Here is a 72,089-nt window from a genome sequence, read left to right on the forward strand (position 1 = left end):
GCCGATCCAAGAGTCCAAATCCGAGAATGAGGGAGTGTGTTTGTGAGAGAAAGTAGGAGAGTGTGTGTAGAGGAGTATGTTGTCCAAGGAATGGTAAATGTGGCCATGAGTGTGGTATATATACTAGTTCCACATGGTTCACCCTAATGGGTTTACAAGTCGGCTAAAGGGGTTTACGGCCCAAATGGCCCAACCGGTTACTGTTCACTCGAGACCACATGGTCTCGAGTCGGGTCCTTGTTGTCTCGGTTCATATACATACACGCATACACATAAACATAACATATAGTTCACATAAGATGTTCACATATCTCATTACACCAATCATGTCAACTAATCACATAACGTTACACGAAAGGTTCTAATTTTTGAGTTGTCACATCATCCCCAAGTTGAAAGAAATTTCGTCCCGAAATTTGATGGCACTCACTGAGGAAGCTAGTTAAGTTGTATGGTTCTCCCGGTTTTCCTGGGGTGTCACATCCTCCCCCCGTTGATCTGGAATTTCGTCCCGAAATTCCGTAGCTTCAGCCTCAGTAGTGGTCGTACTGTTTGCAAACAGTTGGGGATACTTTTGTTTCATCCGATCTTCGCGCTCCCAGGTGAACTCTGTGCCGCGACGTGAGTTCCAACGAACTCGAACGAGAGGTATTCTAGTGCTCTTGAGGACCTTAACAACCTGGTCCGTGATTTCAACCGGTTCCTCGACGAATCGTAACTGTTCGTCAATAGTGAGTTCCTTCAGAGGAACTACGTGGGTCTAATCTGACAGACACTTCTTCAGATTCGACACGTGAAAAACGTTGTGAACTGCACCGAGTTCTGCTGGTAAGTTTAGTCTGTAGGCCACCTTGCCTATTTTCTCAATGATTTCAAAAGGTCCAACGTATCGTGGGTTAAGTTTGCCTCGTTTACCAAAACGAACCACACCCTTCCAGGGTGAAACTTTGAGTAATACCCGCTCCCCAACCTGGAGCTCAAGTGGTTTCCTGCCCTTATCGGCGTAGGCTTTCTGACGGTCACGAGCGGCCGCCATGCGTTGTCGTATTTGAGCAATCCGCTCAGTAGTGTCTACCACATGTTTTCGACCAGTGATTTGACTATCCCCCACCTCTGCCCAACAAAGAGGTGACCGGCATTTACGTCCGTACAATGCCTCGAACGGAGCAGCTTTAATGCTGGTGTGGTAGCTGTTATTGTACGAGAATTCCACAAGTGGTAGATGCTTCTCCCAGCTGTTGCCAAAGTCGATTACACATGCACGAAGCATGTCTTCTAAGGTCTGAATAGTGCGCTCGGACTGCCCGTCCGTCTGTGGGTGATACGCTGTGCTCATATCTAATCGTGAGCCAAAGGACTTGTGCATCGCTTGCCACAGCTCTGAAGTAAAACGTGCATCCCGATCAGAGATGATAGAGGTGGGCACCCCGTGCCTCGAAACAACTTCCTTGAGGTATATCTCCGCTAGAGTGGAGAATTTATCCGTTTCTTTAATTGCCAAGAAGTGTGCGGATTTCGTGAGTCGATCCACGATCACCCAAATAGTATCGTTTCCGCGCTGAGATCTAGGTAAGCCAGTAACGAAATCCATGGAAATTTGCTCCCATTTCCATTGTGGTATCTCTGGTTGCTGGAGTAGGCCTGAGGGTTTCTGGTATTCTGTCTTGACTCGCGCACAAGTCAAACACTTGCTGACGTAAGTTGCTATGTGGGCCTTCATGCTAGGCCACCAATACGTAGTTTTGATATCGTGGTACATCTTATCTGAACCAGGGTGTACCGAGTAGCGAGATTTGTGTGCTTCATCCATCACAAGCTCTCGTAGGTTGCCATAGAGTGGGACCCAAATGCGTCCTGTTACGTAGTAAGCACCGTCTTCCTTCTGTTCTAGGCGTTGCCTTGACCCGCGTAGAGCTTCAGCCCTAACGTTTTCTGGTTTCAGTGCTTCTATCTGAGCAGCTCGTATTTGAGAAGGGAGACTAGAATGTATTGTGAGTTGTAAAGCTCTCACACGCTTAGGCGCAGTGTCCTTTCGACTGAGGGCGTCAGCCACAACATTGGCCTTGCCCGGGTGATACCTGATAGAGCACTCGTAGTCATTCAGTAATTCGACCCATCGTCGTTGCCGCATATTCAGTTCCTTCTGCTTGAATAGGTGCTCTAGGCTCCTGTGGTCGGTGTAGATTGCGCACTTGGTTCCGTACAGGTAGTGCCGCCATAACTTAAGTGCGAAAACAACAACTCCCAGCTCCAAATCGTGTGTAGTGTAGTTCTTCTCGTGAACTTTGAGTTGTCGTGAGGCGTAGGCTATGACTTTATCTCGTTGCATCAATACACAACCAAGACCTTGAATTGATGCATCACAGTAAACCACAAAATCGTCTGTGCCCTCTGGCAGTGAAAGGATAGGTGCACTACAGAGTCTATCCTTTAGATGTTGAAAAGCTAACTCCTGTGCATTTCCCCAGTGATATGCAACGCCTTTCTGCGTTAGCGAGGTGAGAGGCTGCGCGATCTTAGAAAAATCCTTAATGAATCTCCTGTAGTAACCTGCCAATCCCAAGAATTGGCGAATTTCCTTTGGTGTACGAGGTGCAGGCCAGTTCTTAATAGAGTCTACCTTGGATGGATCAACGTGAATCCCATCCTTGTTTACCACGTGGCCTAGGAAATGGACCTCACGAAGCCAGAAGTCGCATTTCGAGAACTTTGCGTAAAGCTGTTCTGTTCGAAGGAGTTCCAAAATAAGTCGTAGATGCTGTTCGTGTTCCTCCTGACTCTTAGAATAGATCAGGATGTCGTCGATGAAGACTATAACGAATTTGTCCAGATAGGGCTTGCACACTCGATTCATCAAGTCCATAAAAACTGCGGGTGCGTTCGTCAGCCCAAACGGCATGACCAAAAACTCATAGTGCCCATAACGGGTTCTAAAGGCTGTCTTGGAGACATCCTCTTCTCGAACTCTCAGCTGGTGATATCCCGATCTCAGATCGATCTTCGAATAGTAGCTCGACCCCTGCAACTGGTCGAACAAGTCGTCAATACGTGGTAGAGGATAACGGTTCTTCACAGTCACCTTATTGAGTTCACGATAGTCGATACACATTCTGAAGGTACCGTCCTTCTTCTTCACAAATAGTACTGGAGCTCCCCAGGGCGATGAACTAGGACGAATAAAACCCTTATCCAGGAGCTCTTGTAGTTGCGTAGAGAGTTCTTCCAACTCTGATGGAGCTAAACGATAAGGTGCACGGGCTATAGGCGCAGCTCCAGGAGCTATTTCAATCTGAAACTCGACTTGGCGATGGGGTGGAAGACCAGGTAATTCCTCAGGAAATACCTCAGGATAGTCACGTACAACTGGAAAATCTTCTAGCTTCTTCTCTTTCTCCGTGGTGTCAGTAACTAGAGCCAAAACCGCAGTGTGGCCCTTTCGTAAGCACTTCTGGGCCTTAAGGAGAGAGATGATGTTCTCAACAGCACTTCTCTTGTCGCCACGAATCATAAGTGGTTCACTACCGGAACCCAGAATACGAACGATCTTCTCGTTGCAAAGAATCTCTGCTCGGTGTTGGGATAACCAATCCATCCCAATGACAACGTCGAAGCTACCCAAGATGATAGGAATAAGGTCAATAGAGAAGGTCTGGTTAGCGAGGACAAGTTTGCAACCTTTGACTACGTGTGAGGCCTCCAAACTCTTACCATTAGCTAGCTCTACAGTGTGCTTGTTGCTCAGGGGTGTTGGGATACGCTTAAGCATTTTACTAACTTCTAGTGACACATAGCTAGTATCGGCACCCGAATCAAATAAGACTGTAACATAAAAGTCGTCGAGAAGGAACTTACCCGTCACCACGTTGGGATCATTCCTTGCTTCACCTTGACCAATCACGAACACTCGCCCCCTGGCACCATTGTTGTTGTTGTGGTTCCCATTGTTACCATTCCCCTGATTGTTGTTGTTGTTGTTCTGGTTCAGTTGGGGACAATCTTTCTTGAAGTGGCCTTCAGCTCCACACTGGAAGCACCCTTTGTTGTTACCCTGTTGTTGCCGCTGGTTCTGTTGAGGTTGCTGACGATTCTGGTTGGCGGGGTATGCGCTCCTGCAATCCTTTGCAACATGACCAGGCTTGTTGCACCGATGACAGTTGCCCCTGGTGCATGGCCCACTATGGTGTAGGTTGCAACGATTGCATTTGGGGTGATTCCCCTTGTACCCACCATGACTTTGACCACCAGACGATTGCTGACTGGGGCTCTTGTGGTCGTCAGTCTTTCTCTGCTGAGACTGAGATTGCACAGAAGTTGAACCCTTGCTTGAAGTTCCATCCCATTTCCGTTTGTTCTCACTAGAGGTACCAGAAGTAGTTGCAGCACCTATGCGCTTTGGTAACTTGTTCTGCTCCACCGCCTGATCAGTAAGACGGTGAGCCAACTGAACAACCTGCTGGATAGTGGCCAAGTTTGCTGAAGTCACATGACTTTGGATCTCTGGCACCAAGCCCTTGAGATAGAGTTCAATTCGCTTATACGGAGGGTCCACCATAGTAGGACACAACAAGGCAAGCTCATGCGATCTCTTAGTATACGCCTCAATCTCTGACCCCGTCATCTTGAGGTTGTAGAACTCGTCTTCCAACTTATGAATGTCGTCGCGACTGCAGTATTCCTCCCTGATCATTTCCTTGAAAGTTTCCCATGGGGTGGCGTTGGCAGCAACCAACCCCAGCATTTGCACTTGAGCATTCCACCATGTGAGGGCCAAACCCTCGAGAGTACCAGTAGCATACTTCACCCTGCGTGCTTCAGGGCATTCACACATTTCGAACACAGACTCTAGTTTCTCAAACCAGTGTAGGAGACCTACTGCTCCTTCAGTTCCGCTAAAAGTAGTGGGTCGGCAGTCCATAAAGGTCTTAAAAGTGCACACCGGTGCCTGAGCATGTTGACCTAAGGTAGGTGAAAGAAAGACAGCGTTTAACACAAAGGTTGGTTCACGAGAGTAGGATCCTAAAGATCCTAGGATAAGTTCGGACTGCAGGATATACCTCCTGCGTATGCAGCAGCGAGTGCTGCGGCAACTCGTTCGTTGATCAAAGCCGTCAACTGGGCTTGTATCATGTTAACGCGTCCAGACATGATTCTTCATAACAAGAGTAATACGAGTGAGAGAGGTTCGCGAAAGTACGATAGTAGGATAGAGCAAGCACACACGTGTTCAAACAACAATATTTATACCAATCAAGCATACCATGGGCAATGTACTATGTAACTAACAAGTAGGCAATATACACATATCATGTCACCTAGAATGTCGAGCCTTGCATGTGGAGTGAAGCGTCGTTGTGGACCGTTGAGCACTAAACCGGTTATAGTCTGGTTTTAACAAAAACGTTTCTCCTTTATTAAAACCAAGTTCACTATAACCAATGGCTCTGATACCAATCTGTCACACCCCCAAAATCCACCTGCGGAGTACTACCGCTTGGAGGCGTGACTGACCAGGATCCAGCCACCAATCATACTGAACAAGCATATAAATAGTTATAAAAGTTTTACCAACACGATTGGTGTTCAGACAAAACAAAGTTTAAGTTGTAAGCGGAAGCATAAGTCTTAAAGTTAAAACATAAGTTCAAATGTTTTCAAGTTTAACATGGCACGCAGCAATCCATGTCCCACAACGACTCTTCTCCATGCAAGCTCCAGCTGAATACCTATGGTCCTGCAAAGCATGTAGAAACGAGTCAACAACTAGTTGAGTGAGTTCACAGTTGGGTGTTTGTTTTAAGTTGTTTCGATAACAGTTTCCTTTATCTGGCATCCTGCCGTGGGGGTTACCCCATAGTTTAAAAAAAACGTGACCTGTTTGTTCCCGGTTACTCTGGCATTCCAGCCGTGGGGGCTACCCCGTGTTAGTTATCAGGCATTTTGGCCGTGGGGGCTACCCCATGCGTTCACTAGACTCGTTACCATATCGACTGCTGACTGTAGTCATGTTTATGTGCCCTGAAACTGTCAATGTCTATCATCATTGACGTGCCCCAGATCCATTAGTTCACGCCCGTCCTCTGCGGCACGGTGTGAGGTTTGTCAGACCTAAATAGCGCTATCTAACTAATGACCCGCTCGCCATTGGCCCGACGATTAAGTCGATATAAAAAGGAGGGACTTCGTGATAGAGTTTTGGTCTAGTACGAGTTGTCCGTCCATCCGGACGAGGAATCACATTCCTGAACCGTTGCTGTCCTACCCAAGGAGGACGAGGAACCCACGTTCCTTAACCCCATTCTCAACCCAGGGAATCCCATGCTTTGTAGAGGGTGTGAACTCACCTTGGTTTGCTCGGCAGTAACACAGAAAGGTCAATCAAGTTGCAAGTGGTCAACTATGTCCTAACATAGATACCATTTATATCAGATTCAAACCAAGCAGTGCACGTACAAGTAACAATCATGGCATACAAGTTCTAGCATGGCAGTTCATCAATAGTTCACAACAAGTTTAACATTCACGTAATAGTCTAAGGGTGACCCAAACGGTTGGTCTCGTAATGGTGTGCAAGCCCAAAACACGCATTAAACAGTAGCACAAGGAGTCCATAAGGCCGGCCCATTAACTTAGGCCCGTAACTAAGCAAGCCCAATAAGCGTGGTCTCGAGTCGAGACTGTGCGGTCTCTAGTCGAGACTGTGCGGTCTCGAGTGTGGCTGACAGGGTCTCGAGTCGCAATCGGAGGAGGTCTCGGGTCATGCATGTGTTGGTCTCGAGTCGCAACCGGACTCGTAAGCATGGTCTCGAGTCATGCTGTTTGTGTTGATCACATGTGGTCTCGAGTCGAGACTAGGGGTTCTCGACTCGCAACCTGTGTCGCAACCTGTGGTCTCGGCTTGTCATGCTATGGTCTCGAGTCGAAACCAGGGGTCTCGACTCCCCAGCACCTGCTGATCCTTCACAGTTTGTACTATCCAATGAAATTCATGCAGAATTATGTACTATCCACTAAACATGTTTTGTTGTCTAATATTTACCCAAAATGGATCAAACAATTCAGATTTCAAATATTCAAAGCACCTTCAAAGCACATTCAAGTTGTTCTTCATATATTCAAAACACATTCATCAAGTTCTTCACATATTCATAACACAAACAACCCTTATTCAACCAAATTTATGAACCACAACTCACTAGCATGCATCCTATTATGACAAGCATTTGGTTTCCATTCATCAATCAATCCAACTTGTATGAACACCCAAACCCTTCGGATCCAAACCCAAGTAAAACCGATAACACCATTCATATTCAAGCATATTACACATTTTTAACATGACAATGCATTAACTTATTATCATCATCAACCGATTATAACACATAACGAAAAACACCTATGAACCGATTGCTTTGAACATCAAATCATCATGCATAACTCAACAAACAACATATTGTCAAATAGCTTTATCATACATCATCAATCCAAGCACAAAACACAACATGAATCACTAATATTAATCAATAAATATCAAGAAACACTAACCGGTTGATGGGTTTCAAAGGTGTGTATGAATCTCCTAGCCGAGTGTGTGTGTGAGCCGATCCAAGAGTCCAAATCCGAGAATGAGGGAGTGTGTTTGTGAGAGAAAGTAGGAGAGTGTGTGTAGAGGAGTATGTTGTCCAAGGAATGGTAAATGTGGCCATGAGTGTGGTATATATACTAGTTCCACATGGTTCACCCTAATGGGTTTACAAGTCAGCTAAAGGGGTTTACGGCCCAAATGGCCCAACCGGTTACTGTTCACTCGAGACCACATGGTCTCGAGTCGGGTCCTTGTTGTCTCGGTTCATATACATACACGCTGATTTGCGTGAAGTGTGTTATATTTTTGATGTATATTTAAGCCCCTTTTTACACTTTTAGCCAAGTTTTAAATTTATAAAACACGATATTTACTAACACTAAACACACATATGGGCAAGTGCACCCATCGTGGACGTAGTATAGTGTTGGTAAGATACCGAGGTCGTCCAAGGACACAAGAGCTTTTAATACCGATTTATCCTCAACGTCTAATCAAATCAAAAGGTTAGAAAAATGTTTTAAACTAAGAAAATAAAAAACTAACTAAATGCTGAAAATAAAAATAAAATAAAAACAGATAGACAAGATGAATTACTTGGATCCGACACGTGTATTAGTATAACCTTTGATTATTTTCGCACTTTTGCACTTGTTTAAGAGATTATCTTAGTTATTGTAGTAGGCCCCTCTTTTGAAGGCGACGTTACCCTCAACCCAGTAGTTTGAGTCAGCAAGGATACAATCCTAAAGGGTCGGATTATTGAAAGATAATGAATTAAGTTATTAATGCAAATTGTGGTAGGCCCCGCTTCTGGCGGTGACGTTACCCTCGGCTAAGTAGTCTGAGTCAGCAGGGATACAGTCCTAAATAGCCGGGTTATAGTATTAATAGTAGTTAACTTATGAGGGGGTCAAAGAGTTTGGATCCCCGCCATCCAATACCTATGGGCATTGAAGGAGATCCTACTAAATTTGACCCAGGTCCCAAGCAGGACCTCTAAACGCTGAACAAGGGCAAGACCCTTACCAAACCGTTCCCTTAACCCCCGACCAGGTAGCCAACATACCTCCATATAGATCGTGGAGATATGAATGGTGAAAATCTTTTATTTTATATAGACAGTAAAATAATGCCAAGACACCACGGACAAACGATAAGGAAAGATCACCTTCAACATAAGTAACTAGTTATTAAAGTCATTAATACAAAACCAAATAAAAAGTGCAAAAGATTAAAAATAAAAAGTATTATACTAAACACTTGTCTTCACCAAGTGATGTAAGAGACTTAGGCAAACATGGCCTTGATTGTCAAGAACTCTTACGATCAATCTTGGATCCCGAGACGACTCACACACTCTATGATGGACAATGGATGATGGTGGTGGATGATGGTGTTATGGTGGGTGGTGGGTGGTGGATGAAGTGTGAGAGAGGTGGTGTGCCAAGGGATGAGAGAGAATGAAGCCAAGCTCCTCTATTTATAGGCTGAACAGAAGGCTGGACACGGCCCCGTGTCCGCTGGACACGGCCCCGTGCCCGTCTGACATTCTCTCACTTCATTAATTGTAATTGCGAATTACAATTAATGCGCCTGCTGTACTTTCACCACGCCCCCGTGCTCGCTGGACACGGCCCTGTGGTGGGCAATGGAAGCTTCTACTGGTTTGTCTTTTCTGCTGCTTCCTGGGCACGCCCCCGTGTTCGCTGGACACGGGGCGTGTTCAGACTCTGTTTCTTCTCCTTTGCCTTGGGAGATGCCGTTGAGGGTCCGGGCAGTCCACTTTTGTTCCTTTTCTTGTATTTATGGTAGAATTAGCTGTCTTTTTGCTTCTTTTGTGATTTTGAGCTCATTTCATCCTGAAAATACAAAAGGAAGACAAAAACACCGTTTTTCCAACATTAGTACTTAAAAAGGGTTAGTTTTATGCCTTAATTGATGTGATTTATATGTTGCATTTTACACACATCAAATACCCCCACACTTGAACTTTTGCTTGTCCTCAAGCAAAACTCTTTAAATGTGGCTTACACTCCCAAATGGAATAGGTAGAAGAGAAGTTTTTTTGCTTGTCCTAGAGTGTCGGGAATCCAAGGTTTTTATAGGTTTTATTTTTATTTATTTACAATCCTATTCGTTATGATTTATTTTGAACTTTTCATAAGATGAATTACTTATTTGGGCATAGCATGCCTTATTAAAATTCCATATATATACAAGTTCACATACCTCACGGGAGATCACTCAACACTCAGCCGAAGGTGTATATTTTAGTGAATCACTCGAGAGCGGCACGGAACTTACGTCTTCCATAGGCTTGCCAAGCAATCAATCCTCCTCCTTTTTAACTTTTTACCTTTGTAAATATCAAGAGGACTTTTGGGGTGAAGGCTTGGGTTTAAAGGTGGGTGGTTGGTTAGTGGTTAGTAAAAAGGGCGAAAATCGTAACAAGCGTCGGTTTTCGTGAAGTACCTTGTTTTTAGTGACTTTTTATTTTGAAGTATTTCTCTAAACAAGCTTTTGTAGCTTTTGTTTGTTTTTGACTTCATCATCATCATTTTTTTTTTAATCGTCACATAAAAAGGTGAGTTTACGAAAAAGCGAACTTGTTACTAAAATAAAAAAAAATAAAAAGGTTTTTGGTGGGTAAAAAGGGTTTTGGGGTAATGAAATGAAAGGTTTAGGCTCAAAGGGGCTATCTAGGGGAATTTTGGGTAGGTAAAAAAAAAAAAAGAAAAATAATGGTTTTGAAAGAAAAATGGTTAGTCCTAATGCCTCCATCATTTACTTACTTGGGTTTAAGTTGGTAAGGACCGGGAATGTATCGTCGTGGCAAGTTCTAGATTTGTAAAGACCGAGCGGCTATTCACACAAGAAACGAAAAATGAGCATTTAATCTAAATATGTGTATTTTTATGCTCAATAAAGGCTCAAAACTCACTTTTGTGGGAATGGGTTTTTAATGTGACCAAGCATATATAATCGAATTTTTAACTAGACTTGTTATACCGTTTCATAATTTTCTTATGTTGGTTCTTTTTTATCACGACGCTATCGGTTGTAAACTTGTAAAAATATAACCTTTTTAGAACTTGTTATCCCCAACTTAAACTAAGACAAGTAAATAAAAAAAAATGAAAAAGTTTTTGAAAAAAATTTGGGGTGTTTAGCGGTTCCAATAGAGTTTTGTGTAAGGCTTGTGTTTAGGATTTTGCAAAATTTCAAGGTTTTAGCATCCCCCTCACACTTAAATTACACATTGTCCTCAATGTGTCCAAAAATAAAGTTTTTGGTTGATTAGAATGTATAAAAGTGTGTTAAAAAGCAAAGATTTATGTTACTGGCATCCTGGACACGGCCCCGTGTTGACCGGGCACGGCCCCGTGGTCAAGTGCTAGTAACAAAAATTACAGAATTGAAACAGAAGCCTGGACACGGGGGCGTGTCCGCTGAACACGGCCCGTGTCCAGTTACCTGAACTGGGTGATTTTCTGCAGGGGCTCAGCACGGGGCCGTGTTGGTTGGGCACGGCCCGTGTTGAGCCTTCTGTGATGGAGATTTTTGTCGGGTTGCTCTGTTCTTCGTGCATGGTTCCATTTTTCTCGTTCCCTTTTCATCCATTACCACCATGAGTGTGTTTTATTCTCAAAACAACCATCAATCTTAAAAACCATCATAACATTGCTAATAGAGAGACATTACATAAAGATAAAAATTACATAAATTTTAGACTTATGGAGTTCTAGCCCTATGTTTTATTTTAATTTAGCAAAATTTCCAAGAAGCTACTAATCTTGGTTAGGTAAGGCTTTGTAGAACTCCTCCTCTCGGGTGTGGTTCTCCTCATATGTCGGCAAGCCACTCCTCTACCTCCCTTGGAAGGAGAAAAGAGGGCTCGTTCGCATTGGTTTGAGGAGTTTCAACTTCCGCTGGAACTTCTTGTGGGTTTTCCATAGGAGGTTCTGCGGGAAAGTCTCCCCACCCGGTAGGGTTGTTAACACCGAGTGCCAAGTTCCAGTCTTGTTGTGGAAGGACTGGTTCCATAGGGGGTGCCACCAAAATGTTTAACCTTTGGTGCAAAAGGTTAATCTCTTGGAAGCTGCTTTCAAGTCCCATTGTAAGATCGTTAATACGGTCAATGAGGACCTCCTCTACTGACGTCATTTCGTCGAGAGCTTCTCTTAGCGCTATCACGTAGTGCACAAGTGTAGCTTCAACGGAGGGCCTCCTTCCCCTTCGGCTGTTTGAGGAATGAACGGATGATGTTTCGCTGTTTTCACTCGCCATTCTACGAAAAATAAACCAAAAGCAGTTTATATGACGAAACAGTTTCTGGACACGGCCCCGTGCTCATTGAGCACGGCCCCGTGTTCATCTTTCTGCAGAATTTTGGAGCAAGGAATCTTGGGTTTTTAAGTTATTTTCTGAGTTTATGCAAGCTTTTTGACAGTAAATAACTCTAAACAATGTTACATAACATGTTTTTACCAAGATTCTATGATCAAAACTCATTGTTTCCTACCACAAAGATTGAAAATTCAAACTTTTCATGGTAGTTCTTGAAGAAAGATGAAGAAGAAGGAAATGTCTAGAAGAGGAAAGGACAAGATGGGTTGTTGGAAACTTCTTTTAGACTTACCTAGGATTGTTTGAGAGAAGATTCCTTCAAATCTCTGTCCCCAAGTTGGTCCAAATGTGCAGGATTTTTGGCTGCATTTATAGAAAACGACAGCCTACTGGACACGGCCCCGTGTCCGCTGGACACGGCCCCGTGTGCAGATAAGATTCTGACATAGTTTGTCCGTATTCTGACGTTCTGATCAGAGGGGAATCTTTTGGTGGACACGGGGGCGTGTTGGCCGGGCACGGCCCTGTGTCGGAAAGCTGTCTTATGAAGTTTTGTCTTTACTAAGGAGCTAATCTATATCGGGTGGCTCTTGACTTGTTGGAACAACCCCAAAGTGCCTAAGATACCTTAATTGTCCTATACTAAGGCGAGAACGCAAGAGGTTGTCGGTGAGGGTAATTCCTATTTTCATTCTAGGTGGACAAGTCCAACCCTTTCCCGGGCTCTCGTTAAAGAAGGTGTATACCGAATCGCTCAGGTCTATGTATGCATCGAACGAAGTCGATGGGGAGTCCTTCACGGCACAATCGGCACAGGGACGACTATCGTCCGCGTCTTTTCTAGGTAAGAAGGTATTTTCGGGAGCAACGAGGTTGTCGGAATGCGATTCCAACATTTCCTCATGGTCATCATCTTGGGATGGATCTAAAAAATCCTTCCTAAGTTCTTTTGACCAATTGAGAAGTAGTTCTTCTAGTTGAAATAACTCATCAAGGAGCATTTCTCCTAGAATATCTGGCTGGGCGCATTCGAGGGAGAAATAGTGCTTATTTTTACTTTCGCCCCTCTTAAGGTTACAAGAAATCGGTGGGTCTATATAGTGGGGCCTATAAGTGAGGAAAAAACATTTTAATTCCTCATGTTCGCCTCCACATATTCGACACCACAAACCATAAGAGTGCCGAAAGTAAAAAGAATTACTATCACTCATGTTTGTGTCAGAAATTACCAACCGCCGGGATCTAACGGTTCTGTTTTCAGCAACTGAATCTTGGGCACGGGGGCGTGTTGAGTGGACACGGCCCCGTGTTCAGCCTACTGTCTGATTTAAAACAGGATTGCCAGTTCCAATGATTGAGCACGGGGCGTGTTCAGCGGGCACGACCCCGTGTTGAGCTCTGCAGAAGCTGAAAATCTAAGAAAAAATCCTAAAAAATTAAAGAAAAATAAAAATATGATTAGGCCGTTGATTCCTAACTTTCTTAAAATCCTTGTGTCCCCGGCAACGGCGCCAAAAACTTGATGTGCGTGAAGTGTGTTATATTTTTGATGTATATTTAAGCCCCTTTTTACACTTTTAGCCAAGTTTTAAATTTATAAAACACGATATTTACTAACACTAAACACACATATGGGCAAGTGCACCCATCGTGGACGTAGTATAGTGTTGGTAAGATACCGAGGTCGTCCAAGGACACAAGAACTTTTAATACCGGTTTATCCTCAACGTCTAATCAAATCAAAAGGTTAGAAAAATGTTTTAAACTAAGAAAATAAAAAACTAACTAAATGCTGAAAATAAAAATAAAATAAAAACAGATAGACAAGATGAATTACTTGGATCCGACACGTGTATTAGTATAACCTTTGATTATTTTCGCACTTTTGCACTTGTTTAAGAGATTATCTTAGTTATTGTAGTAGGCCCCTCTTTTGAAGGCGACGTTACCCTCAATCCAGTAGTTTGAGTCAGCAAGGATACAATCCTAAAGGGTCGGATTATTGAAAGATAATGAATTAAGTTATTAATGCAAATTGTGGTAGGCCCCGCTTCTGGCGGTGACGTTACCCTCGGCTAAGTAGTCTGAGTCAGCAGGGATACAGTCCTAAATAGCCGGGTTATAGTATTAATAGTAGTAAACTTATGAGGGGGTCAAAGAGTTTGGATCCCCGCCATCCAATACCTATGGGCATTGAAGGAGATCCTACTAAATTTGACCCAGGTCCCAAGCAGGACCTCTAAACGCTGAACAAGGGCAAGACCCTTACCAAACCGTTCCCTTAACCCCCGACCAGGTAGCCAACATACCTCCATATAGACCGTGGAGATATGAATGGTGAAAATCTTTTATTTTATATAGACAGTAAAATAATGCCAAGACACCACGGACAAACGATAAGGAAAGATCACCTTCAACATAAGTAACTAGTTATTAAAGTCATTAATACAAAACCAAATAAAAAGTGCAAAATATTAAAAATAAAAAGTATTATACTAAACACTTGTCTTCACCAAGTGATGTAAGAGACTTAGGCAAACATGGCCTTGATTGTCAAGAACTCTTACGATCAATCTTGGATCCCGAGACGACTCACACACTCTATGATGGACAATGGATGATGGTGGTGGATGATGGTGTTATGGTGGTGGTGGGTGGTGGATGAAGTGTGAGAGAGGTGGTGTGCCAAGGGATGAGAAAGAATGAAGCCAAGCTCCTCTATTTATAGGCTGAACAGAAGGCTGGACACGGCCCCGTGTCCGCTGGACACGACCCCGTGCCCGTCTGACATTCTCTCACTTCATTAATTGTAATTGCGAATTACAATTAATGCGCCTGCTGTACTTTCACCATGCCCCCGTGCTCGCTGGACACGGCCCCGTGGTGGGCAATGGAAGCTTCTACTGGTTTGTCTTTTCTGCTGCTTCCTGGGCACGCCCCCGTGTTCGCTGGACACGGGGCATGTTCAGACTCTGTTTCTTCTCCTTTGCCTTGGGAGATGCCGTTAAGGGTCCGGGCAGTCCACTTTTGTTCCTTTTCTTGTATTTATGGTAGAATTAGCTGTCTTTTTGCTTCTTTTGTGATTTTGAGCTCATTTCATCCTGAAAATACAAAAGGAAGACAAAAACACTCTTTTTCCAACATTAGTACTTAAAAAGGGTTAGTTTTATGCCTTAATTGATGTGATTTATATGTTGCATTTTACACACATCACACGCATACACATAAACATAACATATAGTTCACATAAGATGTTCACATATCTCATTACACCAATCATGTCAACTAATCACATAACGTTACACGAAAGGTTCTAATTTTTGAGTTGTCACATAAAGATCCTAGTGTGTGTCTATACTGCAGGGTATACTACCTGCTTGAGCAGCTGCAAGTGCCGCAGCAACTTGAGCTTGAACGAGAGCCTCTAGCTAGGCTTGAGTCATGTTGATTCGTCCGGCCATTGATCTTCACATCAAAGGCAACATAAGTGAGAAAGGTTCGCGAATAGTGCGATGACAGAAGAGTGTAAGCACGTAAGTGTTCTCAAGCAATAACAAGTAGTGAGCAAAGTAATGTAAGCATACTACGAGCAAAGTTCTATGCAGTTCAAGCAAGTAGGTAATAAACATAAACCTTATTACCTAGGATGTCGAGTCTTGCACGTGGAGCGAAGCGTCGTTGTGGATCGTTGAGAGCACTGTTCTGGTTATAGTCTGGTTTTAATAAAAACGTTTTCCCCATATTAAAACCAAGTTCTCTATAACCAATGGCTCTGATACCAATCTGTCACACCCCCAAAATCCACCTGCGGAGTATCACCGCTTGGGAGCGTGACTGACCAGGATCAAGCCACCAATCATATTGAACATGTAATTAATATCAAGTATAATAAATGTAAACCAATCATTCAATACGATAGGTGTTCAAAACATAGTCATAGTTTCAAAGTATAGCGGAAGCATAAGTATGAAAACCCAATGTGTAACATAAGTTCAAATGTTTAAATGTTTTAACATGGCATCCACGATCCATGCTCCACAACGACCTGCTCCTCCCTGTGCAAGCTCCATGTATCTAACGACCTGCAAAGCATGTAACAGAGGATCAACAACTAGTTGAGCGAGTTCACAGTTAACAGTTCAGTAATAGTATAGTGCGAGTAGTAGTATGTTCGTTCGTTATGTCATGTATCGTATTAGTTTCCATCGCGGCCTCCCAGGCAGGTGTGCGAAGATATTAGGGGATGTTCATCCCGAGTATTCTAGACTAGGTTTACCTGTATCGCGGCCTACCAGGCAGGTGTGCAAAGATTAGTAAATTCAGTTCGCGGCCTTCCAAAGGCAGGTGTGCGAAGTCAGTCATAATATCGCGGCCAACCCTTGGCAGGTGTGCGAAGATCAGTTCAATAAGTGTTACTAGTCTAGTCATATTCTTATCGTTAGGTTCTATCAACTGAGTATGTACAATAAAGTAATCCAATCCCATTCCCACCCTGGGAACCCCATGCCTTGGCTGTGTGAACTCACCTTGGTTTGCTCGGTATGCTAAAGAATACACACGCTCACAGTTAGTCAATCGCGACCTATCGTATGCACGTATATTCAATCAGTTCACGTTCGTAACAACCCGCATGCAATCTAATGTCACATAGTGCTTGATAGCTAATATCATGTATCAATCATGTATCACGTAACAGTTTACCCATTCATACAATTCACGCTTCGCATCAGTATCTTTCACAGTTTGTTCTAATCATGGTTAATCAATTGCATGCTTGACAGAGTTAACGGGTTCAACAAAGTTTACAACTTAACAGAAATCAACATACATACTGGAATATATCTAATAGTGTTGATTATCTAATAAAGTTCACAAACAATTAGGTTACTAGCTTACCAACTTAACCGGAGTTCACTTGTTTAACAGAGTTGCATACCTGAAGTTAACTACTCAATTAACAAGTTAACATATAAAATTCTAATTGTGTTAATTATCTAAACTCGGACCAGAGGCTTCCCCATATAAAATTCGGATAAGGGCTCCAAGGCCCAAAAACTCGGACAAGATCACACAAAAGGTCGGACCTATTTGCTGTGATATCAAAACTCGGACCAAGGGGCAAGGGGGTCACAAAGTCGGACCACCCTTTGGCCTTTAAAACTCGGGCATTACCTATGATAATGAAACTCGGACCAAGGGTGTGGGATTAAAGATCGGACAAGCATAGGTAGGGGGTAAAAAGTCGGACCACACATGGTGGGGTGTCAAACTCGGACTACATGTGTGACAATAAAAACTCGGACCACTAAAACTTTAAAACTCGGACCCCTTGTGGTTTCATGAAACTCGGTCATATGTTACACATAAAACTCGGATAGAACTTGAATAATAAACCTCGGACTCCATTATAATCAAAAAGGTCAGACAGTTAAGAGCCATTACAATATTCGGACAAAGCTTCATAACAAAACTCAGACTATTTTTTCTTGGTTACAAACTCAGACAACATGTGCATACGAAATTCGGATGAAACACAATTCATGAAACTCAGACAAGTTCATTCATTCGTTTCTGCATCATAACAGTTACGTTTTTCTTGGTTTCTAACCCTAATATCATCCACAGTGACGGCAGAATCATAATCAATCCACGTATGATCAACAATAATCAACCTATAATCATTACAGGAACCATCTATCCATCAAACAACTAATCACCATCATCAATAAATTCAGAATCAAATCGAAATCACAGCCTATCACATGAAGAACTAGGGTTTTAACATCAATCAATCAATCAACAATTAACATCAAACAATGATTAAACAATTACCTTGATTCGATTCTAGATGGATTGGCAATCAAACTTGATGCAAAGGACTTGTGAATCCAAGAATGAGAAGATGGTTGTAGAGAGGATTAGGGAATGTGGGTGTACGTGTTTCGATTCTTGTGATGATTAGGGAATGATTAGTGAAAGAGATTAGGGTTAAGTATGGCTTAATTTTCACTAATTACTCTATACACCCTGAATTATTATATTTTACACAAGCATACCATCTTACAAGCATTTCACAGTTTCACCACCAAGTTCACATAATTAGCAAGTCTATCACAATTAATCAAACAACCATGCACAATCAGACAATACGATTTATTGCATCAACGCGTATATCATTCCATAGCAATCAATTGTGCAAATAATTAACTACACGAACAATGAACGTGCAATAAATGCGAAATAGAAATCTTGGAAATTCGAGTTGTCACAACTACCATCAAGTAATTATCGGGGACTAGTTATGTCACATTGGTAATGTTACCAAATGATCCGTAAGGACACATCAACGGGCTATTTCTAACTGTAACACCCCGTGTTTCGAAAGTCAAAGTCAAAGTCAAGATTGAAGTCAAAGGAAAAAAAGATCGCTAACTGCGATCTGTCACTCCTTGCTCAATTCCTGTTTTGACTTCTTTGACTATAGTTAGTCTATTTTATGTTTTTACGTTAGTTGTATTATGTGGAGTAATTAGTTAAAATCGAAGTAATCGAAGTATACTTATCGCTACGAATCACTTTACGACTGTGAATAATAGGAAGTAACAATGCGATAAAGTTAATTAAACGCTAATCGATCTAATCTAATCAACATCGCGCTCGCAACTCGAATATACGCATTTTGGTGATTATTATACATGTGTGTGTGCCTTATGTGTTACTTATGCATGTTTATTTATGTTATGTGTGGTAATCAATCGAATCGCAATCGAACTCAATTGCAAACGAATCGCAATCGCAAACCGAATACGAAATAGGGAAACTTGTATGTTGATATAGTAGTTAGGATTAAAAGTAATTTGAAAAGAAAACTCTATCGCATTCGCTTCGCTCGCAACCGAAATCGAAATATCAAAAATCATCGCACCGAACACTCGAATCAGGCAGCTGATCGATCAGGCTACCAGCCGATCGAACAACCAGCCGATCAGACAGGCTGTCCGATAGAGCTGCCTGGCCGATCGGCCAGCACTTTCCTCATTTGGAAGCCTATAAATACCCCTGTCATTGTCATCCTTTCCACTTTTGGAAACCCTTTGACCGACCAGCTCGTGCTCTCCACCTTTTCTCAGATTTCTCGCGATTCTGGTAAGATTTTATCCTAAATCTTGTACTTTCTTGATCTACACGCACTCCTACACCTTTCTATCTTTTGAATCTTAACTTTTAACTGTGAAATCATCAAGATTCAAGTGTTCAAGGATGATGTCATTATGGTGTTCTTGAAGAACTTCATGTTTTGGCCTCAATCCACCAAGAATAACTTGAATCTAACCGATTTCCACATAAACAAACAAAGATCTTTCACAGATCTAAACATATTCACGGTGAATGAGATTGAAAGATGGATTTCCGACCTTCTTTCAACTCTTTTACACTCAAAGTCTTCAAAATCGGTAGAAACGGAGCTTGTGCCAACTTGTTAATCACTCCGGTGGTTGCGTGGCCTAAGATCCGGATTCTATCCATGAGGTACACCGATTTTGGGTTAAACATGAAACACCGTTCTGAAACGTTCGCTAGACGGATTTGGGTGATTCCTGTGCGGACAGAAGGACCAAGTAGTGACGAGGTTCTGTTGTTTGACTCGTTCTCAAAATACCTCGCTAAAACGACAAATCAAAACAACCAAGTGTTAGACGAGCAGGCCGACCAGGACAAGGTGCTGTCCGATCGGACCACTGTCCGAACGGACAGCCAGCCGAATGGACAGACAACCGAACGACTGGCCAGCCGATCGGCTAGCACATGGATCCCACACTTGACCAACCTAATTGGAGTTGAGTATTGAATGAACTGTTGTTCGATCGGACTGCCGTCCGATCGGATTACTCTTTGGATCATGAGATACTTGACTTTAACCCTTAATCGATTTTTCAAAAATGTTCAATAGGGATGCCACCCGATCGGACGACTGTCCGATCGAGTGACAAACCGCTGTGAACTTGTTCTCACTAAAAGTGTCAACCAATCGGATGACTGGCCGATCGAACGACCGTCTGATCGACCGACCTGAAGGGTAAAGATACTTCAATGTTTTCAAATGCTACAACAAAAACTTCAAAAGTCAACCATCATACAGAAACACATCCTACTCAAAGGAAGAAACAATCCACTCAGACAGCCATCCGATCGGACTCCTGTCCGACCGGAAAACTGTCCGAACGGACTGTAAACCGCACCGTCAGCCGTCCAATCGGACTACCATCCGATCGACCAAGCTGTCCGATCCTTCGACACATGTTTCCGTTTTACGCGTCACTTATCATTATACTATCGAACTGTTCAGGCTAACCTTACTCTCAAGCGCTCCCTTCAATCCATCAACCGCTGTGAGTATACTCGATCCCTTTTTGCTTTAAGCACTTTTGGGTGTTACATACGTTACTTATACAAAATCACATCGAACATACTACACAACATTTTAAACGCTAACCGTTACCGCATGTTATACGTGACTTAATGAATGCTTGTTTGTTATGTTTACACATGGAATGCTGTCTACCTGCCTTAACGACGATAGTACTATAGTTTGGACTCAGCACCCGCTCATGCGGGGGTTGTTAAGGACAATTACTTGCATGGATTACAGTGGTGAACATGTATTGCGAACTGCCTTGAGCAGTCAACCCGCAGTCATTGGTATCGATAGATCCGTGTCGACAATTAACATGCATCGTTCTCCTCTGTGTACGTGCTGGTTATGCGTAAACTATTTCGAACTCTATATGCTATTATCAAACTTGTATGCCACCTTTACACTATGTGTATTGACTTTTATTTTAACGTTTGTGACAGGTAATTAGGATGCTTTTATGCTAGGAAAGCGAGGCTAGAATAAAGCTATAGAGTCCAACAAATAGTTGTCTGTAGTAATTGAATCAAGGGTCTCTAGAAGCAGATAAACAATTGCTTTATTTAAATCTGAGTCGTCGGAACAGAATTAATTGCCTAGATTTGGTCTGTAATAATTTGTTTACTGTTTGAGACATGGTATGGGACATGTTTTTTTTGAATTGAATAGTAATGATAATTGTTATGGAAACTTCTGGACAATCTGTTTCGCTCAGTGCCGCGCCCCGATGATTCCGCCATCGGTTGGGGTGTGACAGATTGGTATCAGAGCCATAACTATAGGGAATTAGGCAAGACTCGACCTAGTCCGGGTCGATGTCTTAGAGACCTAGTCTATAGTTAGGACCCGACAGACCGACTCGTGCATGTCCATTAGGGATTTTGTGTGAGCCTATTACTATTTCTTCGCTATTCTTGCCTACGCTACACTATCACCGCACTCGAATTTTTTTTAATAAAGACAAGCGATTAAGTCGAGATTAGGTGTGAAAACCACAAACTCTCGTCTGAAATCTGCTTGATCAACCCGCATTTTTACTACCAACAGGGAGAATTATACCAAATCAGGAGTGAAATCCGTATTTTGATGAATAATATCCTCTATTTTACTGAAATCAAGGGGAAGTTGTCAAGCCAGGGGTGAAACACTAACCTTGACGGCTTGTCCATGGTTTTACCAAAACTCTCACCAAAGTCTCGACGGACTCCAACGACCTGAACTCACAGTGTGGCCAGAAGGTTTTGCGCCGAATGCCCAAGAATCGAGGCAGAGGCCCTACCCTGAAGGTCAAAATGTGTATGACAGATCCTTGAGAATAGTCGAATCACTTTGGGTAGTCAATGTCTAATAGCCGCAGACATTCTATCTCTCGATTTTTTTATGTGTTTCGATTCTGAGCACACAACTGCTGACTCTGATAATTCGTTGATTTTATGTGTTGTATATGTATTTACCTGTTTACGTGTTTAATTACGGGGAAACTTACTCGATTTTTGCCCTCATTTCGATCGACACACACGACCTGCATTGCTCTCCTATCTCAAAACGTTAACAAATCGTTACTACTATGAGGGAAGCTGTACGCTATGATACTCGCTATACTATACACTTCTACTATACTAATCACTACGCTAGACGCGACCGCTATATTCGAACATTCGAAGGCTTTGAATGATAGGATCCTGTATTCTGAGGCAGTCAGAATGCTCTATGTGCTTCTAGGAGAACTACGTGCTTAATTGTCTCTATGACTAAATGCGTAAGTGCTTCTGTGTTTCTGTGCTTCTGTGCCCTACGTGCCTACGTGCTTATGTGCTTATGTGTTCCTCTGTAAATCTGTGATTTCGTGCCTACGTGTTCATGCAATTATGCGACTGTGTTCCTAAGCTTTAGTAAGTATTAGACGTGTGAGGTGAGATTCGATTATGATGTGTCTGAGACCTACGACGATGTCTATTGCAGACAATGTCCTCATCTGGACACCGTCACTCACTTTCTCGCCAAGAAAAGAGAGACAAACATCTTGCTGCTATCATCGCCAAGCAAGTAGCAAAGGCTGTCAGTGATGTCTACGAGAACGTCAGCAAATCGTCTGAGGAGTCAAGAACCGAAGCTCCTAAAGCTACCCCCCAAAGCTGCCTTCAGTTTCAAGCAGTTCAAGGCTTGTGAGCCAAAAGAATTCACTGGCGAGGAAGGCCCTACAGCGTTGTTCCAATGGTTTGATTCCATTGAGGTTACTCTACGACAGAGCGGTTGCCCCGATGATCTTCGCAGTCTCAACGCTACTGGCGTCTTCCAGTCCCGCGCACTAGACTGGTGGACGACCGAGAGAAACAAGCGAGGAAATGATGCAGCTTACGGTCTATTGTGGGACGAACTCAAGGAGGTCATGCTGGAAGAATTATGTCCTCCTCATGAACGCCAGATGTTGGAAGATGAATTCTGGGACATAAAGTAGAAGGATGGCGAAAACGCTGCTTTAACGGCTCGATTCAAGCAGCTCAGCATCATCTGCCCTGATCAGGTGAAGACTTCTGACATGGTAATCAAGAAGTATATCCGAGCCCTGCCTGACTGTGTCGCAGATTTCGTGCAAGCGGCTAAGACTAAGACGATCGAGGAGACTTACCTACTGGCCGCTGAAATCAACGATAAGCGGGTCAAGGCTGGTGTCTGGGATAAACCCTCGAAGCATCTGCATCAAGCTACTACCGCACCAACCGCTGACTCCACCGCCACCGCGCCATAGTCATCAAAGTCCTCACGCCGAAAGAAGAAGAACAACAACAGCAGCTTCAGCAACAAGAACTTCGCTGCCACTACCACTGCTGCTCCTCTCCAGGCCGTACCGGCCCAGCAGCACCACCACCACCGTCCTGCTCCAACTACTTATGCACCTCCAGCAAAGCGTGCATACACAGGTCCCCACCTGGTTTGCCCAACGTGCTCTTATCACCATCTGGTGGGTCTTGCCTGTCATTTCTGCTCTCACTGCAACATGTACGGCCACTTTACTGTCAATTGCCGTACTGGTCCTCGCAACATTGCAGCTCCTGCCACTGCTCATCAAGCTCAGCTCTCTGCCCCGCAAGGTCAACACGCGGCTCCGGCACCCGCGATCAATGCCAGAGTCTGCTTCGCTTGTGGTGATCCCAACCACTTTGCAAACATGTGCCCGAACAGGGTGGTGAAGCAAGAGCCCCAGCAGCAGCAGCCTCACCAGCAACAGCAGCCTCAGCAGCAATAACAAGCCGCACACGCCAGAACTTTCAACATCAATACGCGTCAGGCTCAGACCGACAACAACGTGGTCAATGGTACGTTCCTTGTGAATGGTATTTATGCATCTTGTTTGTTTGATACTGGAGCCGATAATAGTTTTGTGTCGTTCGAATTTGAAAAGCTCCTTAGTCGTAAGCGCTCTTATCTCTCCTCGATAGGGGTGTTCACGATCCGATCCGATCCGATCGAGGGTCTGCTCATGCTCGGATTGAATTACAACCGATCCGATCCGAGCGGATCAAATTTGTAAAACCGATCGCAAAAGTGATGCTCATGCTCGGATTGAATTTGAATCGATCGGCTCGGTTTCGCTCGGTTTTTATCAAATCCTAAAAAAAAGCGAGCGGATCGTTTTCGCTCGATTGAATAATAAGGCTTCGTTCAACAAAAACAAATTCTAACTTAAAGTGCGAATACAAAAGCAACACAAAATAAAGTGCGAATACATAAGAAACACAAAATAAAGTGCAAATACAAAAGCAACACAAAATAAAGTGCGAATACAAATTGTCACTTAGTTCAAAAGCCATAAACTTCTTCTTTAAGCTTGTTCATCTTCATAAACAAACGCAGATTTAACTCTTTGTAGATTAAGATCTACATTCTACAAACAAACGCCACTAAAACATACAAACAATCTGTGTATGTATGTTACCAAACAGAAGATGCAATCTTTAACGATTAATTAACAAAAAAACATACAAATTGAAGTGCAAGATGGTTTAGGAACAGAAACTAACGATTATTGAAGAATGATCGGACAAACAAACGCGATTATGTTGCAGATATGTTGCAGAAACAAACGTGACTCGCAATGGGTCGAAAGAGCAGATATGTTGCAGAAACAGAAACTAACGATTATTGAAGAATGAACACAGATATTTAAACTGAAACAGGAGCGACTAACCTTTTAGGAGACACTTGAGCTGATGATTGTCCAATGAATTGAGTCGGAGACACTTGAGCCGAATCGCCGATGATTGTCCGATGAATTGAGTCGGAGAGGAAGAGTGAGAGTCGAGACACATGAGCAGCTGAGACTTGAGAGCGGCGACTGAATTCTGTTTTAGCTTTTTAGGAAATAGATTTATGGTTAGATTTGTATATTAAATATTAACTTGGGCTAATATTATTTGGGCTTTTAATTTTTTGGGTTTTTAATCTATAAAATAATATATATATATATATATATTAATTATTAATAAAAAATAATTCGAGCGAAACCGAGCGATCGGCGAGCGAGCGGAGCTTTGCTCATGCTCGGATTGAATTTGAATCGAACCGATCCGATCGGCTCATTTACAAACTGAGCAGGAATCGAACGAGCATTTTTCGAGTATTTTTCGAGCGATCATCGAGCGATCTTCGATCGTCGAGCAGTTTGGACAGCCCTACTCCTCGACAATCGATGTTGAAGTCGCTACCGGAAGAACTGTCGCCGTTAATTCTGTTCTTCGTGATTGTACTCTTGAGCTCAACAATTACATCTTCCCAATCGACCTTATCCCGATGCAACTCGGGAGTTTTGACATCATAATAGGCATGGACTTTCTTCGCGAAAACCATGCTGAAATTGTATGCTTCGACAAGATGATTCGATTCTCACTCGCGAATGGTGATTTATTATGTGTCTATGGCGAAACTACTTCGAAAGGTCTCAAACTTATGTCCTGCATCCAAGCTAGCAAGTATCTCCGCAAGGAATACAGAGCTTTCTTGGCTAACACTGTAGTAACGGAGAAGGAAAAGAAAAGGAAGATGGAAGTGAAAGACGTCCCAGTGGTCCGTGAATTTCCTCAGGTGTTCCCTGTTGATCTTCCTGGACTACCGCCAAGTCGTGATATTGACTTCCGTATCGACCTCATTCCTGGAGCCAACCCTGTTGCCAAAGCTCCCTACCGACTCGCACCGTCCGAAATGCGTGAACTCTCAAACCAACTCCAGGAACTACTTGAGAAAGGCTTCATTCGCCCGAGCACCTCTCCTTGGGGTGCGCCAGTCCTCTTCGTTAAAAAGAAGCATGGGTTGTTGAGGATGTGCATCGACTACCGGGAATTGAATAAGCTAACCATCAAGAATCGCTATCCTCTACCTCGCATCGACGATTTGTTTGATCAGCTACAAGGTGCTACGTGTTTCTCAAAGATCGATCTCTGCTAAGGCTATCACCAGCTACGCACACAAGAGGAGGATATACCCAAAACCGCTTTTCGCACTCGCTACGGCCACTACGAGTCCGTTGTTATGCCTTTTGGTTTAACCAACGCACCCGCGATTTTTATAGATCTGATGAATCGCGTGTGTAAGCCCTACCTCGACCGTTTCGTCATTGTGTTCATCGACGATGTCTTGATCTATTCTAAGTCAAGAGCCGAACACGCGCAACATCTACGTTTGGTTCTCGAACTACTCCAGGGGAATCAACTCTATGCCAAGTTCTCCAAGTGTGAATTTTGGCTGGGGGAGGTTCAGTTTCTGGGTCACATTGTCAATAGTCAAGGTATTCATGTCGATCATGCGAAGATTGAAGCAGTCAAGAGCTGGATTACACCTAAGAACCCGTCCGAAGTTTGTTCTTTTCTCGGACTAGCGGGTTATTATCACCGATTTATCGAAGGATTCTCCAAGATCGCTGTGCCGCTTACCGCTCTCACGCATAAAGATAGGTCTTTTGTTTGGGGAACTGAACAAGAGTCTGCTTTCCAAACCCTCAAGCATATGCTTTGCAATGCTCCTGTTCTCACATTGCCCGATGGAAACGACAGTTTCATGGTCTATTGTGATGCTTCTAACCTTGGTCTTGGTTGTGTTCTCATGCAACGGGACAAGGTTATAGCTTACGCGTCTCGTCAGCTCAAAATCCACGAGAAGAACTATACAACCCATGATCTTGAGCTAGGCACAGTTGTTTTTGCATTAAAGATTTGGCAACACTACCTGTATGGTACAAAGTGTACGATCTTCACCGATCATAGGAGCCTACAACATATCTTTAACCAGAAGGAACATAACATGCGTCAACGCCGATGGGTAGAACTTCTCAATGATTATGACTGTGAGATTCATTATCACCCAGGCAAAGCAAATGTCGTTGCCGACGCGCTTAGCAGACGGAGCTATTTGCTCAGCATTCGTAATACCCAAGCCCAATACGATCTCGAAACTCTCATCCGCGAAGCCCAGCATGCCTGTTTTAATGAACGCACTCTGAAGAAGGAACGAATCTATCACGATGGAGCTCAACTGGTAAATAAGTCGAATGGGATCTTCTATTTTCTGGACCGAATTTGGATCCCTAAGCGGACCAATTTGCGACAAATTTTGATGGACGAAGCCCACAAATCCCGGTATTCTATTCATCCCGGTGCTGACAAAATGTATCAGGATCTTCGCTACAAGTACTGCTGGCCGGGAATGAAAATGGATATCGCTCTCTACGTTGGGAAGTGCCTGACTTGTGCAAGGGTCAAGGCTGAACATCAAAGGCCCTCTGGCTTACTCGAACAACCCCCAATCCCTATGTGGAAGTGGGAGAGTATAGCTATGGACTTCATAACCAAACTTCCGCACACGTCATCGGGTCACGACAGCATATGGGTTGTTGTTGACCGTTTAACCAAATCAGCACACTTTTTGCCAATACGAGAAGACTACAAGGTGGAACGATTAGCTCGAATCTACACCGATGAGATCATTTGTAATCATGGGACGCCTCGTGACATCATCTCCGACCGTGACGCTCGGTTTACCTCGAGATTGTGGGAAATGTTTCAAGCAGCTCTTGGTACTACGCTTAATCTGAGTACCGCATTCCACCCTCAAACCGACGGTCAGACTGAAAGAACGATTCGTACTCTTGAAGATATGCTCCGTTCGTGTGTCAAAGACTTCGGTGGTAATTGGGACAAACACCTGCAGTTAGTCGAATTCTCGTATAACAACAGTTATCATACCAGCATCCAAATGGCACCATTCGAGGCTTTATATGGAAGAAGATGTCGATCGCCTATTGTATGGCACGAGATCGGTCACTCGAAATTAACCGGTCCTGAGCTATTGCAAGAAACGACTGACAAAGTCCTCCAAATTCGAGACAACTTGTTGAAAGCTCGGAGTAGACAGAAAAGTTATGCCGATAGACGACGCAAGCCCCTTGAATTTGACGTTGGCGACTACGTACTCCTAAAGGTATCACCTTGGAAGGGTGTGGTCAGATTCGGCAAGAAAGGGAAACTAGCGCCTCGATATGTTGGACCTTTTAAGATTCTGGAAAGGATCGGAAAAGTCGCCTACAGACTTGAACTACTGGAGGAACTTAATAACGTCCACCTGACTTTCCATGTGTCAAACCTCAGGAAGTGCCTGGCTGAGCATGATTTAATTGTACTGCTCGATGACCTCCAAATAAACAAAACACTGCACTTCGTGGAAAAGCCTGTTGAAATCATGGATTGCCAAAACAAGCAGCTCAGGAGCTCGCGCATTCCTACCGTGAAGGTCCGATGGGAAGGCAAACGGGGCACAGAGTTCACTTGGGAACTCGAAAGTGACATGAAGGCAAAGTACCTGCAGTTGTTTGTTACGGCTTCGGCCTAATTTCAGGATGAAATTCCCTAAACAAGGGGAGGCTGTAATACCCCGTGTTTTGAAAGTCAAAGTCAAAGTCAAGATTGAAGTCAAAGGAAGAAAAGATCGCTAATTGCGATCTGTCACTCCTTGCTCAATTCCTGTTTTGACTTCTTTGACTGTAGTTAGTCTATTTTATGTTTTTACGTTAGTTGTATTATGTGGAGTAATTAGTTAAAATCGAAGTAATCGAAGTATACTTATCGCTACGAATCGCTTTACGAATGTGAATAATAGGAAGTAACAATGCGATAAAGTTAATTAAACGCTAATCGATTTAATCTAATCAACATCGCGTTCGCAACTCGAATATACGCATTTTGGTGATTATTATACGTGTGTGTGCCTTATGTGTTACTTATGCATGTTTATTTATGTTATGTGTGGTAATCAATCGAATCGCAATCGAACTCAATCGCAATCGAATCGCAATCGCAAACCGAATACGAAATAGGGATACTTGTATGTTGATATAGTAGTTGGGATTAAAAGTAATTTCAAAAGAAAACTCTATCGCATTCGCTTCGCTTCGCTTCGCTTCGCTCGCAACCAAAATCGAAATATCAAAAATCATCGCACCAAACACTCGAATCAGGCAGCTGATCGATCAGGCTACCAGCCGATCGAACAGCCAGCCGATCAGACAGGCTGTCCGATCGAGCTGCCTGGCCGATCGGCCAGCACTTTCCTCATTTGGAAGCCTATAAATACCCTTGTCATTGTCATCCTTTCCACTTTTGGAAACCCTCTGACCGACCAGCTCGTGCTCTCCACCTTTTCTCAGATTTCTCGCGATTCCGGTAAGATTTCGTCCTAAATCTTGTACTTTCTTGATCTACACGCACTCCTACACCTTTCTATCTTTTGAATCTTAACTTTTAACCGTGAAATCATCAAGATTCAAGTGTTCTAGGATGATGTCATTATGGTGTTCTTGAAGAACTTCAAGTTTTGGCCTCAATCCACCAAGAATAACTTGGATCTAACCGATTTCCACATAAACAAACAAAGATCTTTCACAGATCTAAACATATTCACGGTGAATGAGATTGAAAGATGGATTTCCGACCTTCTTTCAACTCTTTTACACTCAATGTCTTCAAAATCGGTAGAAACGGAGCTTGTGCCAACTTGCTAATCATTCCGGTGGTTGCGTGGCCTAAGATCCGGATTCTATCCACGAGGTACACCGATTTCGGGTTAAACATGAAACACTGTTCCAAAACGTTCGCTAGACGGATTTGGGTGATTCCTGTCAGAACAGAAGGACCAAGTAGTGACGAGGTTCAGTTGTTTGACTCGTTCTCAAAATACCTCGCTAAAACGACAAATCAAAAAAACCAAGTGTTAGACGAGCAGGCCGACCAGGCCAAGGTGCTGTCCGATCGGACTGCTGTCCGAACGGACAGCCAGCTGAACGGACAGACAGCCGAACGACTGGCCAGCCGATCGGCTAGCACATGGATCCCACACTTGACCAACCTAATTGGAGTTGAGTATTGAACAAACTGCTGTTCGATCGGACTGCCGTCCGATCTGATTACTCTTCGGATCATGAGATACTTGACTTTAACCCTTAATCGATTTTTCATAAATGTTCAATAGGGATGGCACCCGACCGGACGACTGTCCGATCGAGTGACAAACCGCTGTGAACTTGTTCTCACTAAAAGTGTCAACCAATCGGATGACTGGCCGATCGAACAACCGTCCGATCGACCGACCTGAAGGGTAAAGATACTTCAATGTTTTCAAATGCTACAACAAAAACTTCAAAAGTCAACCATCATACACAAACACATCCTACTCAAAGGAAGAAACAATCCACTCAGACAGCCATCCGATCGGACTCCAGTCCGACCGGAAAACTGTCCGATCCTTCGACACCTGTTTCCGTTTTACGCGTCACTTATCATTATACTATCGAACTGTTCAGGCTAACCTTACTCTCAAGCGCTCCCTTCAATCCATCAACCGCTGTTAGTATACTCGATCCCTTTTTGCTTTAAGCACTTTTGGGTGTTACATACGTTACTTATACGAAATCACATCGAACACACTACACAACATTTTAAACGCTAACCATTACCGCATGTTATACGTGACTTAATGAATGCTTGTTGTTATGTTTACACATGGAATGCTGTCTACCTGCCTTAATGACGATAGTACTATAGTTTGGACTGAGCACCCGCTCATGCGAGGGTTGTTAAGGACAATTACTTGCATGGATTACAGTGGTGATCATGTATTGCGAGCTGCCTTGGGCAGTCAACCCGCAGTCATTGGTATCGATAGATCCGTGTCGATAATTAACATGCTTTGTTTTCCTCTGTGTACGTGCTGGTTATGCGTAAACTATTTCGAACTCTATATGCTATTATCAAACTTGTATGCTTACCTTTACACTATGTGTATTGATTTTTATTTTAACGTATGTGACAGGTAATTAGGATGCTTATCTGCTAGGAAAGCGAGGCTAGAATAAAGCTCTAGAGTCCAACAAATAGTTGTCTGTAGTAATTGAATCAAGGGTCTCTAGAAGCAGATAAACAATTGCTATATTTAAATCTGAGTTGTCGGAACAGAATTAATTGCCTAGATTTGGTCTGTAATAATTTGTTTACTGTTTGAGACATGGTATGGGACATGTTATTTTAAATTGAATAGTAATGATAATTGTTATGGAAACTTCTGGACAATCTGTTTCGCTCAGTGCCGCGCCCCGATGATTCTGCCATCGGTTGGGGTGTGACAGATTAATTCAAGAATACATGAATACATAATCAAGTACATTGCAAAATTATTAATTATAAGTTCATCGTCATTGTAAATGATTTTAAATTGCATTACTTTCATTAATCCAATATTAAATAAAACTCTCATGTCAAATCAATGGAATTTCCTTAACCTAATAAAAGCCATACCTAGGGGACACATGTTCTCCATCTAGGGCCTTCAAACCTCATTTTCCCGCCATTTTGCAATCCCTTGATTTCCCTTGAGTGAAACCCGACGCGGGATCCATTTACACTAATTCGGGTCGACTTTACATCTCATATATAAACACACTAGCCTATATCCCGTGTGACACACGGGTTTAAAAAATACAATTAATAACCTATTATTCAATATGATGTTTTATATCTTAACAATCAAAATAACATCTAAGAGCATTGACATTGATGCCTTCATCTTCATTTATATAATTTAATCAAAAAATTTATTTTTCTCTAAATTATCTTTAGTTTTAAAAAACCTATCACGTCCATCTCTATATCTATATCTTTATCTAACTCACAAACACTAATTTTATTATTTATTTCTCTTTCCTACACACTCACAACAAAAAATATAGTGGATGGATATGAGCCTCTAAATATACAGGTTTACTTTAACGTCTTCACAAATTCTCTATTATAGAGATATCAATGTAATGGTATTTTTGTTGTTTCCTCTATTTCTTTACGTATGATTAATTATCGTTCGCATCCTTCTATACTTTGATTATCTAAATTATTATTACCATATGTAACAAATTTAAAATATAAATGTATAAGAGGTCTTTAAAATTAAATAGATGAAAAGTAATTATTTTGATATAACACAATTATAATTTAATAAATAAATACGTATATATGACTAAATTAAGTTATATATAAAAAAATACACAACTTATACAATGTTAATACATATGATATAAATAAAATGTTACTTTAAATTTAAATTACATCTGAATTTTTATATATACTACTAAAGTTATCATTATATTACATTTTAAACAATGGCAATAAATGAAAATAAGGATAATAAAATTCATACAATATACTAACGTGTCTAACTTAAACTAAACATAAAGCGACATACACGTACACTTCACTGTTACTGAACACATGATATTTTAAATTTACATTACAAATTTCTAAAAACTTCTTTGTATACGACATTTGAGGTTGTATCAGAAAGATTTCCATCACTATCTAGAATAACAATTTTGAGGCCATCTCGTCGGGTAACTCTTGATAATGCAACATACAATTGACCATGTGTGAAAACTGGGTTTTTGTTGCATCACGAATTTGGTTATGCGTTGTTTTATAAAAATTTATATTTACAACACCACTTTCACGTCTTATAGTTGGATAATCTCTTCATACTAACACCACTTTAACGTCCTTTCTACCACGTGTTTTTCTTACCGTGCCATGTTGCTAACGTGACGCTTAATGTCTCCTATTTATACCCTCCCACGCTTAATATTATATACCCGTGAGTTTCATGTGTTATGCGTGAGTTTCAAAACAACCGATAACCCGTGAAATCATGGGTATATAATGATATTTCCATCACTACAACTGAATTATTCTTGAACAGTTGAACACCCCAAATCAAACTACTCATATCGGAGAACGATCTACATTGCCAAATTTAACAGTAAATAACGGGTTACATACCTCATAAAAGAAGGTTCATAGATAGGGTTCGAATATGTTTATTGTATTTTTCTTCTCTTTAACCGTACACTCTCATCACACATAAACTTTTTAACTTTTACTTTTCAAACCATATGGCTAAAGCTTTACTCAACCCTATTTTGGGAAGTTGGACTTCAAGTTCCCAACATAGGGTTTAGTGAAACTCTAGCCATATTATTTGAAAAGTAAAAGTAAAAAAACCAAATTTTTTATATTTGCAAAAGAAATTTTTTTATATGATCTCTTTATTATAAATTATAACACTTGTTTTTTTTTTTGGTGGGGGAAACATAAAAAAAAGGATCACATTATATGTGGGTGGGTTTTATTTGTTTGGATGATCCAAAGTTGAAACAGATCCAAACACTTCAACACTACCAACAGTCACAAAAATTAAAAACACACCAGACTACTACTCGCTTCCCCCTAGGGTTCTTCAACACTCCAACACTCTCACTTCTCTCTGCGTTTCGTATCTTCAACATCCAGACAAACCCTATAATCTCTGAATTCCGCATCTTCTTCAACATCCACAGACGCGATTTCACGATTTCACTCACGAAAAGGTTATACACTAATAGTTATCAGAAATCACTGGATTCGGTAAATTTTTTTTGAACTGATTTCTTGCTTTTTCACAGATTTCGTAGTTTTATTTGTTTAATAATGTTAAATAATGAGAATCTAAGTGTCGGAAAACAAAATAACGATGACCAGAAGTTCAATCGTTTGTGTTTCATTTTTTTCTTGACTTGTTTTTCTATCTAAGTAATGTTTACATTATGTTTCGTTTTTCATTAAACCCTAAAACCTTGATACTGATCAAACCCTAAATGTTTTGTTAGTGCTTGTTGATTTTCATTTTAAACCCTAAAACAGAGATTTTGATTGTTTGTGCTTGATTAATGCCCTGGTTATTTAGAAATTTGACACTTTTTGGTATTTGATATAAGATTTCTGGTTAAAATGATGGTTTTTAGGGCTATGATTGATAATGGTGATGTTTTTATGCTAAATTTTCATCGTGATGTTTCTATGAACTGTTATATGAATCTTCAAGGTCGTTGTTGATTTTCTTTACTTCAAACCATAAAACGGAGATTTTGATATATGTTCTTTCAAACCTTTAAGTTCTGTTTTAGTGTGGTAATTGAAAATTCTTACGAGTGATCATTGTGAATTAGATTGCACAAACTGTATATGAGTGTTTTTACACTGTTTTGGGTCAAAAATCTTACACTGTTTGAGTTAAAATGATAGACTTTTTTGGGTTAAAATGTTGCTGGTGAAAGTTTGCTAATGTAAGAGGCTCTTCTTAAAGTGGTTTTCATGTTGTTTTGATGTTCATAGTTGAAGGTACTCACTCACTTTAACTGTTATTGCATTCATTAGATACCCACCGGATTTCGTATGGTTTTTATATGAATGCTATAAAAATCCTTGTAAAAATTCCTTATTATTTCAGTGTTCTATTTTATATTCAAGTTCTGCATATGCTAGTGTATTTACCTTCCTAATTGTAAGTATCTATTTCATTCTGTGCAGATATGGATTCAAGAAAAAACGCTCATTCATTCATAGCATTTCTTGATAAAGAAGAGCCTATCTTAATGGTAATTTTTTTTAATTTCGTTGGACTGTTATATGAATATTTGAGGTTATCATTTGACATGTTTGTCTTTGCTTTATTAGGAGATACCAAGTGATTTTGCTTATAATCTGTGGGGCGATAAAATACCATATTATAAAACTGTTGAAATAAGAGATGGTGAAAAACTGAGAAAGATGCGTATTAGAAAAAAAAATGATGGGCCGGTATTTACAGATGGACTTTAACAGTTATAAGCAACTGAAATAATACACATATACAATTAAATAAAAATCGTCGGGTATTCCTAAGTACACCTTATTTATAATTATGTATATGTAAATAACCTCAATTTCATATCTTAAATTAATGTCATTTTTAAGTTAAGTAATTGCATGTTGTGTGTTCAAACAAAGATTGGCAGTTCATAAAGAAACAAAGAATATAACAAAGTCCACTATGATAAATTACATCTTATATAGAAAGGAAGTTAGAAAAAACAGACAAACATGCAATATTGTGCACTAAAATAAATATACAAAACTTAAAAAGGTAGAAACATATTACCAGATTCATTCAAAAGATGTTCAAATTTGGGAAACCATCTTCGGAGAACATTGGCTTGCATGGTTGTTCCCTGAAAAAAAACATGAAAATCTACGTCAAAAAAGGGAAAAGAACAGAAAAATATGACATACATGGTTGTTACAAACATATACCTCTTCATCAACAACAATCATTTCGATTGAGTAAAACTGATCTGGATTGTTATACATAGGCTGCTTCCATAACCGTAGTACACGAACCTTCACAGTGTAATCACGGCGAGCAAGGTCCAAATCCTTCAAATAAGTGATGTTACTGTATCATAAAATATAGGGTTAATAGTATCAAGTGTAAAATATTCAATGAATAACAAAACCATTAAAGGGAAAAATATTAGAGAGATGGGTACCCGAGCTCCATTAGTTAACTCTTTTGCTTGAAAGCTGAAATGCAACAATGAGAGTTAAGTGGATGATGAAGAATGAAGGTGGGAGAGTGGATATAAATAGTGGGGAATGAAAGAAAACAACAAAACTATTTTGAGGTATGTGAAAAGCAGAAAAAGTTATCTTTCTTGGTTGACTGTAGTTGAATAACTAAAACATGAAACAATTTGAAATGCGTTGTTTGTCCTTATAGTGGACCGTTTAAAAACAGACCTGTACACAAAAAGTGTGGTCAAACTTCATTTTTAAATTTTTATCTTATCTACTTAAAATGAACAGTCAATTTCAAGTGTTAACCATTTGAAGGTCAACTGCTGAATTTTGTGAAACAAACAAAACATTCAGTCCCATATTAGGCTTTCAATTTTGTTTGTATTATTATGTTTTTTTCTCGCTGTCTTTTTCAGGACATTTATAGCCTGTAATATAAGTTACTTCTGTTTTGTTAGCTTTTGTAATGTTAATACTTGTTCTGATATTAGAGATGGATGTGAGATATCTATTTGTATAGTTAACGAAAAAGTTTGTTCAAGATCAAATTAAGGAAGTTTTATAAAGAACAACAACGACTATAGTGTTTAAAAAGAAACAAACTAATGTTTGCGAGAAAAACAGTTAAAAACAAAATTCGGGTGGGTTGTTAAATAAAAGTATTTTACTGAAACTGACTAACATAATTTGTTTTAGTTTCAAGATAGTAAATATTGTTAGTGAATTATTCAAACACCGAGAAATATCTACTTAACAGTTTAAATGTTCAAATACTAATAAATGAAGTGGAATCACCAAAAAAGGACTTGTGCGTTTAAAAACAGATGGATAAAAAGTGAGGGAAAAAAATGTTGGTAAGGTCAACTGCAACAAAAAGGTCTTTCATAAGGTCAAAATTTAAAATTATGGAAAAGAGGAAACAAAGAGTTTGTTTTTATCTGCTTTTACTGCTGTCTATAACTTAGGAAAGCGAAAAAGTTAAAAAGCGGAACAGTGTTTTTAGGAAACGGTTTGAATACCTACTTGATCAAAAGACTAACTTTTATACTTTAGGAAATTTAAGAAGTTTACAGTCTAAAAAGTTAAAAAAACTGTTAAAAGAAATACCAACATTATTCAGATATTTTCTATAGTTTTTATTCAGAAATACATAATGGTTACAAAATATTCACAAAAAAAAAATATACCTAATAGGTCAAATAGGTGACATAAGGGTTAACCAAGATGAAATCATAGCAACAAACTTTTGGTTTAAATTGTACAATCATTAGTAATAAACGCATTGTTCTATTTGTGAGTAAATTAACAACAAAAAGGAAAATGAAACTTAAAATTGTATGTACCTTTCGTCAATTTGAAAGTCCACTAAATAACAATTGGGATTCAGGTATGCATCAATCAAATGATCAAACTGATGACTCGAAGGAAAGTAGGTTGTATGCCCTACAACAAAAAACAGTTGTTGAAAATCAAAAGTATAAACGCATTGATCTAATTGTGAGTAAATTAACAACAAAAAGGAAAATGAAACTTAAAATTTTATGTACCTTTCGACAATTTCAAATTCCACTGAATCACAATTCGGAATCAGGTATGCATCAATCAAATGATCAAACTGATGACTGGAAGGAAAGTAAGTTGTATGCCCTACAACAAAAAACAGTTGTTGAAAATCAAAAGTCTATGATCAACCAAAACTGAACTTAAAAAAACATGTACTCCAGTGCTAAACTACAAAATATCATCTAAGGCTAGATATCAAAGGTGAAATTATTCACGGCAAACATCCACAAACAAAAAGGAACATTCAACAAAATATTGGATTATCAAATCAAATCATATTCAGATTTCAGATATTAAGATTCAGATATGTTATAAATAATTACTTTTTCAAATCCATAATCCATAATGTTAATATAACTAAAAATTAAAAACCAAAATATTAGTCATATTAAGTCAACAATTGAATTTGAATTATCAATACAAAAAATTAGTATGAATATTCAAGTACCAAGTTACAATTCCTCAATTACATTTTAAAATGTTTATTAACAGCTTGAGTTGGTTTATGGAAAATTATCCATATTAAATAGACTTATTTGATTAGAGCAATTCCAAAGAAGAATGAACTGAAGTGCTAATCAAATGAAGCCCACCAAGTTGATTGACTGCCAATACTTGAATAAATCCTAATCTGTTCAAAGCAAAATCAAATGTTAGAATAACAAAAATGAATCACAAATCATAAAAACTAACACAAAATCAACAAAGACATGAAGAAAAATATATTTACCTGTTTATCGAGTGGTTAAGATCTTCAGACATGATTGACTGATGAAAAATATCAATGGATGAAGAAACCCTAATATCATAAACAGTGGTTCAGATCTAGAAAAAAAAATAACAAAATCAACTAAAGTGCAAGAATCAAGAACAATGATCAAAAATTGAAGAAACCCATACTTGTGAAACGCGTGGTTAACAGCTTCAAGCCTGATTCACTGCCGTTAACTCAAGATTGGATGATGAAACCCTAATATCATAAACGGTGGTTCAGATCTAGAAAAAAAAATAACAAAGTCAACTAAAGTGCAAGAATCAAGAACAATGATCAAAAATTGAAGAAACCCATACCTGTGAAACGCATGGTTAAGAGCTTCAAGCCTGATTCACTGCCGTTAACTCAAGAATGGATGATGAAACCCTAATATCATAAACGGTGGTTCAGATCTAGAAAAAAAAATAACAAAAATCAACTAAAGTGCAAGAATCAAGAACAATGATCAAAAATTGAAGAAACCATACCTGTGAAACGCGTGGTTAAGAGCTTCAAGCCTGATTCACTGCCGTTAACTCAAGAATGGATGATGAAACCCTAATATCATCAACGGTTGCAGCAGATCTATAAAAAAAAAGAAAGGAAATCAAGTAAACAAATTGCAGGATTGAAGAACAATGAAAAAAAAAGTATTAATCACATACCTGTTAAGCACGTGGATAAGAACTTCAACCATAGATGAGAACTGAAGAGAAAAATTGGATGAGGGATTGTTGAGGAGAGAAGAAGGAAATGGAGCGGCGCTGTAAAGGATTAGGGTTTGTGTGGAATGAAAGAAAGAACCCGGTTCACAATCGTGTAGACGTGGACACCCTATCTTTTGAACACGGTAGTATATTGATTGAGGGGTTGACATGTGTATAGGGGGGGAATGTGGGGGTGCCAAGTGGCAGAACCTTGTTTCTTTTATTATAGTTAGAGATAACCCGGTCCTTTGTTTCCCCATTCTTTATCTTCTCTCATACAACCTTCATTCGTATCTATGGTTTCTGCTTCTTCCATCATACATCTCCCTCTCATCATCCCTAAATCTCATCCGTGAACGATCATCAATACCAGGTACGATTCAGTTTTCTATCTATTAATCATCTTTATTCTTGATCAGATCTCATTTTTTCTTGCATTCTTCCGATCTTATCATATAAATGTTATAATCCGGATGAACACAACTTTCATTCTCCGCCATCTAGGGTTTCATTCTTCCATCATACGTCTTTCTTCTCCATCTCTAAATTGGCTCCTCAAAGGTCTTCACTGCCAATGTTCTTCCATCGTTCAAATCAAATCGATTAAAAGAGTTTAATACTTGCTTATTTAAAAAAGGTTCGAATGATTTCCTAATTCTCTTCCAAAACTGTTTTTGATTTCAGCAAATCAAGGTTTCAAAGAAGCAATTTAGGCTTTCTATTTTCCCATTGCCATCCAAATCTGAAAAACCCTCTGCAATCTAAATAAATCTTCATCTATTTCTCTTTGTTTTGGTCGTTCATGCGATTTTAGGGTTATTGTAGTATAAATTTTCTTTGTTTATGTTTAATTTTAAGGTCTAGGGTGTCATTTTTCTTCATAAACCAAGGAAAACAAATGATTTTTTTACAAGAGCTTCCACCCTCCTTTGGTACAAACATTGGAGATTGCTCCTTAATATGTGTGTGTTTTTGTCTTAGCCTTTTGGCTAAATTGTAACTTGAAACTTCATTAATGCTCGAATTTAATTTACTGCTCAATTTTCATTCATCCCTATTTTCATCAATGCCTTTCAGTGATGATCAAATCAAACATAGTTTACACTCAATATTTGGGGAAAATCAGTATGCATATGACATAAAAACAATCTATCTCTTCCCCAATTGTTGTTCCAGTATGCTCTGTTACTATTTACCATTTTCGTTGAAGTTATCATGAAAGAATTTTATCTGTTTAGGTTACGAACTATTTACTTGCATGTTTGAAAAGTGATTTGTTGGTATCATGGAATATGAGAAATTTCAGTGTAAGGATAAAAATTGTATTGGACTAATATTCTTTATATTCTTGAAGTTAACCAGAATATGACTCTATAATCGTGAAAGAGATAAAATATATCTTCTGATTGTTTAAAACTGACAATGGAGTTGTACCTTTATTTTCTTAGGTTCACCAAGTCTGTTGTGTGACATTTTGATTAACATGGCAAAATCAGCTGCATTTGTAAGTGTAGATATTTATTTATTTGTCTTAATAATATTAAAAATATATTAGGAGAAATGAGAAATGATGCTGAAAAAAATACATACATGCATCCAAAATTCAGGGCCATTGACAATCTTGTGGCCAACGATGCATATAGAGTTCTCAAAGCTTTCAGAATGCTAGGGTTGGATCCCATGTATGTCATAAAGTTATTTTCACTTTAATGTACTATTGTTCATACCAGCATTATCATAAAACTATGCTCCTAACTTCCTTTGAGTATTTTTGTAAAATAATTAGTTATATCTTGCTTTCTAAAACATTTTTAATGATTATATTAATTTTGCACTTTGGTGGTTGCAGTGGCTATGGACATGAACAAGTTGGGGACAAGAAGCCCTTGATCAAGCTTCAAAGATATTTTTGGTGCTGAATCTACAATTGTTCTGGCACATCTTATATCATTTTTAATAAATAATATGTTTTTATAACCATTTCTTTGTGCAAATTATATGATATACTCAACATTCTTTAATTCATTTCTTCTCAGGGACCCATGCTATTACCAGTGCCCTTTTTGCATTTCAGATGCTAGGTGATGAGGTAATTGTTCGTTTTTTCATTTAATGGTGATTTTTGAACGTATTTTCATTTGGTGTTGGGTTACCATTGGTGGTTGCTGGATTTGAGGAAGTTATGGGAATCAGAGATAGAAATGGATTAAATTTTGTTTATCATATTTGACATACCATCTAATCATAGAAGATTTATTTTTAATGGGCAATTTCAATCCAACCCAACCCATTTAATGCGACTATGAAATTGCACATTTTGACATGAACCTGTTTCACAACCCGCACTGCCTATTATGACACCTTTATTTCTAACATATAATTGTAATATCTTATTTTGTACTTTGTTTCAGCTTGCAAATGATGGAGGGCAGGGATCGACTGGCATGCTCTTGAGGCTGCTTTAAAACCTCATACAAAAAGTGCTCTTATTCAAAGATCATGCGGGCATTCTTGGTTTAAAAGTTTAAGCGTGATTGAAATTTCTAGAGCAATACACATCATCAACGTGTGTAATTTACCTTATCCCATTCATTTCTTTGGTTTTAGAATATTTTTAGTATGAGATTCGAGGGTGAAGATACTCCAAAGAAGGTACACAATCAGTTATAATATGTTACTATATAAGAAGATGATTTTTCATGAATATCCTTTTAAATGTTAGGTCTACGGGTACCATAATTGAAATTGAAGACCTGTCTCGCTGGTGGGAAGTTCTATATGGCACTCATTGAAGGTAAATATATTATTCAGAGTTAAATTATACCATATGATGAAGAGGAACATATACTAATTTAGTACCTTATGTAAGTATTACGTAAGTAATAATATATGTTAAATAATTGTACGAATTTTTTAAATATTGCTATTGTTCTTTGGGTAATTATGACGTGAATGTGTTAATTACTATAGTTGAAGCCGAAGGAGGCTATAAGAAGGTAATTTGGCTCGATCAGCGTAATCAGAAATCTTCCATCGATCGTGGTTAGTCTCTATACATATTAGAATTAAAAGTTTCCTTTTATAGGATACGAAGCTTCTATACATAGTTTTTTTTTTTAAATAATAGAATTAAAAGTTTTGCTTCTATAGGATAAGAAGCTTCTATACATAGATTTAAAAAAAAATATAATTAAAAGTTTCATTTTATATGATAAATACGAATCTTCTATACATAGATTTTTTAAAATATTAGAATTAAAAGTTTCCTTTTATAGGATAATACGAAGCTTCTATACATAGATTTTTTTAAATTAAAAACAATTCCATATTTATCTTCTATCTATAAAAATTCTCTAATTGTTCTCTAACTAGTTGGTGCCCCGCCCGCGTTGCGGGGCGATGACTGAATAATGAGCGAGTGTTAGTCAGCTCATTGACACGGAAAACAATTAAATCGAGTCAACCAATTAAAACAAAACACTTTTATAGTTTTGATAAAAAAAAAACTAAAACAATGGCAATATTGTAATTTTTAACTGAGGGAAAGTCGTATTTTTTGACTGGGGTAAAATCGTAATTTGACAAAAGCTAAAGTGATGGCAGCACTGTAAATTTGAACATGGAGCAACATTGTGAATTTTCGCAGGGGCACATTCGTAATTTTTAACTTGGGGTAACAACGTAATATAAATTTGAACTAAGGGCACAATCATAATTTTAAGCTTGAGGCAAAAGCACAATTTTATTTTGAACCGAGAGAAAAATCGTAATTTTGAGCTGGGGGCAAAAACATTATTTTATTTTGAACTGGGGAAAAAACGTAATTTTGAATTGAGGGCGAAATCACAATTTTAAAACGGGAACAATATCACATTTTGAACAGGGGGGAAAACAAAATTTTATTTGAAATGGGGGCGAAAAGGTAATTCTGAGCTGAGGGCAAAACCACAATTTTATTTTGAATGAAGGGAAAAATCGTAGTTTTGAGCTGGGGACAAAAGCGTAATTTTATTTTGAGCTGGGGGCAAAACCGTAATTTTAGAGAGGGACAAAAAACGTGATTTTAGAATGGATATAAAATAATAAACTGGTTGGTCCAATGGGAGAGTGCCAGACAAAGTCGTAATTTTGAATTGAGGGCAAGATCGTAATTTTGAGATGAGGGCAAAAACGTAATTTTGTTTTGAGCTGGGGGCAAAAACGTAATTTTATTTTAAGCTGGGCACAAAAACGTAATTCTAAAACGAATATAAAACAATAAAATGGTTGGTCCAATGGGGGAGTGCCAGGCAGCTGCCTGGCAATATTCCCCCATTTGGTTTTTGTATATGAAGGAAATTTACTAATTTTAGGGTTTTTAAGAGAATTAATTTGCGATATTTTAGGAATTCGAATTGTGAACCTTTCCATACAAAACCGAGTTACCCTATGTAAGCTTTTAGAGTTTATCAGTTGGCGGGATACTTTAAATAAAAATGCGATATTTTAGGGATTTAAATTCGAATTTGTGATCAGTTAGTAAATAGGGAGGGTTACCAAAATTATGTCCGATATTTTTGGTAACCTCTCTTTCAAAGATGCGGATTGGCCACGTTCTTAATCATTTTTTTATTTTAGACGGCTGAGGTTTGATCTCAGCATTATTAGATATTAGATATATGGAAACAATTTTGATTAACGGCGGTTAACAAAATTAATTCCGATATTTTTGATATTTTTGGTGTTTGAAACCATTCAGTTTTTTTTAAAGATACTATATAAACCATCAAACTCCACCTCAACATTACACCTTTTCTTGTCTAAGCGATAATTTCTCTTCTTTATTACAGGTTATTCATGGATCCTATGAATATCACTTTTCTGAACCACCTTGATGTTTCAAAGGACATCTACACTATCAAAGTTCGTATAATCAAATTGTGGAGGCAGCCTTCGTTTAAGGTCCCTGGGGAATCGTATGCAATTGAGATGATCCTTATGGATGAGGAGGTATTTTACATATTAATACTCAAACGAATAAACTTTATTTTATATTATTTTATTTATATGGTTTAAAAGTTTTATTTTAGGGTTTAAAGGTTTTTATTTTTTTTCTATTTTTAGGGAAATAAAATCCAAGCAACTATAATGAACAAGTACTTCATTAAGTTTGAAAAGCTGCTAGAAGAGAAAGTTATTCATGCCAAGAAAGTGGTTAATTGTTTGTTGATTTCCATAGCATCAGTCAATAAAGAAATAATCAAAATTGGTTTGTAAAGTTGGGAAAGGAGACAAAATTTTGTTGTGGTCCGATAAGTGGGTTAAGGGAGGGGCTCTTAAGGACATATTTCCAGTGATGTATTTCAAATGAACCTGCAGATATCTCTTAGTGGGATGTATTTCACCAGATGCTTCGGTAGAGATGCCAAGGAAGAAAAGGCATGTGGTTTATGTGATCTTTCTCATGACCACTTGGAGGATTTCGATTCTTTGAGAAGATTTTTTTTATTCTAGAAACATAATAACAATGGTTGTGGAAGATATTAATGAAAGCACTTATTGGTAGTTGGTGAAAAGATAGATGTGGTTTATTTGATCTTTCTCATGACCGCGAAATTGTTCTCTTTTTCCTTTTTGTATGGGGTTGTATGGTTCCTTGGGGTTTTGTTCAGTTGTAGTCTTTAGTAGCTTCCTAAGGCTGTTGTTGTACTTCCTTTTTTTTTTTGTAAATAAGATGGTTTTGGTTGTTCCAAAAAATTATCATTCCTCAATGTCGTCATGGATGAGTTTGAGAATGTTGATGTGTTACAAATTTATTTGCCATGGTCCGTTTCTCTACAACCATCGGTTCCCCGCCTGCTCCCACTACTTTTTGACGATCTCCTTCCACAATCTACCAACGAGGTATGTTACTAACACCTAGATTAGTCTGATTTATGTTTTGCATGTTAAATAACATCAAGATTTGTTGAAAAATCTAGGGTTCTTGAACTTGACCCGTGTCGATCCGAAATTCTTTCCTAGATCTTGTTACTAGCAGATAGTAGAAGTATTTTAACAAGTAAATCATCAACCAACTGTGGAAAAATCAGAAATTTTCAACCGGTTTTTGAAAACCCTTTTTCTTGAACGAAAACACTAAGAATCGAAGGGGAAAACAGGTTGGTAAGTTAAAATTGATGCTTGGGTATGTTTTTCGGGTATACCGCACACTAAGGACCAAAAATTTGGACTTTTCGAAGCCGGATCGAAAAAGTTAGATTTTGGCCAAAATAGTGAGTTCACACAGGGCCGTGCCTCCGAGGCACGGGGTCGTGTCCCTTGAAAATTGTGCAGCATGGGGTCGTCCCTATTAGGTACGGGGCCATGGGCAGCCCCTGTTTTTCAGTTTTATGCACTTTTTACTGCACTTAACTATTTAGTACTCGTTTTCTGTAGGAAATGGCACCACACAAGTGGCTCAGATTCAAGAGCGAGTATTCACAATGCGCGGAGCGAATGGAAATACTCAAGGCCTGAAAGGAAAAACCGCCATGACAAGTCTGTTATGACATGTTAGACACTGTTGGATAGAAGGAACGATATGACAACATGGTGACGGGACTACTCCGTGTCTTTCTTGAGGCACCACTATAATCTGTTTATGAGTTCAATCTTGAATTCCTAAGCACGTTTGCCCTAAAAAAGGACATAGATGACTTGTTCGATAATGAAGTGGTCACTTTCCGTTGCGGTGGTACTTGGTATGGCATCTCTGTGGCTCAATTCAGTGTAGATAAGGGAATCTGCACCGAAGAAGAGACTAGGGAACCCATCTTTAATGACAGTATTCTCAAGATGCCCGACAACACAAGGAATACATTCTGGGCACTGATTGGAGAAGGGATCTACAACCCGAGCCACACAAAGAGTACCAAAATCAGGGGCCCGCTCATCCGCTACATTCATCGAGTCCTAAGCGGTACTCTATGCCAGAGGAGAGATAGCGGGGGTATTGTGAACCTTCGGGAGCTTACTTGCCTATATTGCATCATGAACCAACAACCCCTTAATGTCGCCTACATGCTGTTGAAGAACATGGCCACCAAAGCTAAAGCTACACCTCCATACGTGCAGCCCACACAGTTTTACTAAAGGGGTTGGCGTCACCCGAGCTGCTATCAGCCTATGCCGCAGCCTAAACCTCATTGCCGACTGAAAAAATGGGCTCTTGTGCTTTAAGGACAACAAGGGCAAGGTTTGGAGCCAAATGATCCGAACCAAGTCCTTGCCATTGAAGATGACTTAAACTGTCCTCCGCGATACTCTTACGGGTTCGCTTTAGGATCTTCCTCCCAAGGGGGAAGTGATTTTCCTAATATGCATAATCTTTATAACATCATGCAGGAAACACTTTAAGTGTCCCGATACTAAAAGCTCTTGTGTCCTTGGACGACCTCGGTATCTTGCCATCACTGTACTACGTCCGCAATGGGTGCACTTGCCCTAACATGTTTAGGTGATAGTATTATATCCTATTTTATAAATTTAAAACTTGATTGACGAGTAAAAAGAGCTTAAAATATATAAAAAATAATATACACCTGCACACGTTCCAAGTTTTTGGCACCGTTGCCGGGGACATGAGGATTTTGAGAAAGCTTAAAATTAGCGGGCTAATCAAATTTTAAACATTTTTCAAAAGTGCGCGCTCGCTTTGAAAACTTTTTTTCTTTTTACAGTAGGTTTAACACGAGGCCGTGCCACTAGGACACGCCCCCTGCTACAAATTTTCAGAAAAAGCTTTTTTCAAAAGCCCAGATATAGACTTGCCCATGGGGCCATGCCTGTTCAGCACAGGGCCGTGGTCAACATTCTGTTAAATTTTAATTTTCTGTTTTCTGATCTCGAGGCTCGTTATTCTTCTCGGTATCTTCCAATACAATGGATTACTACTCAAAAGACTATAACTACTATATTGAGGATGATTATGAGGAACCTTATTGTACCATTTGCGGTGAATCCCATTCGGTACAACATTGTTACCTTTTTCAACCATCAACCTCATACACCACTTATGAAGAACCAAGGTTTGAGCTCCCAAAGTCAAGGTTTGACTGAGATACCTATCCGTTTGAAACCAACGACACGCCACCAACAATTAATCCTGAAGCCAAAGGCCTTATACAAAGTCTCAAAAATCTAGAACTCTTAATTCAGAGATCTCGAGAAAAGAAAGATACCATTTGTACTAAAGAGGTAATAACAGAAGAAGTAAAAATAGAAGAGCAACAAAACAAAAAACTCACGCATGAACCAAACCAAGAAGAAGGTAAGTCTAAAACTAATGATTTTAAAATAGAACAAAACTTTCAAGAATTCACGTTTTACAACCTTCTTTTGAAAATCATTGTTTGGTATCTTCTCATGCCATGTTTTTAAAAGAGTTAAACGCTACCACTAAAGTCGAAGAGTTAGTTAGCATCACGTTAACAAATGATCAAACTTCACTAATACAAGATGAATACCATGAACTAAACATAAAACCTGTTCCATGTTTTTTTCAAAACATCTTTGTTAGTAACGTGCTAATTGATAAAGATCTTTCTATTAACATATTTCCAAACTATATTTTTGAAAAATTAGGTACTAGTGATTTTTCTCTTCTTAAATTCCTATTTTTAACGCCACGGGAATGGTTTAAGATGTCTTAATTCAAACAAGCCAAGCGGTAGTACCAACCGACTTTATCATCCTAGATGATACCCCCTGGTGTTGGGACAATAGATCATAAAATCCCATCAAATCTTAGTCAAACGGAAGGAAAACAACCTACCACTTCAATTATGGGCCGATAAAAGGTATGTCAATATCGACCAATCAATGAAATACCCAATTGGCAATGACGACCATTGTTGGAAGATGAGCCAGAACCACTCCATATGGTGGGTCTAGCCAAGGACCCTTATAAACGTGGCGCACCATGGCGGCATCCCATTGACTATCCATTAGTTAAGTAGTTTAAATCTTAGTTTAATGTTTCTTTTAAGTTTTATCTTTGTAGGAATAAAGTACGCTCAAAAGAGGATGAGTGACGTTGAAAAAAGGACCCCATGCACGTAAACCAGAGCCTCCTGCTTCAAAAACTACAGATCAGTGTCTGCAGCATGGGGTCGTGCCCACTAGGAACGCCCCCGTACTCAACTTTCGGATGTCAAAAATTTTCTGCCGAGAAGGTGGCATGGGCCGTGCTAACCCAGCACGCCCCCGTGTCCACCATAGTGTAAGTTTTCTGTTCAACATTGTTACTTGCACTTTGGCCACGGGGCCGTGTCCCCATAGCACGCCCCCGTGATGCAAGTGACAGTAACCATTAAAATTGTTATTTTTACCCAATTTTTACACATTTAATGAAAACAAATCCTATTTGGGACACGTTGAGGACAATGTGTAATTTAAGTGTGTTGGGGGGGGGGATGTTAAAACCTTGAATTGTTTGTCCTAAAAACAAGCCTTACACAAAACTCGCCTTGGAAAACCGCTAATCACCCCAAACTTTTTCAACATTTTTTATTATTTTCTTACTTATCTTTGTTTAGTTGGGTAAAATAAGTTCTAAAAATTATATTTTTACTAATTTACACTTGATAGCATAGTGATAAAAAAACGAATTAAGAAAATTATAAAAACGGGCATAATAAATCTTTGTAAAATTTAATTTTATATACATTTTTACGCTATAACCTCTTTTCCCACAAAAGTGAGTTTTGAGCCTTTACCGAGCATATAGATACACATCCATACTAATTGCTTTATTTTCGTTTTTGTGTGAATAGTCCATTTGGTTCTTACAAATCTAGAACTTGCCAAAGCAATACATTCCTAATCCTTACCGACACAAATCAAAGTAAGTAAATGATGGAGGCATTAGGATTAAACCCATTTTGCACTTCAAACCTTTATTTTTCTTTTCTTTACCAAAAACATCTCCCTAGATAAACCCCTTTGAGCCTTAACCCTTTCATTTCTAAACCCCAAAAATACATACTTTGCAAAAATACTCACATCCGCAAACCTTTTTATCTTTCACCTTTTAATTTTTGTCAAAAGATCAGTTATAAAATTACAAGTATGGCTCAGTTTCAACTTTGGTAAAAAAAACCAAAGTTCTTTTTTGCTAAGCCACCAAGCAATGGAAAAATCGATACTTTTTACGCCTTTCACCATTTCTACCAAACACACCTACCTGAACCATAACCTACCCTTTAAAGCCCTCTTGATATTTACGAGGATTAAACATCACAAAGGAGGAGGTTTGATTATTTGTCAAGCCTATAGTAGGAGTAAGTTCCAAACCGGGCACGAGCGTTTTCACTTAAACAACTTCGGTCGAGTGTTGAGCGACCACTTGTGAGGTGTGTAAGTTTATATATAACTAAATAATGTTTTTTAAAGGCATGTTATGACCAAAACAAATAATTTTTCTTAATATGTGTTGTAAATAAATCACGACAAATAAGATTGTAAATAAAATAAAAACAAAATAAATTTAGAACTTGGATTCCCGGCACTCTAATTGTCACACCACGACCGCATTAAAACAACAAACCGTCGCGGAAACGTCGGGGAGTGTCGTAACAAAATCATTGTTTCACAACACATGGTTTAAAGTTTCGTTCTATTGAATTAAGTTTATTACATTGTATTGAAATTAGAAACAAAACATAAACAAATTGACTTTCATTGTTATTAAGTCACTAAGGCCTCGTCCATCCCTATGTGAGCATGCACCAATATTGTGACAACTCGAACTTTCAAGGTTAGTGATAGCTAACCTTATGATCTTGATTTCTTATCATTCCTCTTTTACATTGTGTGCTATTATAAAAATTTAAACACTACTAGTTTGGATAACTGTGTTTAACGTAAAATATAGTCGAGTATGACCGGATAGTGGTTATTTAAGTATTGATGATTAGGTTGTGCCACACACGTTAATGGGCTGTGCATACAACTTGGTCACCTCATAGTCTAACGAGCCCAAACCACTTACCACGACCCAAAGTACTTGGGGTCCAATTCAAACTCACATACCTATATATTTAAGGTTGCATAATATTATATGTTACATATATTAATTCAAGTCACATAGAGTTATATTGCACATTATTAATAAAGCCCACATGAACATAGCCCACATGAACATATGTTCTATAATACGTAACCCATGTGTCGGCCCAAAGAAATCAAACCAAACCGCCCCTACTATCATCTTATATTAATGCACGTATCTTGTTGTAGTCGAACTAGAACTCTAAACGCAACCCTAAATACCCCACCTCCCTTGGAATCGCGAAAGCAGGAGACCCCCCACCCCCAGGTTGCGATCACAATCACCATACTCTTCTGAATTTCGGTCAGTACTTTTTGAATTTGTTTAATTTGTTGGTTGTTGTGATTGTTGTTTTCTAGGTGGAACCATGTGCAAATAACATGTATGATCAAAAACTACATAATTAATATAATCTTCAACAGTGAGCACATGGGTGGGATTAAAGGTTATGGATAACCTTGTGGTTTGATTGGTCATACATGGGTTGTGATATAGCTAGATATTGCATGTTGATAGGCCCTCTACGTCATAGTATTGTTAGCCTAGGGTAGCAATTATTTAAAATTCTTAGAATCATGGTTGTATTCTTTGTTAATAATTGTTTGCATGACAAAGTATAAAGTAGGATTGCTTGTTGATAATTGTCTGCATGATAAAGTACTAAGTGGGCCGCACATGATAATTGTCAGAATCAATGCCCTTGTTGCCGATTAGTGAGTGGTTCTTTTGTTTGATCATAATCGGTGGTCAACACCTATGTGTGAATTTAGATAAGGTTTTGAGAATTAATAATGGTTTGATGAAAAGGATAACTTGGTATAATTAAACTGGCGGCTCATGGGTATGTGTTGGTAGCATTAGCAAATCAATTATGTAAATTAATTAAATGGGGGATAGTACTTGGCGGTTGGGCCGAGCAAAAAGGGAAACAAAAGGTAGCTGGGTAAGGGTTTTGGGCTTTAACACCTCTTAGACTAGGCTGGTAAATAAATGGGCTGATGGGGACATATCTTTTGGGCTGGGTAATACAGATCGGAATAGAGAGTGACTGGTTGGACTTTTGGGGTAAACTGCGACCATGGTCAGACATTCGTTAGAGAACAACATGAAAACAACTTATTAAATTGAGACACGAATACTGGTTGCAAGTGACTAATGTACTTGAACGTAGACCGAATTCTTTGTGATGTAGTGTGACATGAATTGTATTGCTTATACACTCAATCGCTTGCTATAATCTGCGTTATAATATACGTGTTACATATTCGTAATCTGTGTGGTATATGCAAGTACGTATATATATATATATATATATATATATATATATATATATATATATATATATTGCGTGTGTGCAAGTAACTGACTAACTTTGATAACCACAATAGGGGGTTAATTAACCAACTGGAAAATACGTACTTTAATCTTACCGAGCAAAACTAAGGTGAGTTCACTGCTCTTTTTCCAAGCATGCACCCCGAGAGGGATATCAGGTAACGTTCCAGGGAGGAATGCTAGTTTATTGGGATGTTTGTTATTATTACTCAGTATCTATCATATAAGACCCCTTACATCTACCGACAGTTGCCGAGGAGGCAACGAGGTTATTAGTTGATAGCGCTATTAGGTTTCGCACCCTCACACCGTACCAGGGTGGTCGGGCGTGAACTAATTTCCTTAAAGCATGACCAATGTTTTGATAGAGACATTGGGGTTGGGCAAACACATCTTGTAGCCATTTCGGTAATCGAGTTAATAACAGCATCAAATCAAATTGTTAAACTGTTTTATTCATGTATCTGGTAAACTCAACTCGGTAACGAAACTTTGAACTCACCAGCGTTGTCTGACACACTTGTTTGCATGCTTGTAGGTCGTTAGCTATTTGCATTGGAACTTGCTGTCTAGAGTAGCAGGAGTGGTCATGGGCCGACTGGAGGAATTTATGATTTCTTGATACTATATATTAGTTTTCAAACTATTTAACTTCGTTTGATTTTGCTTCCGCTGAATACTTTGGTTTTCTTTTGAACTTGGATGGTGTTTTATTAATAATCAAGAACTTTATTTTAGAAACATGTATGGGTTCTATGTAATTAGTGGCTCATTGCTGGTACGTCACACGCCTATCATGGACACTCCCTAAGTGGTATTTTGGGGGTGTGACAGTTTGGTATCAGAGCCACTGGTTATAGTGAACTTGGTTTTAAAAACGTTTTTATAAAACCAGACTATAACCAAACACTTCGAAAATCGACCATGACACTCAGCTCCAGATTGCAAGGTTCGTCTTCTGTTACTTTATGTATTACTTGTTTAGCGGTCACACACTCACAATTTACATGAAAACAACATATTAGATATTTTGGGTGATTTGATAGTGTAACACTACTCTTCGACTTTTGTGAATCATAATCCTGTAGTACCCACTGTTGGTTATTTGAATGCGAGGGAAACGTTTAGCGCAAGTTAAGAGGCACTGAGATGAGCATGCAAATCGCCTTATTATTATGGGTGCACACATAATAATAATGTAGGGTGCATGTAAGTCCCAGTGAGGCTTAACGAACGTGAGAAGGATTCTGCCCTATTGTGTGTAAACTTGATAGTTGTAGATTTTAACGTGACACTTGATTTTTACCTCGTTTCGACCCTTAAGATAGTTCCCTTCTCCTATATAGAACCATGAGTGGACGTGGAGGAGGCCGAGGTGGTGGACGTGGCCACATTGCTATGACGCAGGCCGAATTAACCAATTTGATCAACACTCGTGTAGATGAAGCCTTAGCGGCTTACCAGGCTGGTACAATATGTGCCAATTACTTTCTATCCTTGCGTCATATACTCGAATCTTACCTGTGCGTTGTACATTCTTTCGTTTTAGGTCAACCTCCGAATCAAAACAATCCACCTACTCCACCTGCTTGTACGTTCAAGATGTTCATGGATTGTAAGCCACAGACCTTCAGTGGGACTGATGGGGCTGTAGGACTCCTGCGATGGTTTGAGAAGGCAGAAGCAGTATTCACGATGTGTAATTGTCCTGCTGGGGACAGAGTGAAGTATGCTACGGGCACACTCGAGGATGGTGCCCTGACATGGTGGAATACCCAGGTTCAGATGTTGGGTATCGAAATGGCAAATGCTACCACTTGGGATGACTTTAAGGAGTTGATGAGGGAGGAGTATTGCCCTCGAGATGAGGTACAGAAACTAGAGAATGAGTACTACAATCTAGAAATGCAGGGATCTGAGATTGAAGCATACACGAGGAGGTCCAATGATTTATCAACTTTGTGCCCTAACTTGTCTCGACCCCCACATCGTCGAATTGAGTTGTATCTTAAGGGCTTAGCACCAGCTGTTAAGGGGTACGTTACTGCTGCAAACTTAGACAATCTGCCCCGTATCGTTCGTTTGGCGCATAAGATTACTGACCAAGAGTTCGAACGTGGCAACTTGCCGCGACGTGTTTCTGCTACTACTTCGACTGCTACAGCCACCACACCTGCCAGTGATAACAAACGCAAGTGGAACGACAGTAATAAAGCAACTAGTGCAAGTCAATCTCAGAAAAGGCCTGATAACAGCAACAACCGTAGTTTCAGTCAGTCTTCTTCAGTTAATCAAGGCCAGGGCAGCAATCAGAATCAGGGTTCTTATGTGGGAAAGAAGCCACAGTGCAACAAGTGTGGCTATCATCACTATGGGCAGTGTGTCCGGACTTGTCGGAGATGCGAGAAGGTGGGCCATGAGGCCAAAGACTGTAGAGCCCCACAGCCAAAACAACAGCAACAGCAGAATCAGCAGCACCAGCGACAGCAAAGGCAACAACCACAGCAGAATCAGAGTGTTAAGAAAGGGTGTTTCCAGTGCGGGGATGAGGGCCACTTCAAGCGGGACTGCCCGCAGCTGAATCAGAATGCCAATAACAACAACAATGCTGGGAACAACAACAATGGGGGCAATGGAGGAAATGGTGCACACGGGAGGGTGTTCACTATTGGAGCTGGGGAAGCCAGGAATGATGGCAATGTCGTGACTGGTACGTTTTCTGTGAACAATCTTATTGCTTCTGTGTTATTCGATTCCGGTGCCGATTGGAGTTATGTGTCCCTAGAGTTTAGTCAGCGACTAGGGTTAACTCCCACACCTCTTGTAAATAAGCATGTAGTAAAATTAGCTGATGGTAATTCGATAGAGGCTTCTCATGTTCTGTTTGGTTGTAAACTCGATCTCATGGGTCAAGTGTTCGACATTGACCTACTCCCTGTTACTCTTGGAAGTTTTGTCGTAGTCGTTGGCATAGATTGGTTGTCCAAGCACCAGGCGGAAATTCTTTGCAAGGAGAAAATCGTGCGTATTCCTCTCCCTAGCGGAGAATCCTTATCGGTTCAGGGTCATCATAGTGGTGCCATAGTTGGTATTATCTCGGCGATGAAGGCTCGGAAGTGTTTACGTAAGGGCTACCTTGCTCTTTTAGCTCTTGTTTCTGACTCGCAGTCTGATGAGAGAAGGATCGAGGATTTTCCAGTGGTTCGTGAATTTCCCGATGTATTTCCTGAAGAACTCCCTGGTTTACCTCCACATCGTCAGGTGGAATTTTAGATCGAACTCGCGCCAGGAGCAGCCCCTATTGCTCGTGCTCCTTATCGTCTTGCGCCAGGAGAGTTACAGGAGTTGTCGAATCAACTCCAAGAGCTGTTGGATAGGGGTTTTATCCGACCTAGCTCTTCGCCTTGGGGAGCCCCAGTCCTGTTTGTGAAGAATAAGGATGGGTCCTTCCGGATGTGCATAGATTATTGTGAGCTTAACAAGGTGACAATCAAGAATCGCTACCCTTTACCGCGCATTGACGACTTGTTCGACCAGTTGCAAGGGTCAAGTTTTTATTCTAAGATCGACTTAAGATCGGGCTATCATCAGGTACGAGTTAGGGAAGAGGATGTACCAAAAACAACTTTTCGAACGCGGTATGGGCACTACGAGTTTTTGGTTATGCCGTTCGGAATGACTAATGCACCAGCGGTCTTCATGGATCTCATGAACCACGTGTGCAAACCGTATCTCGACGACTTTGTCATTGTTTTCATCGACGACATCTTGATTTACTCCAAGAGCGAGGAGGACCATGAGCGACATCTACGCCTTATCTTGGAGCTCCTGAGGAAGGAGAAGCCGTACGCGAAGTTTTCTAAGTGTGATTTCTGGATTCGAGAAGTACATTTTCTTGGGCACATTGTTAACGAAAAGGGGATACATATGGATCCTTCTAAGATCGATGCTATTAGGAATTGGGTGGCACCAAAGAATCCTTCGGAGGTGCGACAGTTTCTTGGTCTTGCAGGGTACTATCGTCGGTTCATTCAGGATTTCTCAAAGATCGCTCAACCCCTTACCTCCTTGACGCAGAAGAACGTAGTTTATTCTTGGGGAGCGAAGCAATGGGATGCTTTCCAACTTTTGAAGCAGAAATTATGCAGCGCACCGATCCTGTCTCTACCAGAGGGTACGGAAGATTTTGTGGTTTACTGTGATGCTTCGATTCAGGGTCTCGGTTGTGTGTAGATGCAACGTGACAAGGTGATAGCATATGCTTCTCGACAGTTGAAGGTGCACGAGAAGAATTATACGACTCACGACTTGGAGTTAGGAGCTGTGGTATTTGCGTTGAAGATCTGGAGGCACTATCTGTACGGTACCAAATGCCCCATCTACACCGATCACAGAAGTCTCCAGCATATCTTCGACCATAAGGAATTAAATATGCGGCAGCGTCGTTGGATAGAGCTTTTGAACGATTATGAGTGTGCTATCAAGTATCATTCAGGTAAAGCTAATGTAGTAGCTGATGCACTTAGCCGGAAGGAGACGAAGCCTAAACGAGTTCGCGCATTGCAACTCACTATTCATTCGAACCTTCATGATAAGATTTGTACGACTCAGACTGAGGCATTGAAGGAAGAAAACATCGAAGCTGAGGGTTTACGAGGTATGAAAAAGCAGCTCGAGCAGAGATCTGATGGCATCTATTATATTATGGAAAGAGTATGGATTCCTCTGTTTGGTGATCTCAGAGAACTTGTGATGGATGAAGCGCACAAGTCACGATACTCTATTCATCCGGGGTCGGATAAGATGTATCAGGACCTTAAAGTTTTGTATTGGTGGCCGAACATGAAAGCTATCATCGCCACGTACGTGGGTAAATGCTTGACTTGTGCTAAAGTCAAAGCGGAGCATCAGAAGCCCTCGGGTCTACTTCAGCAGCCAAAGATACCCACGTGGAAGTGGGAGCAGATCGCCATGGATTTTGTTACAGGGTTACCGAGAACTCAGGCTGGAAACGATACTATTTGGGTGATTGTTGACTGTCTCACGAAGTCAGCGCATTTTCTGGCAATCAAGGAAACAGATAAGTTTTCGCAGCTTACAGCGGTTTATCTTAAAGAGGTGGTCTCTAGGCACGGGGTGCCAACTTCTATCATTTTAGATCGAGATCCGCGTTTCACTTCTGAATTGTGGCAGTCAATGCATAAATCGTTCGGTTCACAACTCGATATGAGTACTGCTTATCACCCACAGACGGATGGTCAGAGCGAGCGCACCATTCAGACACTTGAAGACATGCTGCGGGCATGTGTTATTGACTTTGGCAAGGGTTGGGAGAAGCACCTGCCGTTGATAGAGTTCTCCTACAACAACAGCTACCACACTAGTATTCAGGCAGCTCCGTTCGAAGCATTGTACGGGCGGAAATGCCGTTCTCCTCTCTATTGGGCTGAGGTGGGTGACAGCCAGATCACAGGTCCTGAGCTTGTTCTTGAAACCTCAGAAATGATTGTTCAGATCAGGAATCGTATGGCAGCGGCACGTGATCATCAGAAAAGCTACGCCGACAAGCATAGAAAGCCTTTAGAGTTCGAAGTTAATGATCGTGTCATGTTGAAAGTCTCACCCTGGAAGGGTGTGGTGCGTGTTGGGAAACACGGCAAGCTTAATCCACGTTACGTTGGGCCATTCAAAATCTTGGAGCAGGTCGGTAAGGTGGCTTACAAGCTCGAGTTACCTGCTGAATTGGGTAATGTTCACGACGTCTTTCATGTCTCGCAATTGAAGAAGTGTCTGTCTGATGAAACTCTGGTTGTGCCATTTCAAGAGCTGAAGATCGATGACAAGTTGCAATTTGTCGAAGAACCAATAGAAATTATGGATCGGGAAGTCAAGGTCCGTAAGCACAGCCGTATTCCGATAGTGAGAGTTCGTTGGAACTCTAGACGGGGACCGGAGTTCACGTGGGAACGCGAGGATCAGATGAAGCTCAAGTATCCACATTTATTCCCAAAGGACAAGTCCAAGCCTGGTGAATCTGAGACTAGTGCAACTAGTGAATTTCGGGACGAAATTCCCAATCAAGTTGGGGATGATGTGATACCGGGGAAAATACCGCAACAATCTTGATTTATCACTTCACTTCTTTGTGCTTGCTTGTCAAATTTCGGGACGAAATTTCTTTCAAGTTGGGGATGATTTGACAACTCGAACTTTCAAGGTTAGTGATAGCTAACCTTATGATCTTGATTTCTTATCATTCCTCTTTTACATTGTGTGCTATTATAAAAATTTAAACACTACTAGTTAGGATAACTGTGTTTAACGTAAAATATAGTCGAGTATGACCGGATAGTGGTTATTTAAGTATTGACGATTAGGTTGTGCCACACACGCTAATGGGCTGTGCATACAACTTGGTCACCTCATAGTCTAACGAGCCCAAACTACTTTCCACGACCCAAAGTACTTGGGGTCCAATTCGAACTCACATACCTATATATTTAAGGTTGCATAATATTATATGTTACATATATTAATTCAAGTCACATATAGTTATATTGCACATTATTAATAAAGCCCACATGAACATTACCCACATGAATATATGTTCTATAATACGTAACCCATGTGCCGGCCCAAAGAAATCAAACCAAACCGCCCCAACTATCATCTTATATTAATGCACGTATCTTGTTGTAGTCGAACTAGAACTCTAAACGCAACCCTAAATACCCCACCTCCCTTGGAATCGCGAAAGCAGGAGACCCCCCACCCCCAGGTTGCGATCACAATCACCATACTCTTCTGAATTTCGGTCAGTGCTTTTTGAATTTGTTTAATTTGTTGGTTGTTGTAATTGTTGTTATCTAGGTGGAACCATGTGCAAATAACATGTATGATCAAAAACTACATAACTAATATAATCTTCAACAGTGAGCACATGGGTGGGATTAAAGGTTATGGATAACCTTGTGGTTTGATTGGTCATACATGGGTGGTGATATAGCTAGATATTGCATGTTGATAGGCCCTCTACGTCATAGTATTGTTAGCCTAGGGTAGTAATTATTTAAAATTCTTAGAATCATGGTTGTATTCTTTGTTAATAATTGTTTGCATGACAAAGTATAAAGTACGATTGCTTGTTGATAATTGTCTGCATGATAAAGTACTAAGTGGGCCGCACATGATAATTGTCAGAATCAATGCCCTTGTTGCCGATTAGTGAGTGGTTCTTTTGTTTGATCATAATCGGTGGTCAACACCTATGTGTGAATTTAGATAAGGTTTAGAGAATTAATAATGGTTTGATGAAAAGGATAACTTGGTATAATTAAACTGGCGGCTCATGGGTATGTGTTGGTAGCATTAGCAAATCAATTATGTAAATTAATTAAATGGGGGATAGTACTTGGCGGTTGGGCCGAGCAAAAAGGGAAACAGAAGGTAGCTGGGTAAGGGTTTTGGGCTTTAACACCTCTTAGACTAGGCTGGTAAATAAATGGGCTGATGGGGACTTATCTTTTGGGCTGGGTAATATAGATCGGAATAAAGAGTGACTGGTTGGACTTTTGGGGTAAACTGCGACCATGGTCAGACATCCGTTAGAGAACAACATGAAAACAACTTATTAAATTGAGACACGAATACTGGTTGCAAGTGACTAATGTACTTGAACGTAGACCGAATTCTTTGTGATGTAGTGTGACATGAATTGTATTGCTTATACACTCAATCGCTTGCTATAATCTGCGTTATAATATACGTGTTACATATTCGTAATCTGTGTGGTATATGCAAGTACGTATATATATATATATATATATATTGCGTGTGTGCAAGTAACTGACTAACTTTGATAACCACAATAGGGGGTTAATTAACCAACTGGAAAATACGTACTTTAATCTTACCGAGCAAAACTAAGGTGAGTTCACTGCTCTTTTTCCAAGCATGCACCCCGAGAGGGATATCGGGTAACGTTCCAGGGAGGAATGCTAGTTTATTGGGATGTTTGTTATTATTACTCAGTATCTATCATATAAGACCCCTTACATCTACCGACAGTTGCCGAGGAGGCAACAAGGTTATTAGTTGATAGCGCTATTAGGTTTGGCACCCTCACACCGTACCAGGGTGGTCGGGCGTGAACTAATTTCCTTAAAGCATGACCAATGTTTTGATAGAGACATTGGGGTTGGGCAAACAAATCTTGTAGCCATTTCGGTAATCGAGTTAATAACAGCATCAAATCAAATTGTTAAACTGTTTTATTCATGTATCTGGTAAACTTAACTCGGTAACGAAACTTTGAACTCACCAGCGTTGTCTGACACATTTGTTTGCATGCTTGTTGGTCGTTAGCTGTTTGCATTGGAACTTGCTGTATGGAGTAGCTGGAGTGGTCATGGGCCGACCGGAGGAATTTATGATTTCTTGATACTATATATTGGTTTTCAAACTATTTAACTTCGTTTGATTTTGCTTCCGCTGAATTCTTTGGTTTTCTTTTGAACTTGGATGGTGTTTTATTAATAATCAAGAACTTTATTTTAGAAACATGTATGGGTTCTATGTAATTAGTGGCTCATTGCTGGTACGTCACACGCCTAGTAGGGACACTCCCTAAGTGGTATTTTAGGGGTGTGACAAATATCATCATCAAACATCATCAACTATGGTACCTGAAACATATGTGAAAATACGTCAGCATAAAAATGCCGGCGAGTACATAGGTTTTGTGTGAGTGTCAGATTCATGGCTCGTTTACATTTTGAAATAACTCGAACAACTTCGTTAATTGATATTAGAAAACCTTGTTTTGTAAAATGATTGTAATGTAAATTGAAATAACCAAGTAAAACAGATTAGTTATAGTTTATAAAACCTCGATGCCATGAATCTTAACTCAAAACATTTATTTATGTAAACCCAGATCGTAAATTGTTTTTATAAAAAAACTCGAATGGTTTATATTGTTAGAAAAACCTTGTAATGTAACTTCGTTTTGACAACATTTGCCCAAGTGATCTAGATAACGCAATGATATATAATGTGTTAAAAGCATTTATATATAGGAAGTACCAGCGGCGTATCCACCATGCTTTTATCACATTACACCCGCCCCGTTACCTAATCACTTCCCTAACCCAATCGTTTAATAGTTCAATTAGTTCACATAGATCAAATAGTTCCAATGGTTCAAACGGTTCAAATAGTTCACATAGATCGAATAGTTCCAATGGTTCAAATAAAACAAATAGTTCACATAGATCGAATAGTTCCAATGGTTCAAATAGTTCAAATAGTTCACTTAGATCGAATAGTTCCAATGGTTTAAACAGTTCAAGTAGTTCAGATAGTTTAACATAAACCATAGCATTTGTTTAGAAAACTCGAAATCGTTTAGCACATATGAATCACCCCAAAACAGTTAAAAACGGTAAAAGAGGGGAACTGTGTACTCACTTGAGAATGCTTAGAAGTCTTGAATAACAACCAAGCAAAGCTAGAGGGATCACGAAATCAGTCGACACCTAATATAGGTAACTACGTTAATAAAACAGACCTAAATCAGAAGATCGGATAGGATGAGGTTTCGTAAACCAAATGAGTGTTGGAATTCATATAATATGGTTTAACAAAGCCTACATTCTACAACGGAACCTATCCTAAGTGCTTATGACCCATTACGACTCGTTTAGGTACCTTACACTACTTTAACGCGTCGTTCGTGGCCTACAAACTACTTACCAGCAGAACTCGGTGCAGTTCATAACGTTTTCCACGTGTCGAATCTGAAGAAGTGTCTGTCAGATGAGACCCTCATAGTTCCTTTGAAGGAACTCACTATCGACGAACAGTTGCATTTCGTCGAGGAACCTGTTGAAATCACGGACCGGGATGTTAAGGTCCTCAAGAACACATTAATACCTCTTGTACGAGTTCGTTGGAACTCCCGTCGTGGCCCAGAGTACACCTGGGAACGAGAAGATCAAATGGAACTCAAATATCCCCAGTTATTTCAGAACAATGCAACTACTACTGACGCCGAAGCTACTACAGAATTTCGGGACGAAATTCCAAATCAACGGGGGTATGATGTGACACCCCAGGAAAACCAGTAAACGATACAACTTAACTAGCTTCCTCAGTAACCGCATGCTAAATTTCAGGACGAAATTTCTTTCAAGTTGGGGATAATGTGACAACTCGAGTTTGCGAGATTCCACTTTCGCATTTATTGCACGTTCACTGTTTGTTTAGTTGCTTACTTACACAATTTGTTTGCGTTATAACTGTATACGCTATGATTTGATAAAGTGTATTGTGATTGTTGCATGGTTATGTGTTATTTTACGAACGATTTGACAAATACATGAACTTGGTGATGAAACTGTAAATTATATGTGGTGTGTGTGTTTTGTGTAAAGGATGATACTTAGGGGTGTTTAGTGGTATTATTGAAAATAAAACAAAACCCCTTAACCCTAATCAATCTCACCAATTTCAATCATACGTCACTTCAAATCATTCTCTCTACAATCATTTCTCTCATCATTCTTGGCTACACAAGTTCTCTAGCATCAATCTTGATCTTCCAATCCATCTAGAATCAATCCAAGGTAAATGTTTAATGATTTTTTTGTTGTTAATCATTGGTTATTTGATTCTTGCAAACCCTAGTTCTCCAAATAATGGTTCTGTGCTTATTGATCAATTCTGATTATTGTGAAATGGTTTGTGAATAGTTGTTTAATCAAATGCTTGACAATAAGATGCGTGATATGTTAGAATTGTTTGATTGTTAATTAGATTACAGCACTGGCAATGTCTGGGATTAGGGTTCTTGATCGTAGTCTGCAATGTAACTGTTCCATTGAAAACTGTGAATTAGTCTTGAATATTTGCATGATTTTTAGTCCGGAGATTTGTGTCAGGGTTTTGTGAAGTCACAAAGTCCGAGTTCTGATTGAATGCTTGATCTGAGTTTTGTGAATGAAACATGGTCTGAGTTTTGTAAGTATTTTATGGTCCGAAATTTTTAAAGAATGTATGGGGTCCGAATTTTATGAGGGGAATGCATATGGTCCGAATTTTAAGGCTATGGGGTCCGAATTTTATCAGGGGAATGCTTGGTCCAAGTTTTTAAGAGGGGTGGTTGGTCCGAATTTCTTTACAAGGGGGTGTTTGGTCGGAGTTTTTATAAGGGGAATGTTTGTCCGAGTTTTAGGGAGTGTGCTTGGTCCGAACTTGTGAAGGGTAAGCATGATCCGACTTTTGTTGATGCTATTGAGGTCTGAGTTTCATTGATATGCCTTGTCCGAGTTTTGTGGTGATGTCTGGTCCAAATTTCTGATTGATGTAAGGTCCGAGTTTACTTATAATGCTAAATTCAAACCCTGTATGAGGAACACTTTGCATGCCACTGTAAGTTACTGTATATTACTGTATATAACTGTATGTTACTGTATGTTACTGGATGATACTGTATGTATGGACAATCTATGTCATGTCATTCTGTACACAATTATCACACGAATCACAGTTGTTTGGACATCAAGGAATTGTAAACACTAATTGAACGTAAACACTTACATCGAGTTTATGTGCAATGTACCATAGGTCGTGTGTAACGGACCTAATCATTAATTAACACTAGAAGCAATAACAAACCGAGCAAATCAAGGTGAGTTCACACCCTTACTAAGGCATGGGATTCCCGGGGTAGGGAATGGGATTGCATGATTATCTGTAATTACGTTGTTGTTGGGAATTATGAATTACTGACCTCGGTTGGGAAAGGTCACTTATAGATACTGCTAGACTAGTGATACATGGGGAAGCCCCCACTACTCTTCGCACACATGCCTGTAATGGCCGCGATACTGATACTGATCTTCGCACACATGCCTGGAATGGCTGTGATACTGATACTAAACTTCGCACACATGCCTGGAGGGCCGCGATACAAATAAAACTAGTCTACAATACATAGGAAACCCCCACTAATCTTCGCAAACATGCCTGGAGGGCCGCGATGTAATTATAAACGATACATGGGTTACTAAACAAACAAACGTTTTATGAAATGAACACTATTACTAAACAACCCACTGTGAACTCGCTGAACTAGTTGTTGACTCTCTGTTACATGCCTTGCAGGTCGTTAGGTACACATGGAGCTTGCACTGGGAGGCGCGGTCGTTGTGGACAAGGATCGTGAATGTTTTGTTAAACATTATGACATTTCATACTTATACTTATGACTGGGTTTACTTTTATGCTTCCGCTAAACATTGAACTTATACTTACGCTTTGAACACCTTTCATATTGGTTTGGTTGAATTACATTTACTTATTATATATTGTTCAATATGATTGGTGGCTTGATCCTGGTCAGTCATGCCTCCAAGCGGTGATACTCCGCGTGTGGATTTTGGGGGTGTGACAAATTGGTATCAGAGCCATTGGTTATAGAGAACTTGGTTTTAATTTGGGGAAAATGTTTTATTAAAACCAAACTATAACCAGTACAGTGCTCAACGATCCACAATGACGCTTCGCTCCACGTGCAAGGCTCAACATCATAGGTACTACTATTCATGTTACTTTACCTACTTGCTAGAATTACATAGAACTTTGCTCGTGGTATGCTTAGATTACATTGTCTACTATTTGTTATTGCTTAAGAACACTTGTGTGCTTACTCTCTTCTGTCATCGCATTATTCGCGAACGCTCTCTCACTTTTGTTACCTTTGCTATAAAGATCATGGCTGGACGCATTAACTTGACACATGCCTAGTTGACGGCTCTCATCAACGAACAAGTTGTTGCGGCACTTGCAGCCGCACAAGCAGGAGGTATACCCTACAGTCGTAACTCACACTAGGATCTTTAGATCCTACACTCCTAAACCAACTGTTGTGTTTAACCTTGTCCTGTTCTTATATACACAACATGTCAACACGCTCAGCCACCTGTTTGCACTTTTAAGAATTTCATGGACTGTCATCCTAGTACATTAAGTGGCACGGAGGGAGTAGTGGGACTCCTCCATTGGTTTGAAAAGCTCGAGTCTGTGTTTGAAATGTGTGAATGCCCTGAGGCTCGCAGGGTGAAGTACGCCACTGGCACACTGGAAGGAATCGCGCTGACATGGTGGAATGCGCAAGTTCAACTTTTAGGGATGGCAGCTGCTAACGCCACTCATTGGAATGATTTCAAGGAGCTGATTAAACGGGAATACTTCACACGAGACGACATCCACAAGCTAGAGATGGAGTACTTTCATTTGAAGATGTCTGGGTCGGAAATTGAGGATTATACTAAAAGGTCAAACGAACTGGCCGTTCTGTGTCCAACTATGGTGGACCCTCCTATCAGACGTATTGAGTTGTATCTCAAGGGGTTGGCACCAGAAATTCAAAGCCACGTGACATCGGCCAACCTTGCTAACATCCAGGATATCCAGCGTCTTGCTCATCGCCTCACAGATCAGGCAGTGGAACAGAACAGGCTGCCTAAACGTATCAGTGCTACCGGTGCTACTACTTCCGCTACTCCCAGTGACAACAAGCGGAAATGGGATGGGGATTCCAGCAAAGGTTCAGCTACAGCTCAGTCTCAGGTTCAGCAGCGCAAGACTGATAACTACCAGAGCCCTGGTCAGCAAGCTTCGGGTAATCAAAGACAGGGTGGATATCGGGGAAATCTTCCAAGGTGCAATACTTGCAACAAACATCACCACGGCCAGTGCAACAAGGGTCGTTGTCAGCGGTGCCTCAAGTTTGGTCATGAGGCTAAAGATTGCAGGAGCTCACGACCTGCAAATCAGAATCAGCAACAACAACCACCTGCTCCACCAAACCAGCAGCAACAACAGCAGCGAGACAACAGAGGATGCTATCAATGTGGTGCTGAAGGCCACTTCAAACATGACTGCCCCCAGTTAAACCAGAACTAGAAAAACAACAATAACAACAATCAGGGCAATGGCAACAACAACAACGAGGGAAACAATAATGGCAACGATGCTAGGGGTTGTGTGTTCGTGCTGGGGCAGGGTGATGCAGGGAATGATCCCAACGTGGTTATGGGTAAGTTTCTTCTTGACGACTTTTATGTTACTGTACTGTTTGATTCGGGTGCGGATACGAGTTATATGTCTTTGAAAGTTAGCCAAATGTTAAAACGTACACCAACACCCTTAAACACCAAACATGTCGTAGAGATAGCCAATGGTAAAAGTTTAGAGGCCACACACGTAGTCAAGGGTTGTAACATTGTCTTAGCGGGTCAGACCTTCTCCATCGACCTCATTCCTATAGTTTTGGGTAGTTCGACATCGTTATTGGGATGGATTGGTTATCTCAGCAGCAAGCAGAGATCCTATGCAAGGAGAAGATAGTTCGTATTCCCCGTTCTGGCAAAGAACCTCTCGAAGTTCAAGGCGACAAGAGTGGTGCTGTGGTTGGCATCATCTCCTTCCTAAAGGCCCAAAAGTGTTTACGAAAGGGGCACACTGCCATTTTGGCACTAGTTACTGATGCATCAACGAAAGAGAAAAGAATAGAGGATATCCCAGTTGTACGCGATTTTCCTCAAGTGTTCCCTGAAGATTTGCCTGGGCTACCGCCTCATCGCCAGGTCGAATTCCAGATTGAACTAGCTCTTGGAGCAGCACCTATAGCTCGCGCACCGTATCGATTAGCTCCAACCGAACTGGAAGATCTGTCTAAGCAATTGCAAGAACTTTTGGATAAGGGCTTTATACGTCCTAGCTCTTCGCCCTGGGGAGCTCCAAGGTGACAGTGAAGAACCGCTATCCTCTGCCACGTATTGATGACTTATTCGACCAGTTGCAAGGGTCGAGCTACTACTCCAAGATTGACCTGAGGTCAGGTTACTGATGTGCGTGAAGTGTGTTATATTTTTGATGTATATTTAAGCCCCTTTTTACACTTTTAGCCAAGTTTTAAATTTATAAAACACGATATTCACTAACACTAAACACACATATGGGCAAGTGCACCCATCGTGGACGTAGTATAGTGTTGGTAAGATACCGAGGTCGTCCAAGGACACAAGAGCTTTTAATACCGGTTTATCCTCAACGTCTAATCAAATCAAAAGGTTAGAAAAATGTTTTAAACTAAGAAAATAAAAAAAAACTAACTAAATGCTGAAAATAAAATAAAAACAGAAAGACAAGATGAATCACTTGGATCCGACACGTGTATTAGTATAACCTTTGATTATTTTCGCACTTTTGCACTTGTTTAAGAGATTATCTTAGTTATTGTAGTAGGCCCCTCTTTTGAAGGCGACGTTACCCTCAACCCAGTAGTTTGAGTCAGCAAGGATACAATCCTAAAGGGTCGGATTATTGAAAGATAATGAATTAAGTTATTAATGCAAATTGTGGTAGGCCCCGCTTCTGGCGGTGACGTTACCCTCGGCTAAGTAGTCTGAGTCAGCAGGGATACAGTCCTAAATAACCGGGTTATAGTATTAATAGTAGTTAACTTATGAGGGGGTCAAAGAGTTTGGATCCCCGCCATCCAATACCTATGGGCATTGAAGGAGATCCTACTAAATTTGACCCAGGTCCCAAGCAGGACCTCTAAACGCTGAACAAGGGCAAGACCCTTACCAAACCGTTCCCTTAACCCCCGACCAGGTAGCCAACATACCTCCATATAGACCGTGGAGATATGAATGGTGAAAATCTTTTATTTTATATAGACAGTAAAATAATGCCAAGACACCACGGACAAACGATAAGGAAAGATCACCTTCAACATAAGTAACTAGTTATTAAAGTCATTAATACAAAACCAAATAAAAAGTGCAAAAGATTAAAAATAAAAAGTATTATACTAAACACTTGTCTTCACCAAGTGATGTAAGAGACTTAGGCAAACATGGCCTTGATTGTCAAGAACTCTTACGATCAATCTTGGATCCCGAGACGACTCACACACTCTATGATGGACAATGGATGATGGTGGTGGATGATGGTGTTATGGTGGTGGTGGGTGGTGGATGAAGTGTGAGAGAGGTGGTGTGCCAAGGGATGAGAGAGAATGAAGCCAAGCTCCTCTATTTATAGGCTGAACAGAAGGCTGGACACGGCCCCGTGCCCGTCTGACATTCTCTCACTTCATTAATTGTAATTGCGAATTACAATTAATGCGCCTGCTGTACTTTCACCACGCCCCCGTGCTCGCTGGACACGGCCCCGTGGTGGGCAATGGAAGCTTCTACTGGTTTGTCTTTTCTGCTGCTTCTTGGGCACGCCCCCGTGTTCGCTGGACACGGGGCGTGTTCAGACTCTGTTTCTTCTCCTTTGCCTTGGGAGATGCCGTTGAGGGTCCGGGCAGTCCACTTTTGTTCCTTTTCTTGTATTTATGGTAGAATTAGCTGTCTTTTTGCTTCTTTTGTGATTTTGAGCTCATTTCATCCTGAAAATACAAAAGGAAGACAAAAACACTCTTTTTCCAACATTAGTACTTAAAAAGGGTTAGTTTTATGCCTTAATTGATGTGATTTATATGTTGCATTTTACACACATCAAATACCCCCACACTTGAACTTTTGCTTGTCCTCAAGCAAAACTCTTTAAATGTGGCTTACATTCCCAAATGGAATAGGTAGAAGAGTAGTTTTTTTAGCTTGTCCTATAGGTTTTATTTTTATTTATTTACAATCCTATTCGTTATGATTTATTTTGAACTTTTCATAAGATGAATTACTTATTTGGTCATAGCATGCCTTATTAAAATTCCATTTATATACAAGTTCACATACCTCACGGGAGATCACTCAACACTCGGCCGAAGGTGTATATTTTAGTGAATCACTCGAGAGCGGCACGGAACTTACGTCTTCCATAGGCTTGCCAAGCAATCAATCCTCCTCCTTTTTAACTTTTTACCTTTGTAAATATCAAGAGGACTTTTGGGGTGAAGGCTTGGGTTTAAAGGTGGGTGGTTGGTTAGTGGTTAGTAAAAAGGGCGAAAATCGTAACAAGCGTCGGTTTTCGTGAAGTACCTTGTTTTTAGTGACTTTTTATTTTGAAGTATTTCTCCAAACAAGCTTTTGTAGCTTTTGTTTGTTTTTGACTTCATCATCATCATTTTTTTTTTAAACGTCACATAAAAAGGTGAGTTTACGAAAAAGCGAACTTGTTACTAAAATAAAAAAAAATTAAAAAGGTTTTTGGTGGGTAAAAAGGGTTTTGGGGTAATGAAATGAAAGGTTTAGGCTCAAAGGGGCTATCTAGGGGGATTTTGGGTAGGTAAAAAAAATGAAAAATAATGGTTTTGAAAGAAAAATGGTTAGTCCTAATGCCTCCATCATTTACTTACTTGGGTTTAAGTTGGTAAGGACCGGGAATGTATCGTCGTGGCAAGTTCTAGATTTGTAAAGACCGAGCGGCTATTCACACAAGAAACGAAAAATGAGCATTTAATCTAAATATGTGTATTTTTATGCTCAATAAAGGCTCAAAACTCACTTTTGTGAGAATGGGTTTTTAATGTGACCAAGCATATATAATCGAATTTTTAACTAGACTTGTTATACCGTTTCATAATTTTCTTATGTTGGTTCTTTTTTATCACGACGCTATCGGTTGTAAACTTGTAAAAATATAACCTTTTTAGAACTTGTTATCCCCAACTTAAACTAAGACAAGTAAATAAAAAAAATGAAAAAGTTTTTGAAAAAATTTGGGGTGTTTAGCGGTTCCAATAGAGTTTTGTGTAAGGCTTGTGTTTAGGATTTTGCAAAATTTCAAGGTTTTAGCATCCCCCCCACACTTAAATTACACATTGTCCTCAATGTGTCCAAAAATAAAGTTTTTGGTTGATTAGAATGTATAAAAGTGTGTTAAAAAGCAAAGATTTATGTTACTGGCATCCTGGACACGGCCCCGTGTTGACCGGGCACGGCCCCGTGGTCAAGTGCCAGTAACAAAAATTACAGAATTAAAACAGAAGCCTGGACACGGGGGCGTGTCCGCTGAACACGGCCCGTGTCGAGTTACCTGAACTGGGTGATTTTCTGCAGGGGCTCAGCACGGGGCCGTGTTGGTTGGGCACGGCCCGTGTTGAGCCTTCTGTGATGGAGATTTTTGCCGGGTTGCTCTGTTCTTCGTGCATGGTTCCATTTTTCTCGTTCCCCTTTTCATCCATTACCACCATGAGTGTGTTTTATTCTGCAAAAACTAAAAGATTAAACTAAACTAAGGATAGATCCGCGGAATGCCTCCATGGTGCGCCACGTTTATAAGGGTCCTTGGCTAGACCCGATTCCCGGTTATATATCTTCTGAGTGGAGTGCCTTGCTTCCCAAGTTACACCGTCGGAGAGCGGCATCCAAGCTTGAATCAATAACCTTCATGTAGTTGACTGGGTCGTCGTCCTCTATTCTCTTCCCAACTCCGAACTTCACCTCATCGTCCCCATACCTCAAAGTTAGTGTCCCGTCATTCATGTCTACCACTGCTTGTGCTGTGGCAAGGAAGGGTCTCCCTAGTATAAGGGGGACCTCGGTGTCTTCCTCCATGTCGAGTATGACAAAGTCAACTGGATAAACGAATCTGCTTACCCTTACCAAGACATTCTCGATGACACCTTGTGGGAACTTGACTGATCGATCAGCGAGTTGTATGCTTATTTTTGTAGGGCTCGTGGTACCCAAGCCAAGCCTTTTGAACATCGATGAGGGCATGAGGTTAATGCTAGCCCCTAAGTCGGCCAAGGCATTGCGAACGGGTGATTCCCCTATTGAGCATGGAATCGTGAAACTTCCGGGATCGATTTTCTTTTGGGGTAGTTTATTGAGTACGAGGGCAGAGCATTCTTCGCCTAAATTAACTAATTGCAAATTTTCAATATTCTTTTTATGTGTAAGGAAGTCCCTCATAAATTTAGAGTATTTGGGCATTTGGGTTAGGACTTCGATAAAAGGAATATTGACATGCAATTGTTTTAACAGACTTTCGAATTTTGCGAACTGCTCATTGGTCTTTTGACGAATTAACCTACCGGGGTACGGAACTCGAGGAGCCTTGGTAGGCTCTGGTGATGGGGGAGAGTTCTTTTCCTGCAGATGTGTTGGCATTGTTTCTTCCGTAGGTGGAGGTACTTCTGCAGGCCCTACGGTGCGGTTTCGTAGTGTGATGAGGTGAACTTGCGCCTTTGGGTTTGTTTCGGTATTGCTAGGTAATGCGCCTTGCGGTCTCTCGGAAAAATTTTGTGCTAGTTGATTTATTTGTTTTTCTATGTTTTGAATGCTAGCTTGTTGATTCCTAAAATTAGATTCTAATTGTAGAAATCTTTCCGAGTTTTTCTTATCAGTGTCAGAGACGAGGCGAGATATAGTATCTTCGAGCCTTTCTCGTCCACTTTGTTGTTGAGTGAAATTTTGTGACTCATTTCTTGATTGCTGAAAGTTTGTTCGTTGGGTTTGTTGGTTACTACTATTGCCGGTTTCCCTCCAACCAAGGTTTGGGTGGTTTCGCCATCCTTGGTTGTAAGTTCCCGTTGGAGGACCCGACGGCCTAGGTCTATTATCAATGTAGTTTACCATTTCTTGTTGATCGTCCGTTTCTTTCATGCAACTCCAATTTTCATGTGACCCACCACACCCTTCACAAGCCATAACCGAGACTATTTTTGTCATTTCTAATTTTTTTATTTTTGGAGAAAGGGCCTCGATTTGGGCTTGTAAAGAGGTGCTTTCGTCGACCTTATGGGCGCCCGGGGCGATAGACTTATTTCCCCGGGGAGTGTGCCATTGAAAATTGGTTTGAGCAATTTCCTCAATCTGATTATATATTTCGTGTGGGCGTCGATTACCTAAAAGTCCCCCGGAGCTAGAATCAAGTGTCTGCCTAGTGTGTGGCAACAATCCATTGTAGAAAGTGGATACTTGTTGCCATATTGCGAGGCCGTGATGGGGACACTTGCGTAATAGCTCCTTGAACCTTTCCCAAGTTTCATATAAGGATTCCTCGTCCTCTTGTGAGTATGTATTAATTTCAGCCATTAATTTAGCAGTTTTAGAAGGAGGGAAATACTTATATAGAAACTTTTGGGCTAGTTCATCCCAGGTGTTTACCGATCCAGCTGGGAGGGTGTTGAGCCAAGCTTTCGCTCGGTCTTTTAGTGAGAATGGAAACATACGGAGGCGGATGGCGTCGTTTGATGCTCCATTGATCCGAAAGGTATCACATATTTCTAAGAAATTAGTTATATGTAGATGAGGATCCTCGTCCGCAAGCCCGTGGAAGGTTGCGGAGTTTTGGAGCATTTGTATCAAATGCGGTCGAAGTTCGAAGTTATTGGCTTCGACATTCGGAGCATTGATAGCGGCGCCTAGATTACCTACAGTGGGCCGTAGATAATCCATAAGGGTACGTTGGTCCGCCATTGGGGGTGGATCACCCGAAACCTTCTCTTGGTTTTTGGCTTTTAACCTTTTTCTGAGAAAGCGTTCGGGTTCTTCTAGCGGTTCCTTTATGTCTTTATTGGAACTGGAGCTCATACACTACGTGCGGATGGCGTCGGGTTCCAAGTCCTGCAATAAAAACAGAAAAGAATGTTGGTCAGAAGGTTCACCACGGCCCCGTGTTGAGCGAACACGGCCCCGTGGTCGGAATTACAGTGATTGTTTTTTTTTTAGATCCCAGTTACTGGAAGTTGGACACGGCCCCGTGTTGCACCGGCACGGCCCCGTGGTCAGCCTTCTGTAACTAAAAAAAAACAAAAACTGCCAGTAACGTTGCTGAGCACGGCCCGTGTCCGACCAGGCACGGCCCCGTGCTGAGCTCTGCAGAAGCTGAAAATCTAAGAAAAAATCCTAAAAAATTAAAGAAAAATAAAAATATGATTAGGCCGTTGATTCCTAACTTTCTTAAAATCCTTGTGTCCCCGGCAGCGGCGCCAAAAACTTGATGTGCGTGAAGTGTGTTATATTTTTTATGTATATTTAAGCCCCTTTTTACACTTTTAGCCAAGTTTTAAATTTATAAAACACGATATTCACTAACACTAAACACACATATGGGCAAGTGCACCCATCGTGGACGTAGTATAGTGTTGGTAAGATACCGAGGTCGTCCAAGGACACAAGAGCTTTTAATACCGGTTTATCCTCAACGTCTAATCAAATCAAAAGGTTAGAAAAATGTTTTAAACTAAGAAAATAAAAAAAAAACTAACTAAATGCTGAAAATAAAATAAAAACAGATAGACAAGATGAATCACTTGGATCCGACACGTGTATTAGTATAACCTTTGATTATTTTCGCACTTTTGCACTTGTTTAAGAGATTATCTTAGTTATT

At 40.2% G+C, this 72,089-nt stretch overlaps 3 long non-coding RNA genes and 1 other non-coding gene across 11 annotated transcripts; 3 read left to right on the plus strand and 1 right to left on the minus strand.

Moving 5' to 3' along the window:
- Positions 1-33,125: 33,125 nt before the first annotated feature.
- LOC118482910 lies at positions 33,126-34,559 on the plus strand. Its single transcript, XR_004869197.1, has 3 exons — positions 33,126-33,331; positions 34,274-34,341; positions 34,421-34,559. It is a non-coding gene; the product is annotated as an uncharacterized LOC118482910 (long non-coding RNA).
- A 271-nt stretch (positions 34,560-34,830) lies between these two features.
- On the minus strand, positions 34,831-38,456 carry LOC110885355. Of its 5 annotated transcripts, none has more exons than XR_004869199.1 (10): positions 38,282-38,455; positions 38,105-38,201; positions 37,934-38,003; positions 37,763-37,832; positions 37,593-37,661; positions 36,847-37,493; positions 36,643-36,742; positions 35,272-35,305; positions 35,036-35,177; positions 34,831-34,953 (listed from the first exon to the last, which is right to left on the minus strand). It is a non-coding gene; the product is annotated as an uncharacterized LOC110885355 (long non-coding RNA). The 5 variants fall into 5 exon arrangements; XR_002562117.2 differs by having other exon boundaries at positions 37,763-37,858; XR_002562114.2 differs by having other exon boundaries at positions 37,934-38,029.
- A 101-nt stretch (positions 38,457-38,557) lies between these two features.
- LOC110885354 lies at positions 38,558-44,948 on the plus strand. 4 transcript variants are annotated; one of them, XR_002562111.2, is made up of 11 exons: positions 38,574-38,696; positions 39,772-39,827; positions 39,931-40,005; positions 40,173-40,235; positions 40,360-40,412; positions 40,735-40,975; positions 41,046-41,117; positions 41,294-41,365; positions 43,153-43,312; positions 43,427-44,206; positions 44,741-44,943. It is a non-coding gene; the product is annotated as an uncharacterized LOC110885354 (long non-coding RNA). The 4 variants fall into 4 exon arrangements; XR_002562110.2 differs by lacking the exon at positions 39,931-40,005 and having other exon boundaries at positions 44,741-44,937; XR_004869198.1 differs by lacking the exons at positions 39,772-39,827; positions 39,931-40,005 and having other exon boundaries at positions 38,558-38,696; positions 43,682-44,206; positions 44,741-44,948.
- Positions 44,949-70,688: 25,740 nt separating this feature from the next.
- On the plus strand, positions 70,689-70,795 carry LOC118483598. The gene has a single exon (XR_004870885.1). It is a non-coding gene; the product is annotated as a small nucleolar RNA R71 (small nucleolar RNA).
- The last annotated feature ends 1,294 nt before the right edge of the window (positions 70,796-72,089 follow it).

This window comes from Helianthus annuus, chromosome 10 (genome assembly GCF_002127325.2).
Source record: "Helianthus annuus cultivar XRQ/B chromosome 10, HanXRQr2.0-SUNRISE, whole genome shotgun sequence".
Classification (NCBI taxonomy): domain Eukaryota; kingdom Viridiplantae; phylum Streptophyta; class Magnoliopsida; order Asterales; family Asteraceae; genus Helianthus; species Helianthus annuus.